The sequence below is a fragment of the Mytilus galloprovincialis genome, chromosome 5 (genome assembly GCF_965363235.1).
Source record: "Mytilus galloprovincialis chromosome 5, xbMytGall1.hap1.1, whole genome shotgun sequence".
NCBI lineage: Eukaryota > Metazoa > Mollusca > Bivalvia > Mytilida > Mytilidae > Mytilus > Mytilus galloprovincialis.
Genome location: NC_134842.1, coordinates 96,869,855 through 96,941,943, shown reverse-complemented (window position 1 = coordinate 96,941,943; position 72,089 = coordinate 96,869,855). Strand labels below are relative to the sequence as shown.

Here is a 72,089-nt window from a genome sequence, read left to right as displayed (position 1 = left end):
AATGCAATTTCCCTTTGATATGAATTATATTCGCGTTATAAAAAAAGGTATACAGTGCTATAAAAGCCGACAATGAAGTGGATTATAAATCATGATTATACTATACCAATAGAGGATGTCGAATTAAAATAGACAGCACTATGTCAACTAAAGATACAGATAATTACCAAACGTTACAACAGTCTATGAAATATAGAAAAAAAACCCGAGCATCTCGAACTCAACTAAAAAATCAAGTGATAAATCACCTGCCAATAGAGCAGTTTACATTCCACTGGTGACACCTTCTGAATTCAAAAACGTTATTGTAAAAGCATTGTGATTCAAAAGAAAAATTGCTTAAGTACTGTTATTCAGAAATTAATGCGAGTTGTTTATTATTGCGAATTAGGTTACTGGGTACGTATCGATAAACATATGAATTTGATATTATATACATATACATGTATTTGTATGGAGATGTCCTGAAATATCAATGATAAATCTTGTTTTTTTTCCTTTCTTAAAAAAATGCAATAATGAATGAACGCAATAATTTCATAATTTACAGTATGTACAAGAGACGAATACATAGAGAATACTTGTATACCTACCATCTTTGTCAAGAGCTGACTGATTGAGTTTAGATTGAGAACTAAGCTTCGGCTCAACTCCTTTATTAATCTTTTGCATCATTTGAGTTCCTTCATTCCTGTAAGAAAAAGAAAATTAATAATATTCATACACGATTTACTAGTTAAGGTGGTATGGGATTTGTTCATACTTTACCAAAACGTATTATATGTTGATATATGTTCAAAATAATATAAAATTGATAGGTCACCGCACAATTTTAAAAGCTACAGGTTGTGACTGAATGACACATTTTGTATGGATTATACAGGGAAAAACATAATTATTTAAAATAGCATACGAGAAGATAGCTTTTAGAAAATTCTTAATGAATATCAAAACAAAAGATAAGGTCACCGTGGGTTTTTCCGGCTCAAACACAAAAAAGCAAAATGCCATGTCTTTCAGAAAATGCACTATTTCAGAATTACCTCCTCTTAAAATGCCAATTTCAAAACATTAAAAATCAATCAATTTTCACTTGTAAAATTATAAATATTTATAAGTTAATATATAAATTTGTTTCTTTTAAATGCAAATTCACATTAGTTATCTGCATTCCTACATTAAATTTTGCTAACTTGATTGAAAATCTGGAACTTAGACTCTCTGTTTTTTTACAATCCAAGATGGCGAAAGACACCTATAGCACCTTAAATGCAAACTTTGTTTTTCGGTCAGTTGGACGTAATTTTGAGTTTTGAGTTTCAAAGTCATTTCAATAAAACTGGGGCTAACTAGGAGTCTACAAGGTTTATCAATTGATTATCACATAATTGGTTGCCAGTTGATATAGTCTTACTGTCTTACCGGTAATTTTTTATGTTTTTAAACTCCAACAATAAGTAAACTGTACAACCAGCAATTGCTAGAAAGGCTACGGCATTAAGGATGTGTATCTGAAACAAAATATTTCGATATTAAAAATTGATAAGTTAGTTTGGTAAGAATAACTGCCAATAACAACGTTATGAACAAGAATATCTTGAATTATCGTCACAAATTACTGTATAGGACAAAGTGTGAAAAGAAAACATGGCTGCATGAAACATTTCAACACATAAAATATTTCACAAAGCATAATTTTACCAATGTGAATATAAAAAATAACTTGTATTATTTTTTATCTATCTTCCTTAAAACAAGGTAACTGACGCAGTGCAAGAAAAGGTATGCACATTTTTCGGTTTTCGTTTTGTCTTTATCATGTTTATGTTTGATAACTTTCATTTTCAAGATTCTAGACTGAGATTTTTCCCATGAGAATTAAGTTATAATGCGATGATATCATAGCCTAATGTCCTAAACGTTTTATAGGAATTTTTGATACACATATTATCTATGATCTTTCAAACTAAAGGAAGCTTTATCGCCCTTAGATGATATTTGACTGATAAAAATCCTTCTGCGTGTTCTTAGAACCAAACAAAATTTTTTTTTTTAATACAGAGCACCAAAACCGAAGAGATAGAAACAAAACTTTATAATTACGAGATAACATGCATGCTTATGAATTATTCCTAATTTATCTGTTAGATGTACCTAACATATGTAATACGCATTTTTTAAACAAGTGCCAACAGTAGTTGCTGATGCTAGATTTTGGTAAATCCATTTTAAATTTACTAACTAAACGAAAGCTAAGGGGATCACGTCAACTCAAGAGACGAGAGCAAATGCGTTGATAACGGTTAGGCCTTTAAATGAACATGCATCACCCAACATGCGCACCCAGACTCCATCAAAATATCACGATAGGGAAAATGACACAATCAGAACAATCATTGATTATACTACTTATCTCGTTGATCGTGGAAACTTGCTTCTCGTGCATTAAAAAAACAGCAAAACCCTATCGTTTAATTTTGAAGTATTTTTTCTGATCATATTTCCTTTTTGAATAAAAACACAAAACAATAGGAGAGAGTGTGTGTTACTGCTTAGAAATGAGAATGAGGAAATAGAGTCGTCATGTTTGCAAAATATTCTCGTTTAATCACGTTTACTGATATGTGATATTTAAGCACTGATATGTGGCCCATTGAGCAACTGGACGTGTAATCTAATAACTTTGTGATATGTTAAGTGTTTGTATTTTAGATGAATTTGTATGAACTCTGTTTCTATATGAATAAATAAACAAGTGAGCCAGCAGGTATGCACACGCAGTACTCACAGGAATAATAGGAACTAATAAATACTAAAACAAAGAGTTTTGTGTCCAAACTTATCATAAACCAGCGATTCTCGATATTCTCATTAACTGTTATATCAAATAACGTATGTTTAGATGAGATAACGTCCTGCAATATCATGAATTGTTTTAACTTAGAAATTAAGTTAAGGAAGCAATCAAATATGTTTAAGTTACAAACCTTTCTACAAGAGACCAACTTCTTTCGAATTGATCCTTGATTTGACATTTGTGGGACCAGTGGTTCAGCTTCTGAGTGCATTTCCATGTTTGTATAATTCAGAATGGAATCCTATAAATTGAAGGAAAAAACATTACTCTGTACAGCGTTTATGTGAGGGTCTGGGTGGGAGTCCTTCATTTCTTTGTTCTTTAAATTTTGCACCTCATGTTTGCGGTATAGCACCTTTTGGTATCTGTTTGATATTAAATTAATAATTAAAAATATCCATTTTGTTACATTTATGTATACATTACAAAAATCTTTATATAAAGTTAAAACATATCTGTCTGTAGAAAACGGATGTTTATAAATATGTCAAAATGATAATATCAAGATAAAAACAAATAACCAAATAAAATTTAATAATGATACAAACATGAAAAAATAAACAATCAATATTTTTACAAATATTCTGTTGTTAAAGTGTTAGGGGAGATAACCCTTTTTTCTGTCTTGTTGATAGATTGTTGTTGTTTAACTCTACCTGAGTCAAGAAGCCAGAGTAACTTAAATACGAGCCAACAATCTTAGGCAGACACTTACTTTTCGATTCTTGACTACTGATTAGAAGATCGAATTAAAATGCATTTTGCAACGCGCAGTAATCGATCTTACTACCTCAGTATTGACATGCTACCGAGATTCTTATAGTGATGGGGACGTACATGTAATATAATGTTTCAGAATGAACATATAAAAAATGTCTATGAGGTACACATTTAATAATCGCGGTTTTGGAAATACTCCCATTCATAAAAATAAAATTCTATAAAAATATATTTTTATTAAAATGTTGGATAGTTATCTTACTTTGATAAATAAATAAAATAAATTTAGAAAAAAAATGTAATGTGTTTGAGATTCTATTGGAGAAACATAAAATAAATACTATTTTACCTATATATTGGAGTCCTGTCTCGCAATTGTGTTAGTAAAAGTGTATGCAAATGTATTTAAAGCAATTTTTTGAAGTGCCACTCACATAACCTTGTTTAAATAATCATATGATAAAGTAAACAGTGTTATGTTATCAATAAATAAAGGTAAACACGGGTCAAATTGTCAAATATTTTAATGACTGGGATTTATTGAAATCCAACAAACACTTGTAAATATCTTAAAACAATGTAAGGTATCAGAGTAGTCTTAAGTCGGTCAGGAACATCATATCAAGAATTAGGAGATAACAATATTGTATTTGAAGCTATGACGGCAACACTTGATTGCTTCGGAGATTAAAACACAACATTGGCATCTCCATTCGAATTAAACTGACAGAAAACAACTTCAAATAAAACATTTGAAATCTGCCAAACGCTGTCTGCACTTGCGCTTACATTTTCATAGGATCAATTTTGAATTGATGCCATGAAAATTGGAAACGTTATCCAATAATAAGAAAATATAAAAAAAAAAAATACACCGAACTCCGAGGAAAATTCAAAACGAAAAGTCCCTAATCAAGTAGCAAAATAAAAAGCTCATATGCATCAAACGAATGGATAACACCTGTCCTAATCCTGACTTGGTACAGAAATTTTCTTATGTAGAAAAAGATAAATTAAACCTGGCTTTATAGCTAGCTCAACCTCTGTCTTGAATGACAGTCGCATAAAATTACAATATATTGACAATGATATGCAAACAAAACAAACAGACATAATAGGTAAAAATGTCAAAATCGTGATACAACAGTCAATATTGTGTTAAAATTTTAATTACTATAAAAACAATCAAATATGTAACTATGAAACAAAAAAAGGCATATGGACAGAGCACATATATTGAGCAGAAATGAAAGACAAGAAAACAAAAAATTACCAAAGCACAATAACACAATGACGGGATGTATTTGTACCGAGCCACGTCAAAGCAAACGTTACAAACGGTGTTAGGTAAGGGGAGGGTTGGGATCCCGCTAACGTGGTTCACCCCGCCACATTATTTATGTATGAGCCTGTCCCAAGTCAGGAGCCTGCAACTCAGTGGTTGTTGTTTGTTTATGTGTTACATATTTTTTTTCGTTCATTGTTTTATACAAATAAGGCCGTTAGTTTTATCGTTTGAATAGTTTTACATTGTCATATCGAGGCCTTTTATAGCTGACTATGCGGTATGGATTTTGCTCATTGTTGAAGGCCGTACGGTGACCTATAGTTGTTATAATGTATGTGTCATTTTGGTCTCTTGTGGACAGTTGTCTCATTGGCAATCATATCACATCTTCTTTTTTATATTGTATTATAATTATGGTCTTTCAATCCAGTGCTGAAGATGCAAAGTATTGTTCTAGTGATGTAATTTTTTAAAAAATAAACCACGTGCTATTGATGTAGACTATTGCTGCAGATATATTAAAAAAAATCGCGATAAAAAAGTCCAGCGCTTTTGATATAAAAGCATGCGTTGAGCATATAAGGTCAAGTTGTCGAGATGAAACAACTAGCGCTGTAGATGTAAAATTAAGATCTGGTGTAATGAAGTCCAGCGCGCTTGAAATGTATACGTTACCTACGAAGATAAGAAAAAATATACCCCTACAGATGACCTACAGCGCTGATGATGTACAGAACTTCAGGAGATTAGTCGATTTAATTTTATTGTTAATGTTTTTAACAGAAAATACGTTGATGATTACAACTTATACTTAGACGGTCGTAACGTAAGAAGCATCATCATCTATCCCTCTCAAAGACTATAATATCATCCCGGTTTATTTTGGGTGTGTGTTCGTGCTCAGATGGTGTTTGCCTTTCATTTCTTTGGTTGGTGTCGTTATTGGCAACATAATTTTTGTTTTTGTAGAGTTGTCACCGTCACTTTTGGACTTTACTGTGATAAAACCCAACACACAGTATTTATATTTAACCAAGTGAAGATTGCTTTTGGTCAGTCTTCAGTTTTCTTCTGAATTTGTTAGGGCTTGGTATTTTTTTTTCTTATTTTGTGATTGGGTTTATCGTCTAGTTATGACATTTGAATGTCTTCTTTGTATCCTCTGACCAGAACCAACTAACGTTATAAGGAAAAGAACGGACAAGATATAATTACTATTTTACGTAGTAGAGTGCAATATTATAGTATTTATGTATAGACTTTTTTATATTGTCCCTGTAACATGCATGGTGTATAATAATGGCCAAGGATGGTTGTAATGGCCCCGAGGCAACGCCGAGGGAAATTACAACTACCCGAGGCCATGTATTAATACCTCGAACAGTCTTCGAGTCTCGAATGCATATACAGCTAATCGCGAGTCTATAACAGGACCAATACAGATAAAGCCATTTCGTACCACTTTAATAATTTTTTTTAAAATTCTTTCGATTAAACAAACAGTAAGAATCTTACCGTGAAGAAGATACAGGAATTCATGGCTGAACTTGTCTTTTCGCAATCACGATTGATTTTTGGTCAGATGTAATGTCTCAATTCTCATCGAAGTACTTAATTTTATGCTATTAAAATTCATTTTTTCTTGCAAATATAAAGTAGCCGGGAGAATAAATTTTACTTTTCTTACTCTTTGAGTGACCTGCGTTCTGATGATTGATCAACGGAAATGAAACAGTGATAATAATCGAAAGTTGTAATCGAAAAGGCTGTGAAATAGTTCAACATGTTCAAGTCTTTACAAAACACTGAACATCATTTAAACTTTTGGGTTAAGGTTAAGGGATACACTTAGTATTACGGTTAGGTTTACAGTGACCGTTAAGGTAATCTTTCAGCCTATCCAAACCCTCGTATATATATAATAGAATTGATTCGAACATAACGAAAACAATTTTATTAAGATAATTCAAGACATGTCTATCATGCCACTTTTACTATGACGTTACGTAAAAAAATGATATTCTAGAATGGAAAACTGATATGCAAGACTGTTTTATATAAAGATAAAAACATTGGGCTGTGCGGCATATATCCTACGTTTATATGCCAGGAAGTTCATAGAGTTTAAATTTATACTTCAATTCTTTACTACCCCTCCCCTCACTTGTCCTCCTCAGAATTCAAAATTCACCGCAACCATTTGTATTACTGGAAATATTACCAAGTTATGTCTTAATGAGATGACACATAGAGATTATATCTGGGAACCAGTACGTATACAAAACAAAATGTATATGAATATTATATATCTCCTGACAGGATGCTCTGTTGGTGAAACATCTATATTTACAAACCTATACATAATCACTCTGATTCAAACAAAATATTTTTTAAAACATTATCAAGACGCTTTATTAATTGATTGGACACATATTTGTTACGTTTGGAGAACGGGGTTTTCAACAAACAATCGGTATTTCCATGTAAACCAACTGTGCTCCTCTCCTTGCAGACTTCATATGAGAATGAAAAAAGAAAGAAAAGAAGTTACCACATGGAGTATTTATCTCCCAATTGTTACGATATTCCAGGGCTAGTATTTCCTATCATGATTTTGATTTTGATGATAGGGTGGTGCTGCTCACAAGGAAGATATTTAGATAAAAGATCCAGTTGACGAATTGAAAATACTCCCTTTGAAAAGTATACGAACGCCATCACGAGATGGTTGATCGTTATGAAATATCTGTTTTACAGATGACAACGGATATGTTCCAATTGTCGTAACTTTTCGTAACTACAGTACCGTCCCCTTTTTCCGCATTTGACTTATCACAGGGCTTCTGCATATATGAGCTGTGCGCGACTTGTGCCACATAAAGAGCAGGATCTGCTTACCCTTTCAAAACACCTAAAATTGACCCCAATATTTGTTAAGATTTGTGTTGCTAAGTCATTGGTTTTCGATGTCATGTTTTGTGTACTGCTGTTTGTCTGTTTGTCTTTTCCCTTTCTAGTCATTGCATGCATGACTTTTGAATTTGAATGCACCTGTAGTATCTTTCGCTTCTCCTTTATCAGTATCCTTTTTATTTCTATTTTCACTAAAAAGATGATGTTTTGTCGCTAAATGGTTCACAATTTTGCGACTATGTTGAACCCATCTTTTCTATCGAACTAGAAATAAAGGATAAAAAATAACTGTAATATATATCTTGACTTATATCTAGAAATTGGCATAGAGGGTCGGTTGAAAATAAAACGTTGCGACAAAAAAGACGATTTCTGATTCCCAATTGCTAACTTTCCATGTCTATGTAGCACCATTCCATCAGTGCCTACATACGGAGTATATGTATCCCCAGGCTTGTATTTTCTATCATGATTTTTTTCAAAAGTGTTGCCGCGCATAAGAAAAGTGTAATACCAAGAGTTCCAAATGGTGAGTTCAAAATAAGTCCGATGTATATTTTACCGTCGCTACCACGATTGGATGATTGTAGGGAAAACCTGTTTCTCAGATGACAGTGCAAATGTTCCATTTGTCTTAAGTACGACCCCGTTCCCGTTCCCGTTCCCTTTTACTCTAATGTGACCTGAATTTATCCCGAATTTGTACTAAAATTACCAACACGAAGAATCTCATATGGATCACGATCTGTTTATGGAGCAAATGAGGTCAACCCCTCCCCCTCCAGTTCTTGATGAGGGTTGTGTTGCAAAGAATTAAGTTTTCGATGTTGTGTTTTGTGTGTTTGTGTACTGTTGTTTGTATGTTTGACTTATGATATTTTATCTGGATCTTAATTCATTATCTGCAAAATACTTGTCCAAAAAAGTTTATTACGAAAGCATGCGGTTGTTTAACAACAAAAAAGCAATGTTAGGAGCAGGTATTATACTTATTTTCAGCTGCAACTTTATTAGTGAAAAATGGCATCATCTATTAAACAACAAAGTAAATAAACTAATGCATTCTTAAAATAACTTGTTTATTTTTATTTTTTTGTGAAAAAAATATGATTGTTGTGTTATAATCGTGCATTCGTCTTTTTAACTGGCAGCCTTGCGTAGTCTTATTGTCATCTGCTTTATTATATAAAAAAGGTCATGTTTAGAAGCGATATTCTCTTGATATATACGATTTGTAGACTTTATTTGACACTTGAGGTCTATATTTATCAAAATGAAATTATCATGTCATAAATATCTTTTCTATTAAAATTGCCATCCGGATGTTACCTCACCATCACATGCAAACTACTAAGCAATTATGTTGTTTCCTTGTCATTTCATATTTATAAATAATTTCAATGACACTTAAAAATTATTTTGATAGATAAAACTATGTTGTCAACAATCGCGTTTGAAAGTATGTATTTAAAATTTCACAGGGGAAAATATTGCAGCGAACCATATACAAATAAAATTGAAAATGGAAATGGGGAATGTGTCAAAGCGACAACAACCCGACCATAACAACCCGGCGATTAACAAATCGCACGTGGTAAATGATCACTCGACCAGAAATTTAATGTAATTGAAATTAACATAACAAAAGACTTGATGTACGATAAAATTGAAACTGCTTAATAAATACAGGTAGCCTTTGTGAGAAATAAATGAAGATAAAAAACTTACTTTATTCAAATAATTATATATGGTGAGAGTTATTGATATATAGATCGATATTGATTGCAGGTACATGTACATTTGTACAAGGATAGATAATATTTACAAGTTGATGTTAATAATTTATAGTGGGAGTTTTTTTTCTCATTTGCTTTTTCCCCGACAAATGAGACTGTAAAAATTGGGGCCCCCTTAGTTGCTTACCTGGTCAACTGAGGGTTGATGTAACAGGTGATTGTAAATAAAATATGTTTAATATTAAAAAAAAACCAAAAAACCCGACCATAGAGCAGACAACAGCCGAAGGCCACCAATGTGTCTATTTTATATATAAATAAGTGGTATGAGTGCCAATGAGACAACTCTCCACACGAGACACAGAAATTAATAACTATAGGTAACCTTACTGCCTTCAACAATAAAAAAAAAGTCAGCTATAAAATGCCCTGAAATAATATATATATATATATATATATTAGTTGTTCCATACGTAAACGATTAGAAATGAAATCGAGCGTCCACGGACGCTAAGTAATCCAAATGAATACCATCATTACAGATCGAAACTAACATAAATACTCTAATTCCCGTATGTTGACCTTAAATAAAGGCAACAGTAGTATACCGCTGTTTAAAATTCATAAATCGATTGAGAAATAACAAATCTGAGTTACAAACTAAAACTGAGGGAAACACATAAAATATAAGAGGAGAAAAACGTCACAACAGAAACACTAAAATGCAATACACACAGAAACAAACTATAAGATAACAACTGCCATATTCTTGACTTGGTATAGGATATTTCCAAAAAAGATGGTGGGTTGAACTTGGTTTTTGTAGCTAGCCAAACCTCGCGCTTTAATGGCAATGTTAAATATAACACTAAGATACTAACAGAACGTGACAGGACTATAGTACAAATAATTGCAAGAACATTCAGGACAGAGAAATACACAAATAAACATTACAATAAGACAATTTGACGTGCTATAATAGTTATCAACGGTACCAGGCTTATAATTTAATACACCATACGTGCATTTCATCTACATAAGACCAACCAGTGACGCTCGGATCAAAATAGTAAAGAAAGTATAAAGTTGGAGAGCATTGATTATCAAAAGTTCTAAAAGTTTGTGAACCAAGTTTGCTTGCCAACGGCATTTGACACGAAATGTACGCAACATGTACAAGTTTTAGTACCTAACAAAAAAATGTGTTTTCAGATGATTAAACATAAAATACTGGGCCTGGTCTTCCCCTATGTCGCTCTGGAGTTATATTCATACCAGTGTTGTGTAAATCTACCATGCCTACTTGTTCTGGAGAACATTCCTAAGTAGTAGCCGATCGGTATAGCCTAACCGCAATTGAGTAGATCTGGGTATACATAACTATACCGACATGGAATAGAGCTGTTGAGTAATGCAATTCAGAGCTATTTCACTTAAAGGTACGATGGGGCCCTTACTACTAAAAAAATTCAGAAGGTTTATCCAATAGAATTCATAGAAAATATGAACTCAAATACATAGTTTTATGAATATTTCATAAAGATTGAGAAAATGCTGGCCCTTAACTATGATGATTCAACATAAATTCGCCGTTTACAGTATGCATAGTTAACTTAAAGGCCTGAATTCAAAATAAATTCTTAATGAATGCATATTGGTTATTTAAATTGTTTAGAAGTGCTTATATAATTTACTCTTTGCAGTCATTGAAACTCATAGATTCTTCCTGAATTTTGTTTTCAGTTGTTTTTGTTCGGTCGATAACACCTTAATGTGCATTTTACTAACCACTCTTTGATGTCATGTTGAAGGGGAAACTTGATTTTTATGTTATTTGACTAACCCACTTTAAACATGGGATACAACCCAATGTCATAAAAGATCCATTATAGGTTTGAAGTGATGAATTAAACTGGGCCTAAGCAAATATAAGCATTCAAAATTTATTCTTTTTGAAGTCTAGCAGCCAGTTTTAATAACATGATTTAATCAGTACATTTACTAAGTAATTTTGCGTGTTAGCATCAGAGACAAACTGTTACCCAAGCTAGTCCAATTTGAATCTAAATAAGAATACTTGTAGATGATCACAAAAGACAAACTAAAAAAATAAGTTAAAAAAACCAGTCCAACCAGTACATGAAGGTCACCTATAAAGATCAAACTACTAATCAAAGAGGTGACATTTATAGTAGTTTGCCTCTAGTGGTTATTTTGAAATGGTTACTATCATTCTTATTCCACGATTTTGGAGAGCTTCTAGATAAAATCTATTGAAAATTGTGGCTAAGTTTAATTCTTTTTGGCCTAGTAGATTAAGTGGAGAATATATTGTGAAAGATAACAAACATTTACGAAAAATTGTTTAGAATATACAATAAAGATCAATACTCCTAAAGGGACTAATTGACAAGTTTGGTTATGTTGCTTTATTTGTAGAACTTACTTCGCTGAACATTACTAAGGCTTTTCTACCTCAGGCATAGATTACCTTAGCTGTATTTGGCAAAACTTTTAGGAATTTTGGTCCTCTAGCTCTTCAACTTCGTACTTTATTTGGCCTTTTTAACTTTTTTGGATTCGAGCGTCACTGATGAGTCTTTTGTAGACGAAACGCGCGTCTGGCGTTTATACTAAATTTGGTCCTGGTATCTATGATGAGTTTATTTACAGTTTATCTTTATCTATAATAAATTTGATAATATCTCTCTATATATAGGCGCTGTTAGAATGTAACTGCATGGACATTGAAATAAACTGTTATGTCGTTAATAGTTGTTCTTCATAACTTCTGGTCCTCATTGTATTTTTTTCTATAGGAAAATCATGATATGATGCAGTCCTAACTGTATTTGTTATATCCTGTATTTTAAATTTGATTGGATAGATGCGTTCAACATATTCACCAAATTTTGAGTTATTCGATGTACTATGAGCACAAATTTACTAACCCTTTCAAGAATCCGGATGTTGTGGATGCTTTATCCTCTTTGCATATATGTCGTTGTTCCAGCAGACAAAGCCTCTAATAATATTGTCTTTAGATGTAAAAGCAATTATTTGCAATGTCTCACAACAGAGCTAGGAATCAACAGCACAACTATATATTCTTTAACATTATTTACAAAGGATGAAATTTTACAAAATTACAAATCTGCCCATCTTTCTTTTGGTATCAACATCAATGAAAACGAAGGAAATTTACCGTCATTATACTGGATACCAAAACTTCACAAAACTCCATATAAAGAGCGATACATAGCTGGATCATCAAAATGTTCTAAACTACTGACTACTATTCTTTCTACATTAAAGATGACATTCACTAAAGTGGATGAGATATATTCTACCAGTGGTGTTAACCAGATGTGGATTCTCAAAAATTCTCAAGTTCTACTGCTTTATCTTAGATCACAATCTCTGCAATTTGTCAGCTACATCAAGACTTTTGATTTTTCTACGCTTTAAACTACTATTCCCCATGCCCAATTGAAAGACCTACTTCACCATCTCATTAACCACAGCCTGTTTTATAAACCTGGGAATCGTAAATAAAAATTTCTTGTTTTGGGTTACTGGTATAACAATTCTTATTTTGTGATGAACCAAACTGATACTACCCGAAAATATACTGAAGATGATATTATCAAAATGCTGGACTTTTTGATCGACAATATATTTGTTGAGAATGGAGGATTGATATTTCCACAGACAGTTGGTATTTCAATGGGTACTAACTGTGAAACCCTACGAACCGATTTGTTTTCGTATTTGTATGAAGCAGAATTCATTCAGAACCTTCTTAAAGACAAAAAGAAAAAGCACCTTTCGAAATTCTTTAATTTGACTCTTAGATATATTGATGATATTCTATCACTGAATAACCCATATTTCAGCCAATACTTGCATCTCATATATCCCAGTGAACATGAAATTAGGGATACTATTGATACTAGATGGACGACTTCACACTACAATTTATAACATACGGGACGATTTCAACTTCCCAATTAAAACATTTCGATTTCTCAGCCGTAACATACCGTATAGCGGGTTATTTTCGCGGGTGTAAAATTTCGCGATTTACCTTAAATAAGGTATACGAAATGTTTTGGCAGTTATTATTGTGGCAGATTCAAAACTTTCATTAAAACCGTTGAACGATGTTGAATGTACACTTTTAAATTGGCGTAATTTATTTTTGCCAATTTGTTCTATCCGCGAAAATAAGAGATTATTTACACCCCGCGAAAATAACCCTCTATACGGTGCCCTCTGCCCCATCGTATGGTATCTTCATATTTCGGTAGTAAAGATATGCTCGAGCATGTTCACACTATATGAACTTAATATACAAGAGTGTACTCCTTACGCAGTAACTGCTCCAACAAATTATGAGAAGGAAAGATTAAAATGACACTCCGTAAATTTAATGGACAACATCACGAACTGATTGATCCATACTATGTGTCTTTGTAAAAAATAACTAAGGACATTTTTACCACGTCTTAGACGATGGTTTACTATTTACGTTGTCTGGTCTTTTTAAGTACTGAACATGACCTGATCCCAAATATGACTGTTTTGCTGAGTGTGAATTCGCATTGCTATAAGACGTGTGACTGTATTTGTTACCCAACATTCATGTATTTGGTTATGCTGTTGTATCTGTAATTCTGATCGGATATTGTTGAATGTATTATCGTTTGTAGGTGTAATTCTATTTTTCCCCATTCATATGTAAAAGTATGGATAATTCATCACCCAGATCATTTGTAAGATTTTAGTTTAAAGCAACTAAACGTACACGATTTATTTGTTTTTACTTTTTGATTCAGAAAAAATACCAACATAGCTAGATACTGCAATTAATTCTCCAATTACCAAACAATTCATTATATATTAATAGTCTAGTAATTGTTTTAAAATACATCAATTACGATAATTTCAAACCTAATCTTGAACTACATTTTGTATATCAGACTTTTTGAAATTACCTGAAACGTCATTTTGTAGCGTCAATCCAGTCGTGTAAAAGACAATCCGTGGCTCTGTTGAGCTGTTAAATGTTGTCCTTGATTGTTTTACCTGTTCGGTTTCATTTATTCTGTGAGTAGTTAGCACTTCGGTGTTGACGTGAATACCAATTATATGGTAATTTTATTTTATAAATCTACAGTATGCAAAAGTATGAATTATTCTAAACAGTAATGATTTTCTTATACCAGGCATATATTACCAAAGTCGTATTTGGTACAACTTTTTGGAAATTTGGGTCATCAATGCTCTTTAACTTTATACTTGTTTGGCTTTCTGACTGTTTTGACCTGAGCGTCACTGATGAGTCCTATGTAGATGATACGAGCGTCTGATATATCAAATTATATGCCTGGTACTTTTGATAACTATTAGCATGTCGAAATGCATAATTGTATTGTTTATTTTGTATTTCTCTGTCCTGAAGGTTCTTGCATTTATTTGTACTGTAGTCCTGTTCTTTAATATTGTTCTCTTATGGTTATATTCATTATTGCCATAAAAGCGCGAGGTTTGGCTAGCCACACAACCAGGTTCAACCCACCATTTGTTCTTAAAATGTCCTGTACCAAGTAAGGAGAATACCATTTGTTATCTTATAGTTCGTTTCTGTGTGTGTTACATTGTTTTTTTTTTGTTTTTTTTTGTTGCACTTTAGTGTTTATGTTTTGGTTCGTTGTTTTCCTCTTACAGTTGATGTGGTTTTTTTATGTTTTATTTTCTAACCCGGATTTGTTTTCTCTTAATTGATTGATGACTTTTGAACAGCGATATACTACTGTTACCTTTACGTAATCCATTTATAGTAAAACGAGTGTCTGTTTTACATTTTGTCAATAAATCAACGGTATTTTTCATAAAGATAATTTCTAATTGTCTTTTTTTATTATATAATAATTCGAAATCATTATGTCGACACGGTTCACCTCTATATATAAACATTCTAGAAGTTAGAATGAAGTTTAATATAACCAATGGTTGAAAACTCCATTTGTAATCTTAATTTCATATTGGTTAATAAATGTTTCATTTAATGTTTAACCATAACAACATATTTTAAATGAATAGGTTTTTGGTATTCGTGATTTATCAACAAAAAATATATATTGATACAGAATATATTTATCTTGTTTTGAAAAGTTTACATTTTTAAAAGTACCAACATTTAGATCCTTTGAAATTTATATCTATAGTATTTTGCATAATTGATGGAGTAATTACCGACCACGAAAGAGCCTCATGAGGAGTCAAGGTCGTTAAAAGGGCCCTCATTATAAGAAGGTATCTGAGGTCTGCCTATCCTGGTACCTTTGATAACTTATTAGCAATACTAATCCAAATATGTATTTAAGTTAGAACAATTGCAACAAACATACCGTTTAATGCTTGTTTTTTTATCATTAAGACAATTATGTGCTAAAGGTTTTATTTGAACAATCATATACAATTTTTGTGTAAACTGTCTTCGTTTTATTAGATTAAGCCAATAAAAGCTCTATTACATTTGGCATTCATCGTCAATCAGGCAATAAGATAGTAGTATATGGGGTACGCATTGCCAAATACTGCGTTTGTATATTTATGTAGATTTTATAAAAGTTCAATCAAGTTGTTCATCCCTGTGATCTTCAACGAAAGTTACAATGTGATATTAACGATACGGAATTTATATACTGTACTCGGAATGCAATTTTTGTCCAAAATATTGTTTTAATCTTAGAGGTATTGTATATTTCATTTTCATATGATGACGATAATTTTGTCCTTGCTTTTTTACTGTCAAAGATGAGTTATAAGATCGTGACTTTTATTTATCAATTTATTCAAACTAGAGGCCGTTCAATAGGTTTACGTGATGTATATCTAACCATTTATTATCAAACAAAGCCAAACTCAGCGATAGCGTGATAAAATAATATAACGAAAACCACAAGAAACCTTTTGCATTGATGAAACAGAAAATTGAAAGTCCTTGTGAGTTTAAAGTGACAAGGGTAATGGTTATATTACTGTGTTAACATTATCAAAGATTTGTACTGATCTGTACATTTCCTTGATTGTATAGTGGTTACAACTAAAGTGTTACAGTCACAATCATATTAGTCCAGCAGATAGGTGAATAATTGTGCACTTTGTGTTAAAAGCACAAAATTTGGTAGACACATAGTATGGACCATTCTAAAAAAATTGAGAGAGAATTAAGAAAAGTTGGAATTTTAACATGCATTCGCCAATTTTGGATTTTACCGGAAGTTAACTTTATTTCCAGCTTGCCTCCATATCTAAAATTAAAGAGTATAGATAGAAGTTTGTTTGTGCAAAATTTGGTGCTTTTAACACAAAGAGCACAATTCCTTCATATATTGCACCTATCTGCTGGACTATATAGCGGATAATTTCATTATAACGATGTTAAAAATTAACCAATTGTTCAAGCTTGACATCCGAAATAAGCTTTTTTTTATTTTTAAGATAATATTATTATATTATATTTCATTATTGCTGTATAATTATACTCAAGAACGTTCAAATGTAGGAATCAATCTTCCTTTAAAACATTAACACCTACAACATTCTTTTTATTTTAAATTGGTAAAAAACATGAACAAACCAAGACATTGATATACATTTCATATTATCCAATATCTGATCATCAATAAGAAAAAATGTAGGTTTTTTAAGTGTTATAACAATTAAGCGCTTTAACATGTTCTTCAAAGAGTATTATTTAAATATTGGTTGATGTCAGCACTAGTGATATAATGGTATCATGCATAGACTAAAGACTGAAATGATTGACTATGAAAATATGTGCAAGATCTAACCCTTTGTATACAACACGCTTTTGAGAAAAAAAAATGTATTGTAATTCAAAATTGACTACAACACGTACATTTCATACGTTCGAGCTGCTTTTATGGATTAACCTACACGAGGAAAGCTCAATGCCAAATATTTGAAAGCCAATGATGTATAAGAACAAAAACAGTATAAGAGCTATACGACCAAAAACGACGTAAAAATAGCCAAATCCATTTAAGGTCAACTTTGCCTGAGGAAGGTTGATACCTTAGTTATGTCAATAATTTCAAAATTTATAATTAGACCTTTTAAGAAAGGTTGGTTATAAATCAGTACTACGCTGCTTTTACTTAGGGACTGATAATCACCAGCGAAGGTATCGATCCAGTGCTGTAAAATACAAAACAACACGTTTTACATCTCATGCATCCGAAGCGCTTTTCTGGATTTACCTTCATTAGGAACCCTCAATGCCAAACACAATTCACATTGTAAGTTATCACTTTGGTCACTGAATTCTTCAAGAATATTCCTCTGCAGTAAGAAAAATAAACTGACGTCATAGAAGTGGGTTAACTATTTGTATCCAATAAGTTACGAAATCTGGTGGAAAGTTGGCTCACTAACAATCAAACCACGCGTACGTCTCCTTGTTCATATAATCATCAAAACAACCAAATAGTTTGATTAATATTAAAAACTAGAGGATCTAAAGAGCCAGTGTCGCTCACCTGTATTTACTGATGCTTTAGAAATCATGTTAAATAAGGTTAAAATCATAATTAATTATAGTATAAGACATCATTAGATACTATAATAATATCTAAGATAATAGCAAAAAAATGCAAAATTTCCATAAAATTACTAACTCAGGGGCAGCAACCCAACAACTGGTTGTCGGATTTGTCTAAAAATTTCACGGCAGATATATCTTAATCTGATAAACATTTTTGCCACCAGTCAGATTTGCTCTAAAGGTTTCAGTTTCAGAGATATAAACCAAAAACTGCATTTTCCGCTATGTACTATTTTTAGTCATGTCTGCCATTTTGGTTCGAGGGTAAGGTCATCGGACACATTTTTAAAACTAAATACTCTTATGATGATTTTAAACAAGTTTGGTTAAATTTGCCTTAGTAGTTTCAGAGGAGAAGATTTTTGTAAAAGATTGCAAAAATTTATGAAAAATTGTTACAAATTGACTATCAAGGGCAATTACTCCTTAAGGGGTCAATTGACCATTTTATCAGGTTGTCTTATTTGTATATCTTACTTTAAATTAATGCTGTTCACAGTTCACCTCTATCTATAATAATATTCAAGATAATAACCAAAAACGGCAAAAAAAATCCTTAAAATTACCAATTTATGGGGCAGCAACCCAACAACGGGTTCTCTGGTGATTCATCTGAAAGTTTGAGAGCAGATAGATCTTGACCTGATAAACAATTTTACCCCATGTCAGATTTGCTCTAAATGCTTTGGTTTCAGATGTATGAGCCCAAATCTATATTTTACCCCTATGTTCTATTTTTAGTACTGGCTGCCATCTTGGTTGGTTGGCCGGGTCACCGGACACATTTTTAAAAACTAGATTCCCCAATGATGGTTGTGGTCAAGTTTGGTTTAATTTGGCACAGTAGTTTTAGAGGGGAGTTTTTTTACAAGTTAACGACGACGACGACGAAGGACGACGCCGGACGCTTGACTCAAAGTGATGAGAAAAGCTCACCTGGCCCTTCGGGCCACGTGAGCTAAAAAAGAAATCACACATTTTTGTTCAGGCGATAACTGATAGAATATTCTCAACGCTGTAATGAAACATACAGGGTATCTATTTAAAATAATCATTCGTGTTACTTGTGAAGACTGATATGACCGCCAATAACACAAAGGAATAAAACAAATACATTTATTATTATCCAAACAATGAGTAAGTTAGCTGTCAATGAAATATATTAGTTTTTGAAGTGAATACTCGAATGAATAATTACAATTGCTACATTTTCAAATAAAGTTACTGTATTTGTTCTTGAAACATTTTTCTAGGTATTAAATACATTTAGCAAAAACAGCATCTCTAGCACTAGATACAATAAATTTCACAAATATCAAGTATTAAGTTATAAATTACTGTCGACAGACCCTTAGTCTACTCAATATTGAAGCATTTTTACAATTTCAGTTGAACTGACCGAGTCCTCGATAAACTGAAGGACTACCTTTGTGGTAAAGATGGAACATAAGATTTTGTGATGACGCATTGACTTTATATGCAATAGTCAAAACCGCGTAATAATAATAATAATAATAAAAATTAAAAGGAAATAAAGTGTCTTCATTAGTCTATATAATATATATTAATAAGAGAAACAGACAAAAGAATTAATTAAAGAATATAATGCTATCATTAATGACTTCAAAACAAAAACGTACGTGTATTCACACGATTAAAGCTTAAACGATGCACTACTGTTAATGACTTGAGTAATTTGAAACTCCAACGTGGAGTCTAGATCATATCTGCTAATTCATTAAATGTCGAGGCCACAAAGACTATATAGGTCTTGTTTGTACTTCCCAGGGAATTCATTGCTTTCCCGATCTTTGATAAACATGCACTTTATACCATTATCCCGAACCATGAATGAAAGAGGTTGCGAAAATACACTAAGCCATTCGTTTACATGACATGTTTTATCAATCTTGTGGTCCTTAAGTGTATTAAGCAACTCCATCTCGTCTGGACAAGTAAACACAATTACCATGTTAAAACGCTCCCTTATGCAAGACCTCATTACACTCTTGAATTGTTGTAAAAGGTCAGTTGTACAGTTTCCAGAAGCAGGGAAATTATAAACACAAACCAAATTATGAACATAAACCAAATTTGGTTCCTGTGTCTTATATCGATTAAAAGGCTTCCATGGTATATTTCCATACTTTAAATCAGTCGGATCACAAGTAACAATTGAAATTTTAACCCCATTGTAGGTTTCAGCATTATCTAGAATACGAGGATACCACGTTCTATGTTGATTTATTGAAGAACTTTTATTGTACCAGGTTAATCCACATAAATATAGTGTCAACATCCTAGAAAAATATTCGAGAAACATAATTTATACACATATCGGTTGAACTTAAATTGATCATTGCTTTCCCTATTGCGATTGAAATTGTTTTGGTGCAGATTAGACAAGCATATATCATGCAAGTTGACATAAGTAAAATAAAACGTTTCTTGGTATTTTGATGTATTAGGTGTTACGACTGAATAAATAATCACATAAAATAAAGAGCGATAATACAACAAATGAAATTTACTTAAAGTCAACTGATAGACACAAATGTATAAAATTAAATATATCTTGTTAAGTTGCTGATTTGCACTCACATTCAACGTAAGGTGCAAGATCCATGTGTGTCAAACAAATTTCGATAGTTCAAATGTTAAGACTTCGTAAACATATATAATATACCGCAAATCAGTTGATGCTTGATGATATAAGCATATCATAGAATCTTTGACCGTTTTGTAACAGCAAAACATAATGACACACGGTAGAAATCAAGTTTAAGGGCTTAACTCATCAGATCGGCACAACACTCACAATTCAACTTAAAAAAAATAAACAAACAAATAGACAAAATGCAACAATCTCTATAACCGTTTGTTTACCTTTCCAGACTTCTTACTCATCTCACGGCCCACCTCAAAAGAGAGAGAGGAACAAGGAATGCCCTTATGTCTGTTTCCCTATTTCCCTATTTCCCTATTTCCTTAACAATTAAAACATAATTTAAAAAAAACTGATAATAAGACAAAGGCCGACTTACCATAGCGTTTTACTCAATGATAACGCAAAAACAAAAAGTAAAAATCTTTGCCAAAGTTTCCAAATTAACCTTCAGCAAATTTCAATAAATAATTTTATCAAGATTGATAACTCTGGCTTTCTTTTGCATTGTTTTTCCTGGTGGATTTGTTTGGTTCGCGTTGAGTGCTGTCAATGAAATCATCCACATATAATATATCATAAAGTTATCACCATAGTTTTTCATAATAGCCGATTGGGTTAGTATATGAATTTAATTACCTTAGATGTATGTTTCATTATTAAACATTATTCTGATTGACTAACTGCACATCTCGCAATATTCCTTAATCAACTTCATTACACAATAAAATCTATCATTCATGATGACACGAGGTCCCACAATAAAGTGCACAGGTAAATGAAATAAAAACTTGAAAAAAATCGTGTTTGTATGATCTTAGCTAAAAAAATGTAATCATAAGTATTGAATGATTCTTTTTGTAACTTCATAAGGTTGTAAAAGCGTTGGCCGTGCGCACATTTTTAGAATAAAGCGCTTTCGCACTTTTTACTATCCAATCAAGCTAGAGATAAAGGATACTACAGATACAGTAAAGTTGGCCTCAGATCTTGACTTACATCTAGAAATTAACAATGAGGATCGGTTGAAAACAAAACTTTACGACAAAAGAGATGATTTCTGCTCTTTTACTGACTGTAATTCGATCAACGCCTTTATACCCCAATGAAGTTATAAAAAGAAGCATTCAATTCTTAAATAATGCAATGCAATGCAATATATTTATTCAACGCGTAAACAATACATTCGGTCATTTCAGTCATGCATCAACGAAAAAGGCATGGATACTAACACATTGATTGATTAATGTCGAGTTATGCCTACCTTTGGAAATATCTTGTAAGCCGAACACTTTACCCTTGTTGATGTCAGTTTTGAAAGTAGTAGTTTATATAAATAAAAAAATTTACAGCATACATTATGGGAAATTCTGATTACTTGTCAATGAAAGGTATTCATGTTGTCCAATCAAATTGGGTCTTATAAACGTTCTTGGTTTTATTGTTTAGGTCGTCTGCAAATAACTTTCGCGATGGAGCGGTTTGCAAATGTTGATTTACTCTGATTTCATGTTCGTTTTAATGAATTTCTAAAGGATTGGTTGTACATGTATGCTCCTTACACATTATAGTTAATACAGTTGTTACTTTCGTGTGTTTTATTTCTAAGAATTTGTTAGATAAAGGCAACAGTAGTATACCGCTGTTCAAAACTGATAAATCCATGGACAAAAAACAAAATCGGGGTAACAAACTAAAACTGAGGGAAACGCATTAAACATAATAGGAGAACGGCGACATTAAAATGTAACACACACACACAGAAACGGACTAAGCATTAGACAAAATCCAATAATAAATATAACATCAAAACCAAAATACATGAATTTGGGATAGATAAGTACCGTGACACGTCTTATAGTAATGTAGATTCACACTCAAAAATAAGAGAAAAAAAACGACACAACGGAAACACATTGTTAAAATGTAACACACACAGAAACGAACTATAATATAACAATGGCCATATTCCTGACTTGGTACAGGACATTTTTAAAGGAAAAAAATGGTGGGTTGAATCTGGTTATGTGGCATGCCAAACATCCCTCTTTTATGGCCATGTGAAATATAACATTTAAATGACAACACAACACTGACTCAGTATGTATTAGGTAATAAAACAGTTATTGAATGTGTAACAGTGCAATAGATCAAAATATATTTCCCTAGGTATGAAAATCAGCTCATTGTTCTATTGCCCACAGCCGTTGGCCTCGAGCTATCTTCATACCTCTGGAAACATATTTTGATCTATTGCATAGTTACATATTAAATAACTGCATACTTTTTAACAACAAAAGTCAGGCCGTATTTCATCAGGAACATTTGTAGTTATGCACATACACATGTCACAAAATAATATGTAGTATGCCATATTGAAGGACAATTCTGTCAAGTCAAAAGGGAGACAGATAAGTTATGTGTCTATGTTAACTAATCAGAATAATACAAAACGATAAGTGATGGAGCATCGGATGAAACGTTTATGACTGAAGTCAAATTGAACACTTTGCCGGACAGGTGACTGATAAATTCGTTTCATTGACTTAATGGTTACCCGGTAATTAAGTTGATGGGTAAAGGCATAATTCGCGGTACTCTTCAAAAATATATAGAAAGATGTTTTATGAGTGCCAATGAGACAAATCTCCATCTTAGTAGCAATTAATAATAGTAAAACCATTATAGGTTAAGGTACGGCCTTCAACACGGAGCCTTGGCTCACACCGAAAAGCAAGCTAAAAGGGGCTAAAAAAACCAATTCAGAATGCACGGTTTTACTGTACTAATTGAAGTTTAGCATTCAATTTGGACATTACAATTCTGAGCTTAAGTATTCCTGGTTAACTTTTAATATCCAATGCTACCATATCTTTCTCTATGTATTGTGTAATAACTTCAGATTAAGGAGTTCAATATCTCGTATGATAGACATAGTCTAAAACCGTCATTGTTTCATTTTCACCGGTGTCTCATAAATTTCTGTGGAGTTTCAAGTGGCGAATCCAGAATGTTTCATAAAAGGAGGAAGGGGCGTCGACTGATCATAAGGGTGACCGCTCCTGTCATACTTCAGTGATTTCCTACATAATCAACTTAATTCTTCCAAGAATAGGCGGGGCCCGTGCACCCCAGGCGCCTCCGCTGGATCAGCTTATAGTTTCAATTTGCAATGATTAAGTGTGTAATTTGTACCATTCTAGAAAAGTTATTTCGTTTATTCCATTAACATAATAAGCATATTACCATTTTTGAGTCGGCATTTTGTTTAAAGTGTCATAAAGCTATGAACAATGAATTTGCATATTAAGATGTTGGTCGACGTTATATTAAATCAAAAATGAAAACAAAAATGTTTATTTGGCTTCCCCCCCAGCTGATAGACAAGTTGTGTTTGTGCTAATTCTTTTGTAAAACTTTAATATTTCCTTGCATACCAGTAGTTATAAATATAGAGGAAACTTATCTTTCAAATTAAGTACCACGACAATCATTATAGATTTTAAACAAATGTATTGATGATTGCAACATGTTCGATACATATTTATATAAATTTTATCATACTTTAAAAAAGAAATGTCTGTTCAAGGGTTAGCTTTATAGTATTCGATATTCGGTCCTTCTGGCGACTTACAAGTTAATGTTGATAACAATAATATTTACAGATAGTGAGTTAATGTAAGAAAACAATTGTTATCCAAAAATTTTTGTACATACGATTCCATTTTATTTCTATCTGCAATGATTAAATCTTTCATCTTCTTCTTGTCGGTTTCACTGTCTCTCAATCTTGTGATGAGATTTTCAATTTGTAAATTTTTACTTTGAATTGCTCTGAAAGAATAAAAAAAAGTTATCAATGCAGTCGTGTATAATACATTGATGTATTCCCCTTCCCCTCAATTTTGTGTCATGATATATATATATACGTCTGAGTCGGTGACAACTGTACAACAGATTTATCCATCGGATTGCCATCAATGATGGTGATACATGGCTGTGTACATAATGTATATACAACTCGTCTAAACATCAACCCAACAATGTTAGACCTATACATATATATATATATATATATATATATATATATATATATATATATATATATATATATATATATATATATATATATATATATATATATATATATATATATGTCATACTATAACAAGACCAACAGCATGATGGTAGAGTCTTCAATTATCTCATCGGATACGTAATTCGGCATTTCTATTTCTCAAATCTAAAAGAATAAACTTGCTAAATAGTTTTCTATAACATACACAATTGGTGAAATTATTACATCACTGGCCGAATTGAAGTGTGAAATAAATATCATTCCAATGACTAACAATATTCTTTAGTCAACAATAAATTTCAACTACGCATCTAGCATATGAAACCATGAGAATCATTACTATTTTTCTATAAAATAAAACGAACTAAATAAGGGGCGGATTTTCAGCGTAAAAACTTTTGGGAACTGCATCTTCTTTTGAAAAAGGTCACCCATGCATCGGTTTTTGCTTGTTGGTTAAATTGCATTTAGAAGGTAGCGACACCATGCGACATTACATTATGGAACCACAGCGCCGCCTGCCGTGAAAAGCCGTGAATGATCCCTATTCAGAGCCAATATTATGTAACTAGGTATTGTTTAAAGTAGGCTCACAGTTACTAAGCATGATTATTTAGATTCGAGTAGAAGAAACTAATCATAGTAAAAAGCATTGCAATTTTATATTTGGGCCAGACATGCTTTTTGTCTACAAAAGACTCCCCAGTGACGCTCGAATAAAAATAATATTAAATATGCAGAATAAAATACTAAGTTGAAGAGTATTGGGGAACAAATATTACTAGAAGAAGTGAGGTTAAAATTGTAGGCCCATATATTATACATTTTGATTCTTCGACTCTTTTCTTGATGTACGTTACTATGGAAAAAAGGTAATCTACGCTTTTCATAGAATCATAATGATTGAACACGCAATTCATATATAATCCTGCTGGCCACGTTATTACCGGTGACCTTAACATTGTTAATAACACTTCTCTACGAAATGTGTTATCGAAAGGTCCGAAATATCGTGAGCCTAAATCCATCAATTGGAAATACAACTTTAAAATTTTGATGGACTCAGTCGAGGATTATGCCAGGCAATGGGCTAAACGTGAAAAGGAAGACGTAGACACTCTATCCGAATGGATTAAGGCAGTGAGGTCGTTAATACAAATCAGAATCAAGAAACTGAATGGGTCCATCAATGCCCATGCTACGTCAATCTTTAAAGACCCAAATGTTGCTAAACACTTATCCGACCTCCATGATAAATGTGTTGTTGTCCCCGCAGACAAAGCCCCAAATAACATCGTTTTTGTCTGTAAAAGTCACTACATTAATTGCTTGATAAACGAATTAGGTATAGACAATTCACTTGGAAACTCAACATATACCCTCACGACACTTACCTAAAAGAGGAAATCCTGGATAATCACAGGTCTGTTCTTTGTTCCTTTGGTATTTCAACCAAAGATGAAGAACTGGATCTTCCATCACTGTATTGGATACCTAAACTACATAAGTGTCCTTACAAACAACGGTATATTGCTGGGTCTTCCAAGTGCTCCACGAAACCTCTTTCTAAATTATTAACATTTATTTTATCAGCAATCAAAGACGGGCTTCAAAGTTATTGTGAAACTGCCTATTCTAGAGGTGGCGTGAATCAGATGTGGATACTTAAAAATTCCAAAAATCTTTTAGAGTACATACAATCTAACTCTCTTTCATCTTGTAACAGTATTAAAACATTTGACTTTTCTACTCTTTATACAAGTATTCCACATTCCAAACTAAAAGACAAATTGAAAGAGTTGGTATTACTTTGCTTCATAAAAAAGAATGGCCAACGTAGATACAAGTATCTTGTCTTAGGGAGGGATAAATCATACTTTGTAAAGAATCACTCTGATTCAAACAAAAAATTCTCTGAAACCGATATTATCAAGATGCTTGATTTCTTGATTGACAACATATTTGTAACGTTCGGAGGACGTGTTTTTCAACAGACTGTCGGCATCCCAATGGGAACAAACTGTGCCCCTCTACTTGCCGACTTGTTTCTTTATTATTATGAGGCTGACTTCATGAAGGAACTTCTTAGGAAGAAAGATAAGAAGTTAGCAATATCCTTTAACTCTACTTTCCGCTATATAGATGACGTTCTTTCACTAAACAATTCAAAATGTGGTGACTATGTGGAACGCATCTATCCCATCGAATTGGAGATAAAGGATACTACAGATACAGTTAAGTTGGCTTCATATCTTGACTTACATCTAGAAATTGACAATGAGGGTCGGTTGAAAACAAAACTTTACGACAAAAGAGATGATTTCAGCTTTCCAATTGTGAACTTTCCATTTCTAAGTAGCAACATTCCAGCAGCACCTGCACACGGGGTATATATCTCCCAATTGATACGATATTCCCGTTCTTGCGTTTCCTATCATGATTTTCTTGATAGGGGGTTACTGCTCACAAGGAAGCTATTAAACCAAGAGTTCCAAATGGTGAAGTTGAAATCATCCCTTCGTAAATTTTACGGACGCCATCACGAGGTGGTTGATCGTTATGGAATAACCGTTTCACAAATGATATCGGATATGTTCCTTACGTCGTAACTACAATCCCCTTCCCTTTCATGAATGTGACCACCGAATTAGACTATTTACCGGATTTGTAATCACATAAGCAACACGACGGGTGCCACATGTGGAGCAGGATCTGCTTACCCTTCCGGAGCACCTGAGATCACCCCTAGTTTTTGGTGGGGTTCGTGTTGTTTATTCTTTAGTTTTCTATGTTGTGTCATGTGTACTATTGTTTTTCTGTTTGTCTTTTTCATTTTTAGCCATGGCGTTGTCAGTTTATATTAGATTTATGAGTTTGACTGTCCCTTTGGTATCTTTCGTCCCTCTTTTAAACATGTCACATATACCAGGTTCTTTCAGCGTTTTATAAAGAACGATATAAAACGAGTTTGACTAAATCTTCTTCGAAACAGCCTTTTGTTCTATCTATGCAACACAAATCGTAGACACAGAAGGTTATCGTTAACCTCAATTCTAATTACACTAGCGATTACATTTCCTGAATACGATTTCATGAAATCTTGACCTTTTTTCAATAAAATATTTCTCAAATTAAATATTGTAAATTCAAACAAGCAATTATTTTCTTTTGATACATCTTCTGACATCAGACTCGGACTTCTCTTCAACTGAATTTTAATGTGCGTATTGGTATGCGTTTACTTTTCTACATTGGCTAGAGGTATAGGGGGAGGGTTGCGATCTCCTAAACATGTTTAACCCCGCCGCAATCTTGCGCCTGTCCCAAGTCAGTAGCCTCTGGCCTTTGTAAAGTCTTGTATTATTTTTAATTTAAGTTTCTTGTGTATAATTTGGAGTTTAGTATGGAGTTCATCATCACTGAACTAGCATATATATTTGTTTAGGGGCCAGCTGAAGGAAGCACCTCCAGGTGGGGGAATTTCTCGCTGCATTGAAGACTAATTGGTGATCTTCTACTGTTGTTTGTTCTATGGTCGTGTTGTTGTCTCTTTCACACATTCCCCATTTCCATTTTCAATGTTTTCAGAGCGTTCTTCGTGTGCAGGCATAATGTGTGTTGCTGTTATCATGGTTATATTAATTTGTTTTGTTTTTTTAGCGTTGAGTTAAAGGTATTTCTTCGGCTTAGATTTTAAAACTTTTTCCAGTGACATTGGTATCATTTGTATCTCTGAACTTCAAAATTTGTAAAAAAGAAAAACCATTATAGGTAAAATTACGGTCTTCAACACGGAGCATTAGCTAACACGGAACAGTAAGCTATGAATTGTCCCAAAAATGACTAATGTAAAACCATTCAAACGGGAAAACTATAATTTCTATAAAAATGAGAAACTAGAAACACTTATGACCACATCAACAAACTACTGAACATCAGGTTCTGTAGAACAGGTGCAAACAATTGCAGCAGGTTTAAACGTTTTATTTGGTACCAACCTTCACCCTTTCCAAAACATTAGTAAATCATCAGAACATAGAAAGTTGCATTTAAATAACATAGTACTACTAGTTAGTTTCTTACACGTAGATAAAAATCATGATGACTTCAATTTGTTTATCGAAATTCTAAATAAAAATATTTACTTAAATCTTTATGTCGAATCACCTAAGGTAATCATACACAATGATAAATGCGAGGGATATGTATCAGATTTGAGCCTATAAACACGAATACTTTGTATCTAATACAGCGTATCAACACTCTTCTTTATATAAATAGTACTGCAACTTACATCGAAAAAGACGCTTAGTTAACGAGTTTAATGGTCCGGAATAACACACGGCTGCACATTTTTTTTAATGATAGAATAATATCTATATTTTAATTTCGGTCTGGTCGTAAAAAGTTTCTATGGTCACATTTTTGTATTTTATCCCTTTAATGGGGGTACCCCTCAATTAACGGTTTTGGGTAATTATCTTAAAATCCAAAAATAAATTTTTTGGTTAAATTTCCCGCTATTTTCGTAAATATTTTCTATGCACATATCATCAAGGATCATCGGAATGATGAAGACATAAATATAATACCATCTCCAAGTAAAACTTTCAAACTTATAGTTTTTTAGATAGAAATTTAACGCGTTTTTCTTTGAATTCGAGAAAACATATGATTCAAAAACAGTATTTGACATTTGAGAGGACAAAACATATTATTGCCATACTGCATGCAAATTTTGTTGGGCAAATTCAAAATTATTTTGTGAAAAACTCAAAAACAAAAAGTACAATTGAAGTTTTGAAGAGATTTGGTGTGTGACAAGGTGATGCTACAACCAACTTCTCTTGATATTCTGCTTTCCAGTGATGTTATGAGACTTGCATCAGGAGGCAAAATTGTTGCGTCTTTAAATTAGATTGATTGATTTTAACGTTCAGTGGCAAATATTCCATGTTCAGGACGAGAACAAGTTAACAATAAAAACAATAGGTAGGTCTTGTCATAATAGAGGCCATTCGGGATGATGATCTGGAAAATTTGGACTACCATGGGAAAATCATGGTATATTGGATTGGGACAGAAATTTTCCATTGCAACAGGTTACCTACGGACCCGTCATAGAGATGTTGCAAGGGTTCTTAACGTGCAAAGAACGTGGCACTCAGTTTACACGAAGCATCGGTTTTAACGTCCCCATTCTGACCGGATATGACTGCGAACTTGATACATCCCGCATAGCCAAACGGACTATCCATTTCGTTTTACTGCCGATTGGGAGAAGACCAAGAGTTCATATTTCGTTTCCCCAGTCACCCTTGGGGAACTTTAAATTAGAAACAACAGAAATCCATATATGTTATAAAACTGATCGACATGTATTCTCACAACCTGACACTTTTATACGATTTCGCGCTCAGTTTCCTCCTTGTAGTTTGGATATGAAAACAGGTTTTTTGTGTAAATGAAAAATCTTTAAAAAAAAAAAACCCAGAAAACTACACAAAACTGAGTCCTCTAAACGTGTTGACAGTCTTTTAAGTTGTGCTAATTAATGTGAGTAATCATTTATTCATGCATTACCAAGTACTTATTGAAGTCAACACCTGTGCAATAAGGTAAAACAATTACGAAAAAATAAGAATTTGAACTTGATGTCAGTACATTGATAACGATTGTTAGAAATGATCTGTTCTTCCATAAGAAAAAGCCTTTCTCAAGTAGCACATCCTCTACATATACGGATCACTTTTACCCAAGATTGTCTCTGATGCTTACCAAACTGCCAAATTTCAGAACTAACTAGATATTGTGACACCTTACAATTCAGACACAGTGGGTTAAGGGCTATGAAATGTAGCTCTGAAATCAATATAGGGGATGCCATATCTGCTGCAGAAAAATCGAAGTCTATGTTAAGATTTTCAGAATTACACCAAGGTGTGTCTGAAAATATCAAGGATACATTAAAAGAAGAATAATAACTTCACCCTCTCGCCAGTGCTTTTATGAGCTATGTCCTCGTTTGGGTATTTTTATGGAAATGATGCCCGCATAGCTTCTTTATAGATATAGGAAGATGTGGTATGAGTGCCAATGATACAACACACCATCCAAGTCACAATTTATAAAAGTAAACCATTATAGGTCACGTTCCGGTCTTCAACACGAAGCCTAGGCTCTTAAGTTTATTTGTTAGTTAATTGATGAAAAATAACACAAAGGCGCTTCTGAACCGTATATTGTCCCCACAGATAAAAAAAAATCGTAAATGTATGGCTATTACAAATTCAATCGTTTCTGTAGCAACATTCGCCCCATTACATTTGGGATTGGCCATGCAGATATATCATGCATATGCATATGGGAATATGGGTCACGAACATTGATCAAAACTTTGTATTCACATTGCTTTCGTGTTTCCTATGCAAAGGTAAGCCTATATCTGACGAGTTTGACCGAATCAAGACGCTATTTACGGTCTAGATGGCATTTGTACTCAAAAACTGTGTTTTGCTTGGAAAAAAAGGAAGTGTGCTGTAATGCTAATACGCGTATTAAATCCGCATTTAATGACTAAGAGATTGATTTATGTCCCTTTTTAATGAATACTTGAGCTATTGTGTGTCGCTTATAAAAGTTATATAAGAATCATGACTGATTTTGAATTACAACATTAGAAAATTGGCATAACATTGTATAATTTATCATCCTTCCCTTAAAAAATTGATGAGTTAACATTTTTAACAGGATTATCCAACTAAGACAATGTCCATGCACCAAACTGAATTTGTTTTACATTCAACCAAATCCCTAATCAAGGCAAGTAACACTTATGATTTTTTTTAAACCTTGCATTCGCCTCGGGTGACTGTGATATATTTTGTGTTATAACTGATCTGTCCAGACTTTGCAAATACACAATATGTATTTATCTTTTACTAGAAGCTGATTTTCACAAAATACACAACCTTTCAGATGCAAAATTAAAAACACTGTTTCAGCGCTTGAATTTTTTCAAAGATAGAATAAATATTGAAATAATTTGATACACTGGTGTTTTATAGTTTAGAAAATAATTCTGTAATCTACTGAAGTGAAATACTATACACAGTATGAAAGTTTATGGATGTGAAAAGGTCAAGGCCACTTCTTTTTTTGCTATGTCATAAATGGAAAATGTTCAGAAGGTTCCAAATCAACGCCATTTTGTAATGGCAGCTTTTCATATAAGTAGTCAAATTTGTCGTGTTATGCATATGCTTATGATTGAATCGTTTTTGTAGCATTCTATTGAATAAATATTAGAAAATTTCTCCTTTTTGTCCTTGTGGTTGAAATATTGATATTTTTAAGTCTGACCTTTGACCTCAATTACACAAGATTGTGACCACTCTGGATTTTTACGACCCAACTTTTCTAATTGTACACGTTTTTCTCTTTCCATCGAAATATAATTGAAGTGTGTGTTCTTCCGGACCATTAAAGTTTTAAAAAAATGAACTCTGGTTGCAGTAAAATAGGAACTATAATTTAATTTTTTTTAAATAAGGACAACACAAACAACCCTTAATCAAACGAATTATGGATCGAGGATGGAGTGAATAGCATAAGACTTTCTCATGGACCCCCTTTTTTCATTTGTCAGGAAACCAAGCAATTTTTTTTTCGAAATTGTTATGTATCTATTACAGTTTTATAGACAAAACGCAAAATGGTATAATTAGTTTGAATTGCCATTAAGCGCAATGCCTTGATTAAGTAGTCGTCAGACTATTTTGGCAACGTTGGCTTACTCGTATATATTGTCTTGTTTATGATTTTTGCTGTTTGAATTGTAATTGTCAAGTATTAGCTGCTGTACATTTACTAAGTAACTAACGTCACTAACGTTACCTATTGTTTACGTTGCCTATTGTTTACGTAACGTTGCCTTGAACATAACTTGAATACAATTTGATATGAACACAACGCCTTTCATTACTAACGCTAAAGCGAAGTACTAACCACAAGAAACACGATACACGATAGTAATGTTGTCGACTATAATTTTCGAGAATACGGACAAGACATTAAAATAGGAAAATGTCATTATAAAAGTTAATTTCCTCAAAAGGAAATTGATTTCAGCCATTTAACCCAATTGTAGATATTCTTTTGTTAATCATATTTGCAATTGAAGTTCCTCTCGTTTGTTCATAGTAATGATGACTAATTGGCAAAATGATAAAAATGTTTTAAGTTGTTAAATTTTGTCACGTACGTATTTTCAGAGAACAGAATTGGTAATATTTCTTTTGTATCTCTCTTTGCCAGATCGATGCAATGTAAGAACCAATATACTCGATGTAGATATAGGAAGATGTGATATTTATATGCCAATGAGACAACTCCCCATCCAAGTCCCAAGTTATAAAAGTAAACCATTATAGGTCAAGGTACTGTTTAAACTTTGTATATTCTATTAAAATATCGATATCTTAATCTAAATACAAAAGGTTCTCCAAAAATAATTTCAATTAAAATTACTATACTATTAACAATGGTTTTATGCTTTTGTTTATCCTATACACAATAAAAATTGAGTATGAAGTGTTTATAAACTTGAGTATTCTGTGAAGCCAATTAAAAACTTGAAAATTCAATTTCATACGTTTTAAAAAATAAAAATTAAATGCATCATACGAATTGCACGTAACATAATTGTTGAGTCGAAGATGAAAGTAAGAGATTTTCATATCTGTGTTTCTTTTCAAATATAATTTGTAGATTTCTAAAGATAGATTTATTATGTTAATGCAAGTTAATGGGCTTTCATACTATTCAGATTTAATTAACAAGAGGCTTTGAGGAGCCTTTATTAATCGACAACCTGTCCAAGAAAAGACACTTTTTGTGAAAATCATTATGAGAGGACAAGAATTCTATCAAGAGTTAACTGACCTTTTTTCCAGGATGGCTTATTTTTAAATCTTATCTTGCTTATCATTTTCGTAATTTGAAGTTGAAAAGGGGTTTACCATTATTGCATCAAAGTATTCTTCAAACCAGGACAAATGCTATCGATTTTGACAACGAAAGCTTTGATGTCTGTTTTACTTTTTTTGGCGTATGTAAAATTGTAACGGCCTTTTTGATCTGTTTTTTTTACGGTATTGAAATATGAATTACAATCAACCCGCTATGTACTTAAACAAAAAAAAAACTCTGTTGTAACATTGGCAATCATATCATTAACTGGTAATGTTTCAAAAATGTCTCTTGTGGAAAGTTGTCTCATTGGCAATTATACCACAACTTCTTTTTTATATATATATATATACATATCTATATGTGACCATTAAACATGTTTGGATGTAATTTTATGGTGGGTATTTATGCACTAGGCAAACTAATTATTGCAGTACACATTCAGATGAATAAAGTATTCTACGTGATATGATTAGACAGTAGTCAAAATTGTATACATTTGTAGTTTTTGTACATACGCTTCCAGTTGCGCCGACAATTCTTTTCTCTCTTCAATTATTGATTCTTTTGTCTCCTGGTGACGATTTTCCTCTTGTTTCAATCGTTCCGAAAGACTTACCATTTGCATGTCTTTACTGAAAAAAATACAAATGAGGGAAGTGTTGGTTGCAGTTCGTTATGATATGCATTTCAGTAAATAATGTTGTCGTATCTAAATAAACTCATCATAGATACCAGGATCTAAAACATTAAAAATGAATCACATGTGTTAAAAAATTAATTCAAAGGTCCTTGCTAAAAAATGTATAGACGAATTTATACATATAAAGAACAATACTATTATTTTCTACATTTAACATTCATAAATGCTACATAATAAGAGAGAAAACTCATTCTCATTCGTTCTTGTCTTTTTTTGTAGTATGATATGAGTAATAATTACATTAGATCTATGTTTCATTATAATACTTTATTCTAACTGCACAACACGTGTTATTCCGTAAGCAGTTGTATTAGTGCTCAATACAACTTTTCATTCATGATAACACGTGGTCCAACAATAAAGTGCACAGGTGAATTAAAAAAAAATAATTTAAAATTCGTGTTTTCATGATCATAGCTAAAACATGTAATTATAAGTATTGAATGCTTCTTTTTGTAACTTTACAGGGTTGTAAAAGCGTTGACCGTGCGCACATACAAAATGTACTTCGGTCAACGCTTTTACACCCCAATAAATTTACAAAAAGAAGCATTCAATTCTTAATTAACATAAAAATAATCAACTGAGGAAATATTATCTAAATAGATATTCAATATTCTAGAATAATAATAAAACTGATGATCAATAAGCTCCAATTTTGTAATGGGTAGGCATGGTTTCATTATCATGGAAGCTGTGATTTTCAGCTATTGCTATTTACTAACCTTGAAATTATTTATAGTTTGCAAAATTAGAAGTTTTTAGTTAATTTGAAATATGAAATATAATACAATAAAATACATCTCTGACCTTCAAGGTATTCATATCGAAACGGGTAGGACAAAACAAATAGACTGTTGTTTTACTTAGGCCGTTAGTATTGCCAATTTAATTGTTTAAATTAATTTTAATTGTTAAAAGAGAGAGAGAGAGAGAGAGAGAGAGAGAGAGAGAGAGCAAATAAAACACATATTTAAGCGATATATATATATGAGTATAATCAGAAAATAATTGTTGAAAATATATATTTAAGACATACGCTTCCAATTTCTGTCTTTCTACAATAGTTGTGTCTGTCATCTTCTTGATGGTAATTTTTGCCTGTTTCAATTGTTCCGACAGATTTTCTATTTCAGTGTCTTTACTTTTTATTACTCTGAAAAAAGTGAAATATTTGACATTATATATCCTTGAGCAAGTAACAGTAGGCTAGCATTCAATCAGCTATAATATTCACAGGACGTAATACCATTTCATGTTAATTAAAATCTCTCTTTTCTTTTAAGTTAATGTTAAAAAACATTATTTATAAAATTAAAGGATTAGGCCAGTTTAGACCCCTTTTTGGTCACAACATATATCATTTTTATAATGAAAAAGAATATAAACTTCAAGATAGAATACCTTTATAACACAAATATAGGCTGTTACAACATATGTTGTATTAGATGATGATACAAAACCCATATAACGGTTGAGACTAAACACAATTGGCAATGCGGCCACATCCTTTTTACCGAACATAATCTGAAAGGTGATGCTGTTTGGCATATCAGATATATTTTTGGTATTTAAACTGGAAATTAAGCGTCTTTTAACAACTCTACAACATATTTATCCATCGGATCACCAGCAGTAATGGTGAATCATGGTTGTGTACATTATGTATATACAATTCGTCTAACTAGCTGATCTGTAAAAATAACATTTCTATGCCTTATATATCATGTACTGTACTACGACGCTAGATTAAAACTGACATGGAAAGGTAACACTCGGCCACCGAAAGCTTCACTTTTATGAAGCCCAAGTGGTCGTGTGGTCTAGCGGGACGGCTATAGTGCAGGCGATTTGGTGTCACGATAATAATAATAATAAAGTGAAGATAAAAAGATTTAAAAGTCACCAACACGTTTCTTGAATATTTTGACGTCCATAATCCTGGAATGTTCGACTAAGTTTGGACATTCAGGTATTGAATGTTACTAAAGATTCAAGAGTTTAGTAAGCATGAACAGCAATACAATAAAGAAAGTTCGCCTATCAACGAATGAAATAAATTTCAAAATTAATTGTTTGTCTTTTATTTGTGATCAGATAAATTTAGTCTTTCTATTCAAACCGAATATATTGATGTTGATGTGAATCAGTTAAGGAATTCGATATTTACCTGATACCATACTTTAGGTGGACATCTTCTACCACCTGGTCAATGAAATCTTCTTTTCTGAATTCTTTTAAGTCATTCACTTCCTCAATTGTTGGAATGTCTTCAATGCTCTGAAATTCTTTTTTCGGTTTCATATGATTGAAATAAAACGTAACATCGTGTGTTTCATGGAATACATTTTCTAACTTTTCGCATATTAAAGAATAATCTTCAAAAGACTTGTTCAGCTTTGCAAGATCATTTTCTAATCGGTTTTTTTCTAAATCCAGAAAATTGGAAGCAAATATTTCATTTTTCTTAACCTCTGCATCCATGATTTTTTTCAAACTTTCGGAGAGATGATGAACTTCAGAAGTGAACATTTCTTTATCATTCTGAATCTTAGTCATCTTAGTAGTATTAATTTCTTTCTTCAAATTTGTTAACGTTAATTGTTTCTCCTTTAAATTGCAAATTGCCTTCGAAATATCTTTACGAGTATCATCTACAATATCCTTCACTTCTTTAAATGTGTGACCATTATGTTCTAACGCTATGCAATCACTGCAGATAAGGTTATCGCACGTTTGGCAAAAATGCAAATAGTTCTTTTTATGCTCTTTACATTCATGCTTAACAGGAAGAACTTCATTAAATGCTTCCTTAATCGTATGGAGTTTGTTTCCTGGAAATTTATTGTGTACGTTCTTACAGCAGTCACACAGAAATTGATTACAATCGTAACAAACATATTTTCCGTCTGGTTTCTCACATATACTGCACGTATTTTCTGTAATATGCGCCATTCTATCCAGTGTATTTAATTCAAAACCTTTTACTTATACCTCATGTGTTTCTTTATCAGATAATTTAATCGTGTATATCAGTGTAAACAACACAGACATGATTTACTATGTATAATCAGTGTGTATTATAAACATGAAACATATACACACATATATTTATAAAAGGCAATTTTGTTTGGAATATCACAACAAACGTACTAATATATAAATAAAGCACATACACAAAAACCCTAGCATTCTTAGAAATTTCTTAAAATTCCGATCACAACGCACAGCATTGCCTAGCCGCAATACCCCCTCCACCATGTCTACGATAGAATTTAGAAAATGATACCTTCACGGTGGTATGAAACAATCACGACTAATGATAATTATCTCGAAGCAAGTTGTTTTCTTTGCAAATTTACGAAATTAAATCTGACTAAGATGTCTTAGGTTTCATTGATCTAATCAGTATGTGCAGACCTTATAGTTCCCTTTATTTTTGTTTATCCTAGGTTATAATTGAAATCGAAATGTTGATATATATATATATATATTTATATTAAGATAAGAAAGACAGGTATCAAAAAAATAAAGAATACTTTCTACAGCACAAAAAGCTCTAAACTTCACTGGTTCCAATACAGAATAATACACAGAATCATAGGCCCAAATTAATTTTTATTTAAAATTAAGATAAAACAAACAGATAAATGTACTTTCTACAATGAAGCTATTGAAGATATTGAGCATACATTTTTGGACTTGCTATAACATATCAGATTTATGGATTAAACTTGGTGGTTGGATTTATAACCAAACACAAATGATAATTCCATTTGATAAAGATATTGTTTTATTTGGAAATGTCGATAACAAAGGAATTAAAATGATAGAAAACTTAATAACACTCCTAAAAAAATTCTATATTCATAGAACAAACTCTGTGAAAAAAGGGTAATTTTACAGGACTAAGAAATTACCTAAAAGAATCTCTTGCACTAGAAAACAATATCTATTTTAAAAGAAACCCTTTTCATACGGCCATATCTGCTGGGACCTATGGATTCCAATATTAGAAGAACAATATTATTGTACAAAAAATAGGAACATTGTGTATCGGAATTACTTTCACCTACATATTCCTTACCATCTATGTTATGGTTTGATACTGTTAGATGTAGGTTTAATTATCTATTCTTTTTTTTCTAATTGTTCCAAATTTTGGATCATTATATATTGATAATCATAATGTATTAGTTGGATATATCATAATTTATAAATTAATGTATATATTACAGATAAAACAAACTAACAAGTACTAACCAGTTTGAGTATATACTTCTAACGGTGAAAGAGGCTGTGGTAAGGTACCATTATTTGATGTATCAACTAACAAATGTCAAAACTATCAATAAAATATGATTTAACTAAAAAAGGTAAAAAAAAAAATCTCAAAATGCATATATTGTTATATTTATGCATAAACGCAAGACTAGAAATTACTTAAATTCGCGTTAATCCGGAAGTGACCATTATTATCCTATTCTACATGCAAAAGTGTATAGAAACTATATATGTATAGAGTCAGTGTAAAAAAGCTATCGTAATAGACCGGAAGTTACATTGATTTCACTGGAAGTAAATTTTGTTTAAATCAAAGGTATATAGAAACCATTTATTTATATACCTATCAATATAAAGGAACTTATAATTGGCTGTCAATTTTAACATTGAGTTAACCGGAACTAGATTCTGTTCAATAACTTTGAAAATTGATGTGGAAAGACGTGCAATTATTCTCTGAACAATCGGTTTTTAATTATTATTTTTTTTCAGCCTTATTTTTTTCTTGCTATTTAAGATTTGATTCGCAATATGTCGTTAACATAATTATTTGTCATATTGTATCGTATATTAAATGCGCTTTTAAATGACACCCTGCTATAGTGCCTAACAAGATTTTGTGAGGGAATTCGATGTTTGCTATACCACTGTTCAATTAAACGCACTTTATGACAATACTACTATACCAATTGTAATGAAAATGTTTGCAGTGTTTTGAGAAATGATTTTACTTTGTAGTCACGTATTGTTTGTGAAACATTTTATGTTTTAAAAGGACGAATTTTCTGTATAAAGTCAATAATCATGTGGACTTTTGAAGCCCAAACTTTGTATTGCCTTAAATACATACATGAAAGTTCCGAAAACTGTACCAACACACAACGACATGTTTATGAATTGATAGCAAAACTTTGGTTTGACAAATTTTTATTCGTTATTGCAAAAAAATAAACTTTGAATATCTTACATTTTTTCCCTACCCAGTTTACCCCAATTACTTATTCTGATGGGGACCGGTCATTGTTATTGAAAATTACGGAATTTGATTGGATTAAATTATTACTTGTTTACCTTCAAACTGTTTATGCTTTTCGTACATGACTATTGGTTAAATCAGAACGTGCATGAATGTGACAGTAAGTAAAATGACCTTCAAACTGGACACTGGATGAGTCCATGTTATGTTTTATCAATGGAAGTATAGGTACGGAAGGTAAGAATTGCCAATTCTCCTATTTTCACAATTTTCTCTAAATACACAGTAGATAGATTATTTTTTAATAGGCAATTGCGGAGAAAAACAGAAAAAAAGTTTAGAAATAAGAAGTTTTATTCCAATCAACAAGTCATTTTTCGAAGAGAAATGCCATCATACATTTTACGCACGGCTACGCCAGGTAAACATATTATAATCTTACAAAAAAAATATCATTTTTCAGTCTCATAGGAACATACTAATTACAATAAATCCCAAACTAAAGAAGTCATTATATAACGTCAAAATATGTCCGATCTACCTATGTTGGGACCCAAAAAGTCAACACGATCGTTTTAAGGTCAATTTCGTCTACCTCACAAAATCTTATTAGGCACTATAAGACGAACAATTTTCTTTGTAATAGTCATCTCCCTATTCACTGTTTATCAAATGTGTGCATTTTCTTTGTAACAAATAAAGGCAACAGTAGTATACCGCTGTTCAAAACTTATAAATCCATGGACAAAAAACAAAATCAGGGTAACAAACTAAAACCGAGGGAAACGCATTAATTATAAGAGGAGAACAACGACATAACACTAAAATGTAGCACACATAGACAAAATCCCACGAGAATAACAAATATAACATATATATATAACATCAAAACCAAATACATGAATTTTGGATAGACAAGTACCGTGACACGTCTTATCACAATGTGAATTTACACTCAAAAATAAGAGAAAACAAACGACACAACGTTATAATGTAATACACACAGAAACGAACTATAATATAACAATGGCCATATTCCTGACTTGGTACAGGGCATTTTTAAAGGAAAAAATGGTGGGTTGAACCTGGTTTTGTGGCATGCCAAACCTCGCACTTTTATGGCCATGTGAAATATAACATCAAAATGACAACACAGGACTACAATATAAATAAATTGGAGAACACAATTGACAAAGAATCACACGAACAACAGCCAACAAAAGGCAACAAGTTCAAAATTTTAATACGCCAGAAGTGTATTTTGTCCACACAAGACCTACGTATGACGCCCAGATACAAAAGTTTGAAAGCCGAAACGAGTACAAAGTTGAACAGCATCGAGGACCAAAAGATCAAAAAGGTTGTGCCAAAAACGGCAAGGGTTTTCTGTTAGTTACCAGAAAATCCCTATAATTTAGAATAATTTATACTTTTGCAAACAGTAAATTTTATAAAATGAATATTCAAAAGATGTACATGATAAAACTGAAGTATTAACTAATTACAGGAAACAACTGAAATACATTTACATAGCCAGACATTTGAAACACAAAAGTAGACACATCCGAATAAGTTTAAACCTCTACGCCAAGTGACGTCCTATTTGAAACTGAAAAATGACGAAACAAGAATGTGTCCCCAGTACACGAATGCCCCACTCGCACTATCATTTTCCATGTTCAGTGGACCGTGACATTGGGGTAAAAACTCTAATTTGGCATTAAAATTAGAAAGATCATATCATAGGGAACATGTGTACCAAGTTTGAAGTCGATTGGACTTCAACTTTATCAAAAACTACCTTGACCAAAAACTTTAACCTGAAGCGGGACAGACGGACGGACGGACGATCAGACGAACGGACGCACAGACCAGAAAACATTTTGCCCCCCTACTACCGTAGGTGGGGCATAAAAATGACGTCATTTGAAACAAAAAAGATATCTACAAAATACTTTTTACAAATTGTTCGCTACATCCACGGGAAGTTTTGGCTAATTTGGACTGTAGCGATTCAATGAACTTTATTTGTTCCTTTGAAATTCCAACCAAAGATGAAGAACTGGATCTTCCATCACTGTATTGGATACCTAAACTACATAAGTGTCCTTACAAACAACGGTATATTGCTGGGTCTTCCAAGTGCTCCACAAAACCTCTTTCTAAATTACTAACATCTATTTTTCAGCAATCAAAGACGGGCTTCAAAGTTATTGTGAAACTGCCTATTCTAGAGGGGGCGTGAATCAGATGTGGATACTTACAAATTCCAAAGACCTTTTAGAGTACATACAATCTAACTCTCTTTCATCTTGTAACAGTATTAAAACATTTGACTTTTCTACTCTTTACACAAGTATTCCACATTCCAAACTAAGAGACAAATTGAAAGAGTTGGTATTGCTTTGCTTCATAAAAAAGACTGGCCAACGTAGATACAAGTATCTTGTCTTAGGAAGGGATCACTCCTACTTTATAAAGGATCACTCTGATTCAAACAAAAAAAATCTCTGAAACTGATATTATCAAGATGCTTGATTTCTTGATTGACAACATATTTGTTACGTTCGGAGGACGTGTTTTTCAACAGACTGTCGGCATTCCAATGGGAACAAACTGTGTGCCCCTCTACTTGCCGACTTGTTTCTTTATTATTATGAGGCTGACTTCATGCAGGAACTTCTTAGGAAGAAAGATAAGAAGTAAGCAATATCCTTTAACTCTACTTTCCGCTATATAGATGATGTTCTTTCACTAAATAATGCAATATTGGTGATTATAAGGAACGTATCTATCCACTCGAGCTAGAGATAAAGGATACTACAGATACAGTTAAGTTGGCCTCATATCTTGACTTACATCTAGAAATTGACAATGAGGGTCGGTTGAAAACAAAACTTTATGACAAAAGGGATGATTTCAGCTTTCCAATTGTGAACTTTCCATTTCTAAGTAGCAACATTCCAGCAGCACCTGCATACGGGGTATATATCTCCCGATTGATATGATATTCCCGTGCTTGCATTTCCTATCATGATTTTCTTGATAGAGGGTTGCTGCTAACAAGGAAGCTATAAAACCAAGAGTTCCAAATGGTGAAGTTGAAATCATCCCTTTGTAAATTTTACGGACGCCATCACGAGTTGGTTGACCGTTATGAAATAACCGTTTCACAAATGATATCGGATATGTTCCTTACGTCGTAACTACAATCCCCTTCCCTTTCATGAATGTGACCTACCGAATTAGACTATTTACCGGATTTGTTATCACATAAGCAACACGACGGGTGCCACATGTGGAGCAGGATCTGCTTACTCTTCAGGAGCATCTGAGATCACCCCTAGTTTTTTGGTGGGGTTCGTGTTGTTTATTCTTTAGTTCTCTATGTTGTGTCATGGATGCTGTTGTGTGTTTGTCTTTTTCATTTTTAGCCATAGCGTTGTCAGTTTGTTTCAGATTTATGAGTTTGACTGTCCCTTTGGTATCTTTCGTTCCTCTTTTTTAGGAATTATCAACCTTTACCAAATGTATTTCTTTGTTTGTTTTATTAACTCATCAACTGTCAATGGTATAGCCCTGGAATGTTTTAATTTGAGACTTTTTGGTCCTTACTTAGAAAATGAGGTCAAGTTCCAAGGTCAAGGGCAAGTTCTCTGTTTTCACTTTTCCTTTTTAGGGCATTTTTTTAAAGATAAACATAAAAAACAAGCGCGGAAAGTTTGGTTTATGGTAATGAAGATATGTAACATTCGGTCTTAAACAATCAAAGGGCATTTTTAGGTTAGTGCACCTGAAATGTCTAATTTTAGGTTTATTGATTATAACATAAACTTTGTTCATTATGAGGCCATATGTCATTTAACAATAGGTTGGGTGACGTATGACTTTCAAAAATGACAACAGAAAGTGATGTTGAGAAGATCGTATGTAGCTTTTTTTGCACTTTTTTTTATGAAAAAGTACTGCAGTCCATAAATTTTATAAAATTGCCAAAAGGACAGTCAAAAACTCATAAATCGAAAATAAACTGATAACGCACTGGCTGAAAATGATAAAGGCAAACAGATAAACAACAGTACACATGAAACAACATAATAAACTAAAGAATAAGCAACATGAACCCCACCAACAACTAGGGGTAATATCAGGTGCTCTAGGAGGGTATACAGATCCTGCTCCACATGTGGCATCCGTCGTGTTGCTCATGTTATAACAAATCCGACGTAAGCAACATATCCGATATCATTTGTGGAACGGTTATTCCATAACGGTAAACCAACTCGTGATGGCGTCCGTAAAATTTACGAAGGGATGATTTCAACTTCACCATTTTTAACTCTTGGTTTAATAGCTTCCTTGTGAACAGCAACCCTCTATCAAGAAAATCATGATAGGACATGCAACAACCGGCATATCGTTTCAATTGGGAGATATATACCCCGTATTCAGGTGCTGCTGAAATGTTGCTACTTAGAAATAGAAATATCACAATTGATACGTATTAGTTTCTTCATAGGCGGTAATGGTAACTGTTGTAAATTACTTTACTTTCTTTTATTATAGACATTTTCGTATAATTTGTAAATTGGATAACTGGTTGCGACGTCAGTGTATTCATATGTAGTTTAGATAAAGATTTCGTTCTATGAAGACGTTATTCATTATTTCGTTAGAGTATATGTCAAATTGGTGCCCTGACAAAAAGAACGATGAGTTCTCAAATCAAAGCGATTCGAACTGGACATCGTGTTACAGTCACAAGATTACTAAGCGAGTGAGCGGAAATTTCGAGGAGATATTACAGGAATACGATGTGAATGAACTTATGTCAATCAGAGAAATGATACGGAAGAAGGAAACAGTTATCACGGAACTCAACGACAGAATTGTGGAAGAAATTTCGGAAGAGGATATTCAGGAAGAGATAGAAGAGGCCGACATGTATGAATTTTATATTCAAATTACTTTAACAAAATTAGGAAAAGTATTCCGGGAAGCAGATAACACAACTCCTAAGAAACGATCACAATTAAACCTGCACGCCACAGAATTTACACTTTCTAACTACCAAATAATCCCGACTCCAGTAAGTTTCCCGCCATCAAATATTTCATCATCTACAATTTCAAACTCAAGTATGTACCATAAATTACCAAAGCTTACCCTACCCATGTTCGGAGGAAATATACTGGAATGGCAACCATTTTGGGATTCCTTTTTCCTTTTGTGCAGCAATACATGAAAAATTGTCCTTAAACGATGTCAGAAGTTTAACAATTTAAGGTCTCAATTGTACGGAGAAGCATATAATATAATACTTTATTCCGAAAGCAATACAGCTTATAGGATACATATACACAATTTTACATCAATATAAGAATTTTACAAGCGATATATAATATATATAAATATAAGGTGTGCATGAAAGAACATATAATACATAATACATAATACATAATACAAAATACGAAATACGAGCGGAGAATGAGATAATACTTAAATAAAGTGAGAACAAAAATATTATTTACTGCAATTAAATTCTAAGTTTTTCTGCAGATTTTAGAAATATACCTAAGTTATTCAATTCTTTAATATTTCTGACAGATAAGAACGAGATAAGTTTGAATGTAGAAGGATTTCTCCAATAATACTTTTTTATATACTTTTCTCGAATTTGACTATATTTTTTACATTCAAGTATAAAATGGTATTCATCTTCAATAGAGTTAGTATTACAATTTGTACATAGTCTATTATTTTTATCAACATTATAATATCTACCTGTTTCTATACTTAATATATGAGCTGATATACGATTTTAACAAATGTATGGTTTGTATATATAATTTACAGGTCTATCTAAATAAAATTGAAATGTGTGTGTACTATACATGTATCTATACAAATGACATTTATTTGAATTCTCAAAAAACATAGTTACTCCACTAATGAATGCACCAAGCATTCTTTCTTTTAATTTTTTTACACTTTGGTTTAACCACACATAATTAAATCCATATCTAAAAAAATATCTCTAATTTTACAACACCAGTTTTGTTTATCGTTCTTTTTAATAAGCAAGCCAGTGCATCTCAGGATTACAAACTACAAGCACAAATTACGCCCAAGCCCTACATATATTGAAACAGAGATTTGGTCAACCCCACAAAATTATGAATGTCAATATGCAAAGCCTGTTTAGTCTACCCAGTCCATCCGCAAATATTAGAGACATGACTTTTACAACAGTATTGAGAATTATATTCAAGGTCTTCAGGGAATGGGCCAGACACATGAACCGTATGGGAGTTTTCTAGTACCAATAATCTTAAATAAAATTCCCGGATTCGTACAACAAAATATGGTACGCGTTCATGGAAATGATAGATGGAATTAACAGTTGCTACGTGACGCAATTCAGCAAGAAATTATTATCCAAGAAGCAGGACATTCAGTTAGTTGTTATGAATCAGAATCAGAATATACATGTACGTCAGCATTTATAGTAAGTACAAAACGAAACTACGATTCAAATAACAGAAATTTAACCAGCAAACCCTGTATATATTATAACGACATTCACGCTCCACTACATACATGACGATAATAAAAATTGATAACAGAAAGCGCACAGTTAAGGAGAAACAGTTATGTTTTAACTGTTTATGAAGACACAGAATGAATTGCAAACTCCAAATCAATAAATACATGTAAAATTTGCGGTAAACGACATCACGTATTTGCAATAAGGCGGAGTAATATACACAAAACGAAGCAAAAACAGAAACGGAAAATTATAATTAAAAAACTAGACAGCAATCTCTCATTAGTAAGCATGCACTCATTAACGACATTCGTAAGAGCTCAAGTACTTTTGAAAACCGCGATAGTCTCGTCCGACAAAACCCATTTTAGTCAAGCAAACACCTTATTCGATGAAGGTGCACAGCACAGTTTTATTACAAAGAATATGGCAGGGAAAGTGAACTTGAAACCCGTAAGAAATGAAGCAATAACTGTCTCGGGATTTAGTGAAACAAATACTAAGGTAAGTATGAAAAAGAAGATGTGGTATGATTGCCAATGAGACAACTATCCACAAAAGACCAAAATGACACAGAAATTAACAATTATAGGTCATCGTACGGCCTTCAACAATGAGCAAAGCACATACTGCATAGTCAGCTATAAAAGGCCCCGATAAGACAATGTAAAACAATTCAAACGAGAAAACTAACGGCCTTATTTATGTAAAAAAATGAACGAAAAACAAATTTGTAACATAAACAAAGGACAACCACTGAATTACAGGCTCCTGACTTGGGACAGGCACATACATAAATAATGTGGCGGGGTTAAACATGTTAGCGGGATCCCAACCCTCGCCCTAACCTGGGACAGTGGTAAGAAATATTCAAGCGGCTACTGTTTATTTACGAGCCCAGACTACAGAATTAATACCAATTAATGTACTTATCGTTCCAAAGATTGCTCACCCCGTACAAACATACGCAATAAACCAGTATTTTTTTACCGTACTGAAATGGCCTAAATTTAGCACACCCTGTATCACATGACGAGGACTTTGAAGTCTCAATATTAATCGGCGCTGATTACTTTTGGGATATTGTAGAGGACAAAGTTATTCGAGGACCGGGACCAACCACAGTGAAATCGAAAGTAGGCTACATATTATCTGGGCCTATGCATCGAAATTCATCATAACATTACACTCCGTCATTTTCATCAATCATGAATATCTTAACCCCGCACAGACATGAAGAACGTGAGAAAATCAAGACATCGGAGAACTTTACGACAGGCCGTATTCACTATATACCACCGACCGTTCATGCAGATATGTTATGAACAAATCTTAATTGCGGAAATTGAAAGCGTTTTCAACTATCACCCATTATCGTACATTTAGCGGGATATCGGAGATCCAGAGCAATTGACACCGTCATATTTATTTCAATGAAGGGGATTATCACCGGAGAACTTTATGCACACAGAAGACAATATGCACGCATCAACAGAAGCAAATGGACTATTACAATTTAAACAAATTTTCATAGATCATTTTTGTAAACTGTGGAGTATTGAATACCAATTCGTACTGACAGCGTATAACCGTGTGACTGGAAACATCTATACACATTTAGTCATAGGTTCTGTTTTTCTTATCATGGACATTTCGCCAAGAACAATGTGGAAATTAAGTGTAACAGAAGATGTGATAACATGATTAGATGGACTTCGTGCTGCAAAGATTTGTACATCAAATGGACTATTACTACACGCCCAATTGTTAATCTAGTTCCTCTTGCAATATGCACAGTAAACTCTTTTTGAGGCCCGTAGAATGTCGTAAATTAATTTACTTTCTTTTATTATAGACATTTTCGTATAATTGGTAAACGTCTTAACGTCGTTTACCGCGGTAATGATGTAACTATATGTTCGACGTCGTTACTTAGTGACGAAATTGTATTCATATGACGTTTAAAAATTTCGTTCAATGAACCCGTTCTTCATTATCTCGTTAGAATATATGTCAAAGTAGAGTTTTCTTCTGTTGCTCAGTCAATATCGTTAACTTGGATATGTGTAGTGGCTCGTTTCGAAGCTGAGACATTTTCACATATGTGCTTAAATTTTCTGGGTAAGAAGTGAGATTACCTTTTCTGTAAATTAGCAAATACCGGGTATCCTTTTGTGATGCGGCTCCTCGTGGTAAAAAATCCCATTTTTAACACTTATAAGTGCTTTGAAAATTTAATACTTTTAACACATTTAATAGCTCCAGAGATTTTACACATTTATTCTGTGTTCCCTACTTTCTAAATTAACACAAATGGTTAAGCTTAGTCACTTGTTTATCCTGGAAAAGTGTAAAATACCATTACACGCGACTTTACAGCTCCTTATTTCAAGGCGCATTATGGATATTATAACAATTGGAAAGCTGAGTTTTGTCGTAAAATTTTGTTTTCAATCGACACTCATTGTCAATTCCTAGATACATTAACTCCCACTAAAGACTATAAGTTACTTTCGATAAACCAGAAGTGGCCAATTATCTCCAGTTTTACAGGAAAAGTATAAAGAAAACTATATATTTGTGAAAGAAACTATCATATAAGACCCGAACTGATATTAAATTTACCTGAAGTAGTTAATTATTTTCCTTATTTCTCTTAAAAGTAAATAAAAACCACTTATTTATTTTATTAGAATGGAGAAACTTATGATTGGATGCAAATTTCAACTTTGAGTTAACAAGAACTAGGTTTTTTTCAATAATTTTTAAAATTGATGTGGAAAGACTTCAATTGTTCTATGATGTTTTTAATTATGTTTGTAGGACTCTAAAGTGCGATGGTACTCTAAAGTGCGATGGTCACGCTAAAGTGCGATGGTCTACGCTAAAGTACGATGGTGTCTCACGCTAAAATGCGATGGTTGTTTGTTCACTAAAGTACAATGGTATGTCACGCTAAAGTGCGATGGACCAAAAGGGTAAGATTCGAGGGATTAAAACATCGAGGTTAAAAAATTGTCTTTTTACAAAAGATAATTTGTGAGGATTGCCGTTCTCACAGTCTAACACTAATGGGAACACCTCCTTATACAGTCGTCATTGTAAATTACAAAATACAAAATTAGATTATTGTCGGAATATGTAACATTTTTGGAAGCTTTAATCTAAACAAGAGAGAGAGGCGATGTTCGCTGACTTTTCCCTTTTTTTTATAGTGACCACACACACTTGTTATATTTTCCTTAAATATATAAAATGAAATTAATTAATGTTTTAGCCGAATAAATTAAATTATAATTTACGCATAAAAACAAGTACTTTTATTTTACCGACGTTACGTAACAATAAAATATTTTAACGGGAACTGCAAAGTTAACTGCAACATAAACAATGATTAAAATATATATGTTTGCTTCCAACAAAAACAGGATACATGATATCCATGTGAATACTATTTTGTATCTATATACTAGTAGTAAACTGGTCGACTGCAGGATACAAGTTCTTCCAGCTACAGAAAAAAAACCACACGTGCCTCGGCCGACAAAGCACGGTCAGGTTTAAATCAATTCAGTCATTGACATTTGGTTTAAAGTTTTTATTTTTTGTAAGTTATCTTCCGGCAAGTTAATTTTTTAGTTTGTATAAACAACTGTTAACGTCATAATCAAACTACGTCTTTACGTCTATATTTTCGCGGACCATCGCACTTTAGCGTATGGAAGCATCGTACTTTAGCGTATGGAAGCATCGTACTTTAGCGTATGGAAGCATCGTACTTTAGCGTATGGAAGCATCGTACTTGAGCGTAGACCATCGCACTTTAGCGTGACCATCGTACTTTAGCGTCCCCGTCGCACTTTACAGTCCTACATGTTTACTGTTATATCTTACTTGTCTTTCACACAATTTTACCATAAATTTATTTCATATTTCATCTAATGGTCTTATGTTTGTTATCTAATGTTAACTCATTTTGTTTTATATCCAGTCTCACTTTTTTTCAAGTATTTAGTTGGACGATAAATTCTAACTTTTGTTCTCCTTGTATGACCAAAACATTCATTTAATTTGCATAAAATATTTCCGTACTCCATGTACTCATAAGGACAAAATCATTTTTATTTACCTGTGTACGTTATTTTAACGGCATAGTGTCCAAAGTCATAGTTGTCTTTCTGATTTTGTTTTACATCTCATTCTTATTTTTATATACATTTTGTATTAACATTTTTTTCATAGATTAAATGTATTTGTTCAGCATATGTTTATTTCTTTTTTTTATGTTTATTTCTTTTTTTTAAATATATCTTTGGATTGAGTTGAACCATTTCAGTGGTTGTCGTTTGTTGATTTGGTTTATAAGTGCTTTTCGTTTTTTGTGTTCTTGGAACCCTTTATAGTGTGTTGTGTGCGCTTAGGCTACGTAAGGGCCGCACCTTGACACATAATGGTTTACTTTTACAAATTGTGACTTAAATTGAGAATTAACTCTTTTGCACGCATACCACATATTCGTATAAATATATTTATGTTTTATCATTTTGTTCCCCCAAATATATTGTTTCTTCATCCTAAGATTAAACACAATGTATATCCACCTTACACTTTGACAAGATGTAAAAATTAAACATTTGCTTTTTTTGACATAAATAATTTTCTTACACCCTCCGATATCATTTTTTTCTGAGCGTTTACACATATACAGCTAAAATTAAATCATTACCATTCACGTATTAAGTTATATTCGACACCCAGGTTTAGTCAACATCACATTGTTCAAGTCATAAAATGTTTAAACCACAACGACTGAGTATTTGTGTTTGGTTCTCATGTATTTCAAAGTTGTGACCTTGTTCGATTACTATATACTCAATATTATTTTCCTGAATTTTAGACGACAAAGTTGTCGAAAGTTCAGTTATTTGTTGAAAGTCTCTGTGAACTTTTTCATCGTCCTGACGGTTAGAAAATGGGTATAATAGCTTTTTGCCATAAGAAGTAAATACAGTAACCATTTTTGCATTTCTCTGCTTACTTAACTTTAAGAAACTATCAAAGCGCCGTATATGGTCAGGTGTATAATTAGAAGCATCAAAATTAACAAGAAAAACAACATCTTGTTTTGTTTTCACTACATGCATATCATACACACAGTTTATAAAACTTTCATTGTTCAATAAACCATTATTTTCAAATATGTGAATTGTAACGCCCTGATAGTTATAAATAAAATACATTTCATCAATAGAACTATCGCCGAACAACCGCTTGATACGTACAAACACACTATCTTCTCTTGCAATCTTCCCAGACCAGGTTAATCCAAACAAAATGAGTGTCAAATTCCTAAAAAAAATATGATGTACGATATTTTATTTGACAAAACTGAAAATAAAACAAACACGCACTGTATACATGCCACTACCGGTGGAGGTTTACTCCCGAAAAAATCACTAGCGCAGTAGTCATCAGTTCAAGGTTGACATGAATGATCATTATTATGGCCATAGTTATAAAAGAGGAACGAAAGATACAAAAGGGACAGTCAAACTCATAAATCTAAAACAAACCGAAGAATGGCGGCTAAAAATGAAAAAGAAAAACAAACAACCTGACTTTTTAGAAGTGACTTTTTTTAAACTGACTTTTAAAAATAAGTTTTCAACTGCTTATCAACATTTCCAAAATTGATAACAACTACTTTTCAACTTATTTAAGTATAGAGAAATTCATACTGGAAATTCTCACAAAGAATGAAATGAAGGTGGCATGTACATTTTACCTCTAGTCCTGTTTCATAATTCACGTCATCTTATAAAAGGATTGAAAGCTTTCAAATGTCAACCAACTGCAGTTATGATAAATGAATCGATCTGTTATTGGTTTATTTTAATCAGCAATGAATGCATAGAATTATATTCTTCTAAACATATCGAGTATGTTAATTTCAAAATAAAATAACCTTAACTTATTACGCACAATAACTTTGAAAATATATATCAACATAATGCACTTTCTTTTGAAGTTTTTTAACAGACATACTGACGAAAGGCAATTGTCATTTATAAGTATTTCATTACCATGCACGTCCTTTTGTTTGTGAATATACTTTATCAAGTATTAACTCTACATCTTATCTGACAATAGTAGCTCCCCAATCTTTAGATCTAACGATCTGACTAAAATATAATTCAAGAAAACAAAAACGAATACAAAAACGGAGGGAATAACTTGAAATATTAAGGTGTGGGACCAGGTTGGTTGATAAGGTAAGCATCTCATGCTACGCATGCAGCCTCAAACATGCAGTTACTCACTCAATAAAAAATCCACATCGGACACAATCTACAAATTTGTAAATCATACTGCTATTCTTGGATATTCAAATCCAAAATCTAGGAATGCAAAACATTTCACTGGTTTGTTGAGACATGTCCTATCGGTTAATCAAGTCGTGTTGGTGACCGTACATCTGATTGTTTGACTCGTATCGCGAACTTGACAATGATGCATATGGCTAGTTGACATCTGTATGCTAAAATTTACGAAACACAAACTAACATATTGTTACGTTTTGGCATTTACAGGGCAATTGTCTGAGATTTAAAAAAAAATTAAATAGCCTGGCGAGACTGTGACAGACAGGGGGTAATGTAAGAATTGTTAGTAGTATTGTGTCTCACGTACGTTCCATTTTTAATTCTTTCTGCTATAATGAATTCCTTTAACTTTTTGTTGCTGATTTCTTCTTCTTTCAATCTTTTAGAAATAGTTTTAATTGCTCTGAAAAAAAGTATAATTGTACAATTACAAACTTTCAATCAATGCAGATGTGCAATATAGATAACAGCACATAAACTAGAGTGCTTAGGTTAATGCAATATCGTTGGCTAGCTTTCTTGCTAGCAAAACGATTCTTCGAAACTTCAGAAAGAAATATGAATTTCATTTTTGATACTTCTCACTAAAATACACTTCTTAAATCACATATTTTCATCTGTCACTTATAATAAATCATAAAATACAATTGCGCCATGAGATTTGACCCGATTTTTACCCTTATATAGCTCTCCGAAAAAAAGGTATGTACATTAATATCAAACATAGATAAGAATGATTTGAAAAGAACCTGTTTTTCAATGGATTACATCACGTGAAAATAATGCCAATTATAGAGAATTACAAATAAACAAACAAAGCTTATTGATTAAGATAAATTGACAAATCTAAAACTCCTATATACCATTCATGTGACATATGTAACAAATTATATCGAGAGATTTAAACATAAGAATTGTAATTCAGATGAACTGAAAATAAAGATCCCATTAATCGAATATACCGGAATTTATTTACCGAATAAACATATTTACCGAACACTATCACCACAAACTAGTTAAAGTCCTAATTATATACTCAACTGTACTGATTTTTACAGGACGTCTAGTTAACGAGTTTAAGTTAACGGATACGATACGGCTATTTTTATATGCAAACTATTGGAAAATCATTATCATGAATGTCGTCTTAACGTCCAGTGGTCACGTTTTTCAAAATTGTTTGTGGTTTCTAAGGGTACCAACAAAATACCGCCTCATACAGGCCATCTTCAACACGACAAATTAAATTATTGCTTTCTGTGTTGTTTGTTCAAATGATACCTATCATTTAGCTTAAAAATGAAATTTATCATATGACGAAAGCTGAAAAGATTTATAATATTTAAGTATAAGTATTTCATGATTTTAGTAAGACTATTTTTTTAGCTGAAATTTACCACATTTTGAACGAAAGAAAATTCGTTGCATGTTACGTTCACGGAATTTTTACTCTGATTACATCAATAAGACATGGTTCATATGTGTGCCAAATATCTTTCGTGTACTGTTAATCAGTGAGAAGAAAATAACAATTAAAACACACATTTAGTGATAATTCTGTCTTGATTCAAACACGCCTTTCTCGTGCCGTTAACCGTTTTGTAGCTTACACTATCAGGTCATTAAGTAGGACAATTGTCACTAACTCAATTTCTTTTTTTTTTTTGGCTTGTTGTATAGTTGAATTTTATGTTTCGAATAGTCCAGTTGGTTTGAAGATCGTTATTTTGTTTTAGGAAATATTTTTGTTTTTTGTTTTTTATTACTTTAATTGTTTTTTTGAATTGATAGTTTTGTTATAAATGTAATATACAAATCAAATCCTTCGATCACGTTTCAGACCCGGAATATAGCACACATTCATATCCCTGTTAAACTATGCCCATCAAGCCCTAAATGAAGTAGGAATGAAATACAATGGGATGATGTGTGTTATATGGTAGGGGTCGTCTATTGAATTGCTTATTAATATGCGAGGAATAGGACAAACAGAAGTTTTATAGAGGCTATGGGAACACGGAAAGATCATGTATATTTTAGTATATTGCATGATGCTTCAGACAAAGACCATCTTCGTACTGATGATTACAAAATATTGTACTACTATTCTTGCTATAAATCTTTCACTAGCAGACACAACTGTAGTTAATTGTAAGCTGAATCAAGTTCTTGTTTGTCTGTTAACGTGTTTCAGGTCATATATAGAAGGTCGTCAAATGCCTGTCTGGAGAAAGTTTCTTTGAGTCAGTGAGAACCAGCAGGCCTTAATAAGATTCTTGGCGAATCGATTGTTCAGCATCAGTTACTATGTCTGTTCAGAAGTAGTATTCAGGTTTTAAGAATTGTTTTGTGCGCCCGGTGAAGAAAAAACTCGCATGATTTTTCATGCTATTCATGTAGACAACGAGTTCGGTGTGAAAGGATTCAGCGGTACTAGGATAATAATAAGTCACAAGATACAGATGTTCTGATTTTATGTGTTCATTACTTCCCCTCAATGCAGCATACGCATAAGCTATAGTTTCAAACAGGCACTATCACTTCTTCACAATATTTGTGCCGCTATATACCTGTCCAAAGTCTATATAAAAGTCTCGGGTTTGCTATCTGTAACATTCTACCAGCCGCATATGCTGTAACATGCTGCGATACAACGTCATCCCTGGTTAGGATCGGTAAGCGCACTGTTTCTCAGTCTTGAAGGACAACCCAGATGATTTCACCGATTTGTCAAGCCTTTCGATTGTGACATCGATTAATCGATAGATGCAGCTCAAGACTTTTTTGTTTGGTAAAATGATATCAAGTCATAACTTAAAATAGATCATTGTGACCTAAACAAATTCAGCGTACAAATGGCTAAAATTGTCTGTTCTTTGGTCGGGTTGTTGTCTCTTTGACACATTCCCCATTACCATTCTCAATTTTACAATTTAAAATTTCTCCCTTGTCAAACTTCCTCCTTGTGAATCTACTTTAAACAATATGTAGTAAGAGCTTCACTCCAGACATAATTGATGTCTTCATATAGCAAAACTACCCTACCTTTGCCTCTTCAGTTCGGATGGGGAAAGAAGCATGACTTGTTCGTGTATATTTCGAAGGTGAGATGTCATATGGATTTCTGCAAGAATTAGTTTGTACTTGTAATAACATTAACATACCAATTTTTCTGCACTAGATGCGCATTTCGACAAAAGGGGAAATCTGTGTTTTCAAAGGTTTGCATTTGCTTTGAACAAAATCTATATCCTGTACAGATTTATGCCCATGTCTGGCAAATTACACATGTCTAAATGTAAATACTCGTCTGGTTGCAGTTAAAAACATTGATGACTTAGACGACGTTGTATAAGATTTTATTTTCTGTTTGAACCTTATGAATCATTGTTAGCTATCGAATGAAAATAAAGCAGTCCATTAATATTTTCTACACAATAAATATAACATCTACTCAATTTTGAAATCGTTGTAAATATATTAATAATCTATCTAGTGGGGAAAGATGTTAAGAAAACAACAACAACAAAAAAAACCATATGGGCTCTGACCTTGACGTGGTTGGAGGGCTTAAACTACAGGAGACCACAGAACGTAGAAGGTAATATTAGCTTCGATCATAAATTTCTATTTGCATTTGTTCTTTTTTCGTGTTTTTGTCATCCTGTTGTCAGTTTGTCTTCAATTTATAAGTTTTTAATGTCCATTTGGTTTCTCACGCCTTTTTTTTGTTTGCAATTGTTTGTACACTACATCGGTGCTGTACGTAACCCTCTCACTTATTATATTTTGGAATACTTGTAATTATAATAGCCAATTGTTGCTCATAAGTCATCTGTATACAGGGATGATTCTACTATATAGTTTAGGGCCGCTGAGCAGCCCCAAAAAATGAACATGAAAATGACTTCCCAATTCAGGAAAATAAAATAAAAATCGATATTTCCGGAAAAATTTCTGTCACCGATTAAGGCAACTATAATTTTTCATAGTTTGTTGTCAAAACGTTTTAAAGATAAGAATGCTGTTTACGATCGCATTTTATCAACAACAAATTAATTATGTCAACATGTGGCAAACAATTTTAGCAGCCGAATTCAATTGATTAATATGTTATGGGAGTATTCGATCTTGTAAAAGCAGATCGCCCAGCAGATTGATAAAAATAGGTGTCAAAGCAGACCTCGGCAGAGAGCAATTTCAAATTTTGATATAACATTGATGGATAAAGTTTAATGGACACCGATCTCGTAAAAGCAAATAGCCCAGAAGAGTCGGTTATATAATATGATGAAATATAAAAAAGAAGATGTGGTATGATTGCCAATGAGACAACTATCTGAAAACTTGTTTTGTAAAAGAAATTATTTCCTTAAAAGACAAAAGTTTGAGCGTTTTTTGAAAATAATGTTGATGATAGACCATTCATGAAATACGATGTCATCATTATGGAACTATTTCAAAAGTTTTGAAGATGATCCAAATAATTTTAAAGAACACTGGTTCAATGCTTTAAATATCTTATCAATTAAGTATATAAACTTTTGTAATTGCTTTTTTGAATTCGACAATTGACTAGTTCAATTTGAAATCCATTTGAATCATGGTAAATCTAAAGAGATGACCTGCTGTAGAAAAATACCCGATAAATGATTTTTTTCAGTGGTTTATATTAGCTGAAATATATGTTTTTGTAATAGGCCTAGGTAACTCTAGCTAAGATGATCGACTTGTGCATCTTGTTCAATGATATTCATGTAATAACAGTAGCCCATCCAGAATTATTCAAAATGTTACAACTTACATGAACATCAGTGTACATGTATATCATGTACATTTAACTTAATAATATACATTTTCCGTTTTTACAGGAAAATAATGTTATTTCGTCTTAGATTTTATGCTTTAAAAATTCCCAATTAAATAAAAATTCCCAATTTGATATTCAAGGGACCCATTTGAAAACACCTGGAATCATTCCTGAGTATATGTAGGATGGGGTGATTTACCTGTTTCTAATAGACGTTTTGTTTTCATAACTTCAACCCCCTCCCTTTCTCCGTTTGCAGTTCGACGTTAATGCTACACAAATTTCGGAACAAATCATTTATACATACTATGTCACACTCAATAACAGAAATTTGATATTTACCTAGAAATTGACGAACACCTTACTATCAAAAGACGTGAAAAACACTATTTGTTTTCGACAAATTATAAAAGTTAAGATCTAAAAAAACATCTTTAGATCTTACTTGTATTGCATTGAACACAAAGATGTCAAATAGGTTCGTGTTGTTTATTCTTTAGTTTTCTATGTTGTGTCGTGTGTACTATTGTTTTTCTGTTTGTCTTTTTTATTTTTAGCCATGGCGTTGTCAGTTTGTTTTAGATTTATGAGTTTGACTGTCCCTTTGGTATCTTTCGTCCCTCTTTTAATAGGTCAAGGTCTCTGTTATTTAACAGCTGTTTGAAATTTTCAAATTTGCACCCTTTATGAAAAAAAGTCAATCTAAAGTCATTTTGGCGATAACAATATAGAATAAGTTCTAAATGTAGATATCAAAAATATTTTTCTATAAATCAACTGTTTTTATTTTGCTCCAAACGCATATATGTAGGAGAAACAAGCTATGTAAATGTGACTGTACATTTTTCTTGAATTTTCGCTTTGACCTTTGACCCTAATTAACAAAAACGTGACCACTGCAGACAACGACGACAACGGTATTTGGATGAAGTTTGTTCTCTTCTTTCCAATAATATAAAACATAGCTGTATGTTATTCCGTTAAGGCAAATCGATCAAATTGGTTGATTGGGCACCCTACTATAAGGGGACTCGCGGGTATAAATCTTTTTTTTAAATATAGAATTTTTAGCGTATTTTTTTTATAAATTAACTTTATCATATAGTTACTAAAAAACTGATATAAAAAAATGGGGTCATCGTTCATTTAAGGTGTTCATACTTTGCCAAAACGTAGTATCTATTGTTATATGTTTAAAAATATAATAAAAATAATAGGTCACCGTTTCTAAAACTACAGGTTGTGACAAAATGAAACATTTTGTATGGATTATACAGGAAAAACACCATTTTGTGATTAGAAACTAAGCTAAATGATAGAATTGTTTAAAAAATTTGGAAAAAGTAGCTTTCACAAAATGGTTTAGAATATCAAAAGAAAACATAGGGTTACCGTGTGTTTTTTCCAGCTAAAATACAAAATAGGAAAATTCCATGAAGATTTCTTCAGAAAATGCACTGTTTTAGAGTTACCTCCCCTTAAAATGCCAATTTGAAAACATTTCAAAACAACCAATAATAATCTACACTTGTAAAAATCTTAATATTTATAAGAAATATTGTTATAAATTGGTTCTTTTAAATGAAAATTCACATTAAATGTCTACATTTCTGTAACAAATTTTTCTAACTTGATAGATAATCTGGACCTTAGTTTCCCTGTTTGTTACAATCGAAGATGGCGAAAGACACCCATACCACCTTAAGCTAACAATCTGACTCCGAAAGGAGTATATATTTTTGATAATGTCCTTATTTTCTGTTAAACTAATAGGAGAAATTGAGGTAATATCGAAATAAAAAAGAACTAAATTACAGAAATCGCTTTAATTTTACAATTATTTAGTTTATGTACAGCTTATTTGAGAACAATAATAAAATGTATAGGTCACCGATGAGTTAAAAACGATATTTCAATCTTAATGCCAAAAAGTGGCATTTTTACACCAAAGGAAGATAATTTGGAGCCTTTTCAATGATATAAACATTTTAAAAGTTTTCTGGGGCTAAACCACATCCATTTTGTTATTTGATGTTTTGTACCATATCATTAAGTAATAACTATTAGACGTGCAATAAATAAAATTTGTAATGACAACAAATATTTAATTTTTTGGTGAAATTTTTGTACCCGTGAGCCTCCTTAAGGATGTACTTTGGTGAAATTTTGAAATTTCTGTCAAATGTTCGGACTCCTAAGTGTATTCCATACAATACAATGTAAAATATTTTGCCCATAACACCCTTTTTTTATATATATATAAGACTGAATAGCTCATGAAAGGTCATTCCCCATAATTTTAGAAGATTCTTGATTTTCTTTCTTTTGTTTTGTGACCCAAATAATACCAATGCATATATAAGGTAAAAGTCCGAGTCAGCCTTTTCCCGCCATATTTTAAATCTCAGATATCTCGAAAAGAAGGTCCATGACCTATCAATAGTTTTAGCTTATCTTTATTTTTATTAATTGGTGCTCTACCAGCTTATAGTATCACTTTTAATTTCTTAAATTCTTGATTTTTACCTAACCTCACCTAAGTTCATCCTTAAGTGAAAAACATTTCAAACAATTTGAAAATCAAAATGAAGTCACAAAAGATTCTAGCCTATGCAATAATAGTTATCAAAGATACCAGGATTATAATTTAGTACGCCAAACGCGCGTTTCGACTACATAAGACAGTAACTGTTCCGTATACATATCAAATTTAAGTATCAAATGAAAATTCTATTCAATACAACGTTTACTTTAAACGCTTGAACATCTCTGTGTTTTCCGGAAAAAAAGAAATTACAGAAATGAAGTTTGACGTTTATTCTAACTATTGCAAACTTCACTATTTATTTGCTTTAGTAATTCCAATTAAAGAGATTTACTCATAATTTCTTTCGTAATTAAGAAATAAAGAAAGAGCTTAATTAATGACCAAGTGTTAAAAGGGTGAAAAGATCAGTTGTAAAACAAACTAGTTGGCGTTTAATGCAAATGGTCATTTTTCAATCAATTTATCACGATAATGTATTTATTGATGTTTTGACAACAATCATACCCTTTTACAGTAATAATTTTCAAACTAAAAAATCACTACCCAAATTAGTAATTTCATCATTAATGAAGAAATCTTAAGTTCTGCTTTATTAGCTAAATCTCAAACAAACTGTGAAAGATGTGTAATACTGTGTGAAAAATGTAATGTCATGTTAAGCGATGTAGTGCATGAAATTACACAACTATTTTGTCAAGTAATGCAATAAATTACCATTACAAGTAATGCAATAAATTACAATTACAATATTGAAAACAACACGTTATTAATTTCTTGCGTCCGAAGCGCTTTTCTGGATTTACCTTCATCAGGAACGCTCAAAGCCAAACATTTGAAATTCGAAGATGTATTAGTACCGAAAACGTTGAAGAGCTATATATAAAAAATACCTAAAATAAATCGCCAAAATTCATCTAAAGCCAAATTTGCCTGAGGGAGTAGTAATGCATTAAAATTCTATTACAAGTAATGCATTAAATTACCATTACAAGAAAGGCAATAATTACTGCATTACACATGACATGCAATTACTTAGAAAAATGTAATGTATTACCATGCGTTGATCATGGTACAGACTATGTTGACTATGATTCAGACATGGTCGAGCATTGTCTGGTCGGGTCGAAAATGATTCAGACACTTATAAAATGAATGAGTATTGGTCGAGTAAAGGTTGAATGCAAGTTCAGCATGATAAGTATAGTTAAGGCTACAGTCGAGTAATATCTTGTTAATTTCAGACCTATTCATACTAGTCGAGTAAAATTAGTACAGTCGATTGCAGATAAAGACCATTGCAAACTTTTATTGCTTTTAGTGAATTGCATAATATATAAACTCATCATAACTACCAGGACTAAATTTTGTATATACAAAAGACTCATCAGTGACGCTCGAATCCAAAAAAGTTAAAAAGGCCAAATAAAGTACGAAGTTGAAGAGCATTGACGACCAAAATTCCTAAAACTTTTGCCAAATCCAGCTAAGGTAATCTATGCCTGAGGTGGAAAATCCTTAGTATTTCAAAAATTCTAAATTTTGTAAACATATAAAAGAGGGACGAAAGATACCAAAGGGACAGTCAAACTCATAAATCTAAAATAAACTGACGACTCCATGGCTAACAATAAAAAAGACAAACGGACAAACAATAGTACACATGACACAACATAGAAAACTAAAGAATAAAGAACACGAACCCTACCAAAAACTAGAGGTGATATCAGGTGATCCTAAAGGGTAAGCAGATCCTGCTCCACATGTGGCACCCGTCGTGTTGCTTATGTGATTACAAATCCGGTAAATAGTCTAATTCGGTAGGTCACATTCATGAAAGGGAAGGGGATTGTAGTTACAACGTAAGGAACGTATCCGATATCATTTACAATTTATAAATATAACCATATCAATGATAATTCATGTCAGCACAAAAAGTGCTGACTACTGGGCTTGTAATACCCTCGGGGAAATAAATCTCCACCAGCAGTGGCATCGACCTAGTGGTAGTATATAGACTCATCATAGATACCAGGACTAAATTTTGTATATACGCCAGACTCGAGTTTCGTCTACAAAAGACTCAACAGTGACGCTCGAATCCAAAAAAGTTTAAAAAGCCAAATAAAGTACGAAGTTGAAGAGCATTGAGGACTAAAATTCCTAAAGGTTTTGCCAAATTCAGCTAAAGTAATCTATGCCTGAGGTAAAAAAAGCCTTAGTATTTCAAAATTCTAAATTTTGTAAATATATAATTTATAAATATAACCATATCAATGATAATTCATGTCAGCACAAAAAGTGCTGACTACTAGGCTTGTGATACCCTCGGGGAAATAAATCTCCACCAGCAGTGGCATCGACCCAGTGGTAGTAAATAAACTCATAATAGATACCAGGACTAAATTTTTTTTATATATGCCAGACGCATGCGGGTTAAAATAAAGAAACCATACAATCGACTTGACTGTAGAAGGACGTTGTTGGTAAAAAAGAATGTTTATAATATACTTTTAAGCATACGTTTCTAATTCCATTGACAGTTCTTTTCTTTTTAAAATAACGGATTTGGCTGATGAATGGTCGTTGATTTCGTCTTGTTTCCTGAAAAAAATAATTCTAGTTATCAATGGTCAACTTTGCACAAGGTAGTTAAAACCCTAGTTTCTTCATAAGTTTTAATTCATCAATGCATGGTAATCTTCAAGTACTATTATAAGTTTAGTTAGTGCAGAAGGACTGATTACTGAACTGATGAAATCATTTGGGAATTACAGTCCTACAACATTGGAATCATACTAGTGCTATCAAATGAAGTTACCCTTTATAACTTTTGTACATCATACGCACTTGTCACGGTTCACATAAAACTTTCAGCATACATAAACAATATGTCACTTACTGGTCAATTTGGAGTAGTTGCATGATGTGGCCTACCGAATAATACTATTTACCGGATTTGTAATAACATAAGTAACACGACAGGTGCCACATGTGGAGCAGGATCTACTTACCCACCTGAAATCACCCCCGGTATTTTGAGGTTTTCGTGTTGCTTAGTGTTTAATTAATGCATGATTAAATTCAGAATGTAAATTTCAACTTGAATATTTTAACTTGTTTGTTCATGAAGAAATTTCTTTGATTGTAGCATACGTATTGAAGGTAATAAACATGTAAAAGCAGACTAAGATTGGCATATGTCATACCTGTGATATAATTGCATGTGGATAGGTAGGCTTTAACAATTGCCTGAATATATTGTCGATAATTTAAACACAATTATAGCGATTCTATGCAATTAAATGAGCTTCGTATCATTCGAAAAACGAACAAAAAAAATAAAAAATAACAGAACTGTGAAAGTAATACCATTTTTCATAACTTTTAACATGACGAAATATATCGATTCTGATTGCAAAAACAGTGTCTTTTTCTAAGTCATGCAAATGGCACTTGTTATCTTATAGTTTGTTTCTGCGTGTTTTGCATTTTTTTTTTTACAATTCAGTGTTTATGTTGTTTCGTTATTTCCTCTTATAGTTAGTGTGATTCCCTCGGTTTTAGTATGAAACCCGGATTTGTGTTCTGTAAATCAATTGATGACTTTCGAATAGCGGTATAGTACGTATACTTTATCTACTAAAATCAGTAAAAAGATAGTTGTGAGTGATATACTTTTGTACATACGATTCCAATTTAATCAATAATTCCCTTCTTTCTGCAATAATTGATTCGATCGTTTCCAGGTGGCTCTCTTCCTCTTGTTTCACTCGTTCGGAAAGGCTTGTCACTTGCATTTCTCTACTCATAATTTCTCTGAAAAAGGAACAAACATAGGGGAAGTTTTGATTGGCTGTGATATCTATTTGATTAAAAACAATGAAGTATTAAGAACATGAAATATAATTCATAGGTATGTGATATCGTCTCAAGATTTTGTCAAGATTGTTAACCCAAACCAAGATATCATAGTTTGAAATTGATCTTTCAGATACTAAACTTCACATTTCGTAATAAAGTTTTCAATCAGATGAAATAATGATAAACAAAATAAACCAACTATTTGTTTGTAAAATAATGTACCAACCGGATAAAAAGAGTCTTTTGGAGAAATTCCTGCCTTTGTTCATGTTATTATAGACAAACAATTGGCCTCACCTGACGTCAACCACTGGCAACTTCAAAACTGCTTTACTGTTTTTTATTTTATATATATATGAAACAAGGTACTTTTCAAACGCGTTAACGTTTTTACTAAGGCTTCAGTTACATAATATAGTTTACAACGATTAATGATTTAACTCGTTCTGAATATGAATAAAATTTTCTATTGCTAAAGATGATTTACGTAATAATTTGAGAGAGAAAAACATCAAAATTAAAAAGACATGTTGTACTGTAAATTTGAATGTTTTGTTTTCAAATATTCGAGTTCTCTAAGTTCTTTCCAAGTATTGTCTTTATACACATTTGTCATTCTTGTTAAAGAGAAATCATGACAAAAATATACGAACCATCTTAGACTTGAAAAATCTATAGATGCATAAAGGCATACAACTGAGAAAGATATCACAGATCTAACAATCGGTAACGGAGACTAAAAAGAAAAGAGTGTGAAAGAGATAAAAATAAGTTAAACAAATAAGGGATAGAGAATTTGTTAGAAAAGAATACAATTTGTCATATGCTTTTATACATACGTTTCAAATTTCTTTTGTTCCAACACGATTGTTTCTTTTATCTTCAGGTGACTTAATTCTTCCTGTTCCAATCTTCCCGAAAGCTTTTCTATTTCAATGTCCTTACTTTGAATTGCTCTGGAAAAGATGTGAAAAATTGCATAGCCTGTATTCATAAAGTTAATTTGATATATGTTCCGAACAGTCAGGTTTTTTCTTCAGAAATACTATGATTGGATGCCTTTACTCATGATGTTTTCAGAATATCAGATCTGGCTTAAATTTTGTTACGATAACCGGACTGTTCATCTACAACAGACAAATAGATATAACAATCAAGTATAGAATACAATTGAGAATGGAAATGGGGAATGTGTCAAAGAGACAACAACCCGACCATAGAACAGACAAAAGCAGTATGTATTACAAAGCATAACACACTAAAATTACAAAAAAAAAATATACTGTTACTGTCGTATATGCCTGGGGTAGAAAATCTCTGAAGTTTCGAATAATTTATAATTCTATAAAGAGTAAATTTACAAATAAAACCATTATGGTATCAATGACATCTCATAACACTGAACTGTTCTCAATTTGGTTTGCCAGCAGCAAGAAACCTAGTTAACAGGTAAATGTCAATAGTTGGGGAATAAACATCACAACCAAGTCCAAAGAAAATTAAGATAGTGGATATCATATAACCTATACATAGAAAGATAGCGAACATAAAAAATATGTAAGGTTTAATAAGCATATCAGTAAAACTTTTTAAAAGTCAGAAAAAGACGATTTCAAAGTATTACGCAGAAAATACTACATTGGGGAACATTGGGATTGAACTCAGGTACCTTGTGACGGTACGAAGTTCGTTCTACATTAGTGGCACTCGTCGTGTTGTTAAAGCGATTAAAAATCAATGATCAATAGTTTACATACAATGATGTTACATTCAAGAAAAATAATTTGATACTAGATTGTGGGTACTATAAGTGAAAAACAACCGTTATCATCTGTGATCATTGTATATGGGACAACATCCCTAATGCGCCTCGAAATGAGGAACTCAAAAGGCACGTGTAAAGAAAAAATATCTGTGTAGTGATATTGGACATGTTTCTATTTTTAACCAATGACTGAACTTAATTATTTGTGGTGATTAGGAAAGTAGAGGAACATAGAATAAATGTGTGAAAACTATAGAGCTATTGAATGTGTTCAAAGTATTAAATTTTCAAAGAACTTATTGTGTTAAAAATGGGATATTTTACCACAAGGAGCCGCATCACAAAAGGATGTTCGGGGTTTGCTAATTTACGGAAAAAGTAATCTCACTTCGTACCCCGAAAATTTAACCACATATGTGAAAATGTCACAGCTTCGAAACGAGCTATCATACATATCCAAGTTTACGATATGGACTGAGCTACAGGAAAAAACGTTACCATTACCGCCTATGTAAAAACAATTAAAGATATTGAGCCAATTTACAAAAAGATTAATCAGAAGTTTTCTGAGTGATCAAAGAGTGATCAATGGATGATTTCACCTTGTACACCCGTAAAAAGTGTGAAAATGATGGTTAGTATTTTTTTATTTATACCTAGATATCCCAGATGATTTTAGATAACCATTATAGATAAATACCAGCAAATACTCAATGAAATTTTCGCTTTTAAAATGCATTACTGGCACGGGGTTGAACACTTTTTTTAGGCACAATTCTAACTTTGTTTACACCCCCGAGAGATCCGAAAGGAATTTGTTTATGAATTGAAAAAGACATGAACTAACATAATAGTTTTAGCTGTAAGTAAACATGACACAATACTGTCTTTGTTATGTAATTATCACTCCGGTTTACAGGAATAACTGATAATCAAGGGAGATAACACACTTCATACGAGTAACGTGAAATACATCATCACATGTGCTTTTATCCAATAATTTGACCCATGGTCAGTAGATATCATATGCAGTTAATAAACAGTCAAACATGTACATGTATTAAGGAAATCATGAATTATTATTTGTAATGCACACTAGTAAATCACAAGATATTGTCTTTTCTCAGTGAAAAAGGGGGAGGATCAACAAAACTTTTGAAAACAATATTGCTGCACCTTTTCAACTATTCAGCTAGTTAGCTAGCACTCGTTGCTGCTAATATAAAAGATTTAAATGAAGGTTGATAAGCCACAAGGGAGAATCATTTTTCTTTCTTTGCGATAAAACTTTCAAGAATTTGATTTTTGCTCTCTCAATAATACTTATGTATCTAAACCAAATAATAACACAGCCTGAGTAATTTTTTTGTCTTATTTCAGTTCCAGACATATCATTACTTTTTAACCTAAGATGGCAAACTAGAGGTTTTAAAAAGTCCTGAATAACTGGTAAGCATCTTGTTTTATTCGGCAAGCTCTAAATTGTTTATTTATGGTATTTATGCAATTCAAATTACAGTCGGTATGGTAAAAATATACCGATTAGAAAACTGTTGCTATGGTCTTGGCATTAAATGAAAATACTTGGTTACTGATCTTTTCGACTCCATATTTCAAGTTAAACCTTGCGGCAACTGTTCTTCATGTAACACTGCAAACTATAATTAGCATTATTTTGATATGTCGTTAGTTAATGACTCCATATTACGTGTGATGCCACAATGTTTCCTATAAAACCTCATGCCGATATCTCACTGATAAAAGATTTTCACTGAAATACATGTAAAAAACATTTTTTCTCAAATAGAATTATGTGAAAGAACTAGTTTTGAAAATTTGCACTTCATTGCACTCTAATTATATGATTCAAATGACTTTTACAGTAGTTTATAGTGGTTTCTACAGTATAAAATACAAGGTTTCCACTGGCTAGAATAATTAAGTATTTTGGTGTTTTTTTTATGAAATCTCCATTTTTGCATAATTTCTCTGTCAAAATGCACTTTTAGGCACCAGAAAATTTTATTGAATGCTTTAACAGGGTCTGTGTGTTGTAATTTAAGGTTACATTCAGATGTTTTGTCCTTCTTTTTACTAGTGAAGGTATACTGGAAGAAATTAATTATGCATACACTTTGTATTCAAAATAAAAAAATATAGCGATAAAAGTGTCATTGCCTTATAGTGCTGAAACAACTTTATTTTTTTTCAGAAATGGACAAAAATACACAGATTTATTCAGAATGTCATACCGATGAAGATCACATAAAAATATTTGGAAAAATCAGAACTACGGATTGCAATATGGGTCAACATCCCTAATGCGCCTCGAAATGAGGAACTCAAAAGTCACGTGTAAAGAAAAAATCTCTGTGTAGTGATATTGGACATGTTTCTATTTTTAACCAATGACTGAACTTAATTATTTGTGGTGATTAGGAAAGTAGAGGAACATAGAATAAATGTGTGAAAACTATGGAGCTATTGAATGTGTTCAAAGTATTAAATTTTCAAAGAACTTATTGTGTTAAAAAGGGGATATTTTACCACAAGGAGCCGCATCACAAAAGGATGTTCGGGGTTTGCTAATTTACGGGAAAAGTAATCTCACTTCGTACCCCGAAAATTTAACCACATATGTGAAAATGTCACAGCTTCGAAACGAGCTATCATACATATCCAAGTTTACGATATGGACTGAGCTACAGGAAAAAACGTTACCATTACCGCCTATGTAAAAACAATTAAAGATATTGAGCCATATCATCCTCATCAGAACAAAGTAGGGAAAAATGAACCACATAAACAAGAAGATAAGAATTTCTCAAATATCAACCATTTTTACCATTGTGATAAGGCTACCAGTTATAACACAGATTTTTTCTTATAAAACATTGATAAAAAACAAATGAAAATTAAGTTTGCAATTTGAAAACATAACCTAAAACAGCATTTAAATATTCTAATTCAAGGGAAGGCATGTCATTATTTCACGGACCTGCTTATTCGGTCTCGCTTTTAAAAAGTGGCATTGGCATGCTGTTTTCCTAATTTTCCAAAATGGAAATAGCGTGTATCCAGTCTTAAGCAAAGTTTTTTTTTATCTGTTCAATTAGTTTTAATCAATTATTTTCTTATATTTGGAGGACTATTCTTGATTTTTAAAACTAGCAAAACCAAAATGATCGAGTTTCATATCTTTATATTAGGAGTTGCAAAATAGAGAAGGTGTGTTTGAAAAAATAACCAAATGCTGCTATAACTGTTGTATTTGAATTTATTTGACACAACATAAACAAACGATAACCACTGAATAACAGACTCCTGACTTTAAGCAGGCACAAACATAGAGAATGTGGCGGGGTGAAACATGTTAGCGGGATCCCAACCCTAGATATACGAAGATGTGGTGTAGTGTGTCCATCCAAATGACAATTTGAAAAAGTAAACCATTATAGATCAATGTAAGGCCTTCAACACGGAGCCTTGCTGCACACCGAACAACAAGCTATAAAGGGCCCAAAAATTACAAGTGTAAAACCATTCAAACGGGTAACCCAACGGTCTAATCTTTAAAAAAAAACGAGAAACGAGAAACACGTATAAATTACATAAACAAACGACAACTGAGATCACCCCAAGTTTTTTGGTGGGATTCGTGTTGTTTATTCTTTAGTTTTCTATGTTGTGTCGTGTGTGCTGTTGTTTGTTTGTCTTTTTCATTTTTAGCCATGGCGTTGTCAGTTTGTTTTAGATTTATGAGTTTGACTGTCCCTTTGGTATCTTTCGTCCCTCTTTTCTACTGTACATCAGATTCCTGACTTAGGACAGTTGCAAACATTTGCAGCGGGATTAAACGTTTTAATAGTATCAAACCTTCTCCATTTTCTGGGAAAAAATAGCATAACATCACAACATAGAAAAACACACGATAACATATCAATTAGCAGGCTTAACTCAATCAAAAAACGTAAATTAATACACTATGAACGAATAAATTTGATCTGCGATATCTCCATAATGAGGATGTTCTGATTGAAAACAAATAATTGAAGACCCCGAAAATTTACCTACAGAACCAATTAGCATGGAAATGCAGAAAAAGAGAGAGCATCAACTAGCAAATATACTTTTTGATTTAAAGATGTTTGAGTCTGTCCAAAGTCAGGACCATTTAATTCAATTGATGTTTGTTCCTGTTATCATATTTGTTGTTCGTTTATCGTTTTGTACACAAATCAGGCCGCTCGTTTTTTATTTGAATAATTACATTTATCTTTTCGTTGCATTTTATAGCATACAATGGGTTTGCTTATTTCTGATGGGTGTATTGTGACCTTTAGTTGTGAACTATAACGTCATTTGGCCTTACACGGAAAGCTGTCTCATTGGCAGTCATACAGCACCTTCTTGTTTTCATATTGAAATGATAAAAGTAAGAAATATAGATGAGAATTATAAGAAATAAATTTGAGTACGTACGATTCCATTTTCTCTCTTTCCACAGCAAATGATTTCTTTGTCTCTTGATTGATGATTTCTTCGTGTTTCAATTGATCCGACAGTGTTTGTATTTGAATGTCTTTTCTTTGAAATTCACTGGAAAAGATTTAAAAAATCACTGAGTAATTTGTCTTGTTTCAATCAACAGCAGTTGAGCATTAACGGTAGTGAGCAGGCTAAATAAAGAGGGTAAAGAAACATAGATTTTATTTAATCTATAAAATTGCCCCCCCCCCCCAAAAAAAAAAAAGGTTGTAAATAAGAGAGCCTTTTACCAACATTTCAAGGATGTACTCTATATGAAAGTTCAAGTTTCATTTGTATACAAATTTGAGACAGACATTATAATGGAAGAATAGATAATTTCTAACCATTTCCTTTGATAGCAAAAACGATTCGTTTGTCTGTGGTTATTGTTTAAACTTATGGCCACGCAAGTATTGCTGAAGCAATGATAAAATATTCACCTAATACCATGTTGAACCTGAATGTCATTCACTACATTGTCAATGAAGTCTTCGTCACTAAATTCTGTTAAGTCTTCTACTTTCTCAATTGGTGGAATGATTTCCAAACTGTTCAATTCCTTCATCAATTCCGCTTGATTGACATAAAATGTTGCATCGTGTGTTTCGAGCAGTACGTTTTCCAACTTCTTGCAGAGCGAGAAATAATCCTCAAACGCTTTGTTCAGCTTTCCAAGATAGCTTTTAAGCTGTGCTTTTCCTAATGCCAGAAAATCAAAAGCAAATGTTTCTTGTTTTATAACAACCCTCTCTATAATTCCTTTTAAACAATTAGAGAGATGACTTACTTTAGAAGTAAACTTTTCAGTATCGCTTTGAATTTTAGACATTTCAATTACACTGATTTCCTCTTTTATGTTTGTCATCGTTGATTGATTTTGCTTTAAATTGCAAATTGTCTCAGAAACTATTTTACGAGCATTGTCTGCAATATCCTTCACATGTCTAAATGCGTGTCCATTATGCTCCGACGTGATGCATTCACTGCAAACAAGACATTCGCAAGTTTGGCAATAGTGCAAAAAGTTTTTTTTATGTTTTTCACATTCATGACTTACTGTAAGAACCTTTAAATGTGCCTCAATGACTGTATGATGTTTGTTTACTGGAAATTTATTATGTATGTCTTTACAGCAGTCACACAGATATTGATTACAATCGTAACAAAAATATTTTCCATTTGGTTTCTCGCATATACTACACGTCCATTCTGCTATCTGCGCCATTTTATTTTATAGTGCAAATATTTCATAACATTATCAATGTCCCGAATTTGATTCTTTTATCAGATAATTTAATTGTTTATCTCGGTTTTACCAACACATTTTTCAGTACTATCAGCGTGTTTAATATAAATGTAGGTACACAAGTAAATCCACACATACAAAAATTATGTATCTATAAAAAAAAAAGAAAGAGAGTTTAAATTATTTTAAGTGTAAAGTGCTTTCATATTTCTGTATGTTTAGACAAAAATGTGGCGAAAACTAATTATTTCCGAATAGCTAGGACATTCAGTTAATATAGTTTTATATAAACATATATATCTTGATGCATCTGATGTGTGACCATATATTGATTGTTGTGGCAAACATTTTTTTACCCCCTACTCAATCTTTTGCTGTCTTGAAAGAAATAATAAGATACTTTGTGATAAATGCAAACAGTATTACGGTGAATATCATTGCATTGATAAAAGGATCAAAACAAAACTTCGTCACCAATGAAGTTAATCTAATACACATCTAACGAAAATAAATCATATCAGTCAACAATAATGAAGACATGGATAAGCTCATCACAGATACCAGGACTAAATTT

At 32.4% G+C, this 72,089-nt stretch overlaps 2 protein-coding genes and 2 long non-coding RNA genes across 5 annotated transcripts in view; all 4 read right to left on the bottom strand.

Moving 5' to 3' along the window:
- Positions 1–3,972, bottom strand: part of LOC143074871 (uncharacterized) — a 5,893-nt gene extending 1,921 nt beyond the window's left edge. The window contains exons 1-4 of one of the 2 annotated variants that reach the window (XR_012978140.1): positions 3,927–3,972; positions 2,988–3,098; positions 1,423–1,511; positions 594–691 (exon numbers count right to left, since the gene is read on the bottom strand). This is a non-coding gene — a long non-coding RNA (uncharacterized LOC143074871). Of the gene's footprint in view, positions 1–593; positions 692–1,422; positions 1,512–2,987; positions 3,219–3,926 lie in introns of those variants that run through there. The other variant, XR_012978139.1, reaches the window with a different exon arrangement.
- A 15,279-nt stretch (positions 3,973–19,251) lies between these two features.
- On the bottom strand, positions 19,252–24,655 carry LOC143074870 (uncharacterized). Its single transcript, XR_012978138.1, has 2 exons — positions 24,532–24,655; positions 19,252–20,449 (listed from the first exon to the last, which is right to left on the bottom strand). It is a non-coding gene; the product is annotated as an uncharacterized LOC143074870 (long non-coding RNA).
- Positions 24,656–30,491: 5,836 nt separating this feature from the next.
- LOC143074219 (uncharacterized) lies at positions 30,492–37,556 on the bottom strand. Its single transcript, XM_076249769.1, has 4 exons — positions 36,736–37,556; positions 35,605–35,721; positions 34,381–34,497; positions 30,492–30,498 (listed from the first exon to the last, which is right to left on the bottom strand). Exons 1-4 carry the CDS (start codon positions 37,518–37,520, stop codon positions 30,492–30,494), a joined length of 1,026 nt encoding a protein of 341 aa, XP_076105884.1. The 5' UTR covers positions 37,521–37,556.
- An 11,450-nt stretch (positions 37,557–49,006) lies between these two features.
- Positions 49,007–71,495, bottom strand: LOC143074218 (uncharacterized). Its single transcript, XM_076249768.1, has 8 exons — positions 70,710–71,495; positions 70,222–70,338; positions 64,814–64,930; positions 63,801–63,929; positions 62,634–62,714; positions 53,063–53,158; positions 51,655–51,721; positions 49,007–49,027 (listed from the first exon to the last, which is right to left on the bottom strand). The coding sequence occupies exons 1-8, from the start codon at positions 71,492–71,494 to the stop codon at positions 49,007–49,009; spliced, it is 1,413 nt and encodes a 470-aa protein (XP_076105883.1). The 5' UTR covers position 71,495.
- Between the last annotated feature and the right edge of the window lie 594 nt (positions 71,496–72,089).

Excerpts from the sequence above, each read along its gene's own strand:
- LOC143074218 (XM_076249768.1), bottom strand. The coding sequence starts at position 71,494 with ATGGCGCAGATAGCAGAATGGACGTGTAGTATATGCGAGAAACCAAAT. Across the intron at positions 64,931-70,221 it reads GAAAGAGAGAAAATGGAATC|AGCAATTCAAAGTAAGGACA; the intron begins GTACGTACTCAA and ends CATCTTTTCCAG. Across the intron at positions 62,715-63,800 it reads TTATTGATTAAATTGGAATC|GAAACAAGACGAAATCAACG; the intron begins GTATGTACAAAA and ends TATTTTTTTCAG.
- LOC143074219 (XM_076249769.1), bottom strand. The coding sequence starts at position 37,520 with ATGGCGCATATTACAGAAAATACGTGCAGTATATGTGAGAAACCAGAC. Across the intron at positions 35,722-36,735 it reads CACCTAAAGTATGGTATCAG|AGTAATAAAAAGTAAAGACA; the intron begins GTAAATATCGAA and ends CACTTTTTTCAG. Across the intron at positions 34,498-35,604 it reads GAAAGACAGAAATTGGAAGC|TAAAGACATGCAAATGGTAA; the intron begins GTATGTCTTAAA and ends TATTTTTTTCAG.